This window comes from Lygodium microphyllum, chromosome 30, assembly GCF_053477565.2.
Source record: "Lygodium microphyllum isolate KBCC chromosome 30, Lygodium_microphyllum_v1.1.10, whole genome shotgun sequence".
Lineage (NCBI taxonomy): Eukaryota > Viridiplantae > Streptophyta > Polypodiopsida > Schizaeales > Lygodiaceae > Lygodium > Lygodium microphyllum.
In genome coordinates, this window is record NC_141164.1 from 23,438,364 (window position 1) to 23,510,452 (window position 72,089).

Sequence of the window (72,089 nt, forward strand, 5' to 3'; positions counted from 1 at the left end):
ACACTTAAAACATGAACTTCACGGAGAAACAGAAGTTGTAGGATTAGAAAAACTTGGCCCATATTGTTGAGAATCAAGTTTGATTGTCGATGGCACGTCCGCTGTCGTGGTCGGTTGCTGCAGGAGGTACAAGGTATCTTCACAACACATCCGTCATGGCAGGGACGCAGCACCCAGGGAGGTAGCTGGTTGAAGGAATCGTAGAAAATTCGTCGATGATGAGGGGGCACAGACTAGAGGAGGAGGCGCGGACGTCGTCAGCATAGGCAGGGAGGGGCATAGACCAGAGGAGGAGGAGGGAAGGGTAGGAGGGAGGAGAAGAGTAGGAGAGGGAGAAGAGAAGATGGAGGGAGGGAGGAAGAAGAGGAGGAGGAGAAGGAACAGAGGAAGAGGAGGGAATGGAGGACGAGGGAAGAGAAGGAGCACGCAGGGAAGGGAGAGGGAGAGAGGGAGGGAAGCGGTTAGGGGGGAAAGGGGTCGGGATAGGGGAGGGATAGGGAAGGGTGTGGGGGGGTAAGGGCGGAAGGGCCCATGGGGGGTGTCCAAGGGGGTGGGGTAGGGGTAAGGGTCATGGGGTAGGTAGGGGCCCAAGGGGGGTGGGGGTAAGGGTGGAGGGGTGCCTATAGGTGCCTGGGGGTAGTCCATGGGAAAGAATGGGCGGGGGGCCCATGAGAGGGAAAGGCATACCCCCGTCCCACGCCCGTGCGTGGGGCGAGGTAAAAGAAATTTGCGGTGATGGGATCGAAAGAGCACCGGGAGGACAGGACGAGGCACGTGGACGCGACCGGGGCGCGTTAAGACGCGTAAAATCGAAAACGGACGCATTCACGCGCGGGACGAGTCGCGTGAAAACATATAAAAATAAATAAAAATTAATATGTCCCAATCCGAACGTTTAAAAAAATGTCGTAAAAACAAAAAGTGGGCAGGACAACAGGGGGAAGACAGGGAAAATGTGCAACGGGGGTTCCGGGGGAAAGACAGGGCATTCACGTGCAAAAAACACGAAAAACGAATAAAAAATGCAATTAAAAATTAATATCGGAAGATCCGTGCATCGGAACGAGGTGTAGGAAAAAGGAAAAATGTGCAAAAAGACGTGCCCAACAATTCTATCTTGTCAAAACATGGTTCCGACTGAGATAAGATGCGCTCACATGGGAAAAACCCAAAAAACACACCCAAAAATGGAATCAGAAATTAATATTGGAAGAACCGTATGCCGGAATGACATGCAGTAAAAATGAAAAATATCCGCAAGAAGGGGGGTACAGGGTTGTCATTTCAAAACGCAGTTCCGATGGAAGTAGGAGAGGTTCACATGTGAAACACACCAAAAATATGTCTGAAAACACATTGAAAATTTAATAATAATAAATATAGAAGGCAAAAGAGGGTGGAGGAAAAAGGAAAAAGGTGAGGGAAGGCACGGTGGACACGGATGTCAAATCAAACTGGAATTCCGATGCAAACAGGGCAGATTCACATGGAAAAATGCCAAAAAGACGCACGAAAAAGTCTTGAAAAACCGCAAATTAATTTTGGACAAATTGTGCATCAAAACGACACGGAGTAAAAAGGAAAAATGTCAGGGAAAAAGTTGTTGTCAGGGCTATGACATCAGATCATGGTTCCGAAGCAAGCAAAGCACGTTAACATGGAAAACCGGCTAAGTTGCACAAAATGCTTCAAAAATTAATAACTCAAAAACCGTGCACCAAAACAGGGGTAGGTAAAAAGGAAAAATGGTCAATTCAAAGGGAGGAACAGGGCTATAAGGTTGAATGTGGACTTCGGTGAATGTAGGATGCGTTCACATGGCACGACCGCAAAATCAGAGAATGAAGGAGAACTGCAAGAGAACAGCCCCGAGGGTGAGGGAAAAATGGACGGGTGGGTGGGAAGGGACCCCATTAGGGTAAAAGCAAGGCAAGGCATAGAGGCATTAATAGGTTAAGGCATATGCAGAGAGGTATGCAATGTAGACGCGTAGGGACGCGTCCCCACACTTAAAACCTTAACGGATAGGGTGAACCGAGCAACAGGGACCTAGGACCACATAACAGACCAACCGCTAATATCCCCACACTTAAAACATGAACTTCACGGAGAAACAGAAGTTGTAGGATTAGAAAAACTTGGCCCATATTGTTGAGAATCAAGTTTGATTGTCGATGGCACGTCCACTGTCGTGGTCGGTTGCTGCAGGAGGTACCAAGGTATCTTCACAACACATCCGTCATGGCAGGGACGCAGCACCCAGGGAGGTAGCTGGTTGAAGGAATCGTAGAAAATTCGTCGATGATGAGGGATATTGCACTCAACTCATAGTCACTCAAATGGAATGAAAGAACTGTCACTCGCCCCAGGACTAATATCACTCGAGAAAGAATGATTGAAACCCATATCTCGTACCTGGTTGAGGAATCGACAAGGGGGATGGTGCAGAAGGAGTATGCGAGGGTGCACAGTTGATGGTGCATCAGTGCGTCCAACCCATCTAGCATAAGTGCAAGGGGGAAGGCAAGGGAGCCTTACAATGCAGTGTATAGAACAGGGTGACGTGTCCTGTGTTGATGGCAGAGGCCCATCCCGTGGGTGCATAGGGAAACGGAAACATACCTGAATCCAAGTGTTGTGACGTCCCTCAATCTCACCTCTCGGTAATTGATTAAAGAAACTCCAGTCACACTCAGCCCACCCTCTGTCTCACGCTCTGTTGATATATAGAGGAGGGCAACCATGTCCTGAAACCCATTGAGGTAATCCTCATGGTCACTTGTGCAAAGATTGTATGCCTTGTGCGCATTTGATGGTGCAACTGTGCATCCCGCCCTATGCCGGCATACAGTGCAAGAAGGAAGGCCAGGGAGCCTTATAGTGCAGTGCAAAAGAACAAATCGTGCGTTGTGCATTGAGAGGCCCATCCCGTGCGTGCAACACTTCATTCACACTTCTCACCTCTCATTTGACTTAAAGGGAAAAGACTGGTCTCTCGCCCCACCCTCTATCTCACTCTCTGTTGATAGTTATAGAGGGCAACCCATACTCACTTCCCCATCCGGTTAGGATGAAAGCTCACATAACTCAATTGTTTGTCGATGAAGATCGCGTCGTCGATTGTTGAAGAGGCATACCTAGGGAGGTAGCCATCAAATCGAACGTTGTGTTGGATAGGACATGTCATCTACTGGAGGACAGTTAGACGCTCTATAGAGAGACCCAGGACACAGCATACCAAGGGAGGCAGCTTCGGAATTGGATCCTGGAAATAGCAATTGATGAATCCACTTTCTTGACTACTGGGTGTTGCCACCTTTTCCATAGCCAGCTTCTCGCCCAAGGGTGTTTACCACATTTTCTTGGAACGAGGCCTGCTATGATAGGGAATTTCTTCCTTTTCTCTCATAACAGTTTTTTTTTTCTTTCTCTGTTTTTTTTTCTTTCTTCTTTTCTTTTTCTCCTACTCCTGAGGGTGTTTCCACCTTTTCCTCGAAGAATAGGTCGGCATGACAAGGACCTAAGTCCTTTTCTCCCATAACCGATATGTATATTTTTCCTTTTTTTTTCTTTTTGAATTAAGCAAGGGAATGGTAGAAATACCATTTGTTAGAACCCACCTCGCCACTACCACTGGTGGAAAATAGAGGATAAGAGATCAAGGCTGGAAGGTGGGGTTGAGGGGACAGAGGGTTGCATTCACCTCATCAGGAGTGGCTGAAGAACGGCTATCAGAAGTAGCATCATAAGAATTACAGTGCCACACCAACGAGGGAAAGGATTAGGTGATCGTGATTGTCAAGATCCCCAAGGAGGGAAGTACTTCTTCAGACGATATCCATTGATCATGAAGGGATCATCAGCGGCATCAACGGTTTGCACTTGGACAGAGCCATTAGGATTGACAGCAAGTACCTTATATGGGCCCATCCGCCGCTGTTGAAGCTTGCCAGGAAACTTGCCAAATCGTGAATCATAGCCTAGGACCAAATCACCTTCTTTGAACTCCTTGTGCTTGATGAAGCTGTCATGGTAAGCCTTACGTCGAGCTTGCGTGGCTTCCATGCACTGTAGAGCCATCCTACGAGTTTCGTCCAAACATTCAAGGTGCAGGAGACGATATTGCAATGAATCATCGTCCCCCAAACGCTCTTTGATAGCCACTTGCAAAGAGGGCAATTCCAGTTCAACAGGGAAAATAGCTTCTGTACCATACACCAGCTGAAAGGGTGTCTGTCCTATTGTTGCTTTATGGAAGGTTCTATACGCCCAGAGGGCCTCTGTAAGTCGATCATCCCAATCACGACGATGTGTGGTAATGTTCTTGACAGGATCAAGCAAAGGATGAGATTGGTGACTTTGACTTGGCCGTTGGCTCTGGGGTAGTAAGGAGTGGACTTGCGATGGCGGATCTTATACAGCTCGATCAACTCTTCCATGACTTTATTAATGAAATGAGTGCCTCTGTCACTTACCAGCTCTAGGGGACTGCCAAAACGGGTGATGATATTCTCATACATGAACAAGGCTATGCTGTTACCATCGTCCCGCTTTAGGGCTTTAGCTTTACACAACTTTCTGACATAATCCGTACATACGAGGATGTATCTATTCTGTTTCCTTCTGGTAGGAGGATCGATCGGGCCTACGAAGTCGATGCCCCACTTCTCAAACGGCTTCAAAGGAAGGATAGGTTACAGTGGCATGGCACTTGTCTTCGTGGCTTTCCCCATTCTCTGACAAGCATCACATCTTTTACAGTAATCATAGGCATCCTTATGAATGGTCAGCCACCAGTATCCTACTAGCAGAGCCTTCCTGGCTGTGGCTTCTCCTGCAAAGTGGCCTCCACATGGCTCGTCATGGCAAGCCTTTAGAACAATCCCAATCTCATCTCCTGCAACACATCTTCTGAGCACTTCATCTTTGCCTTTCTTGTACAGTGCACTGCCCAGTAGGGTGTAGGGGGCTGATTCTAACATAAGCTTCTTCCTTTCCTGACTAGAAATGCCAGGAGGGTACTGTTGGGTTGCCAATAGATTGGTAATGTCTGCATACCAGGGGGTTACATTTTCTACTAGGAATAGGGAAACATCAGGGAGGTCTAGATCATCCTGCTCCTCGTGTGCAGTCTGTGGGATACGTGACAGATGATCAGCCAGAACATGGGAATGACCAAGTTTGGTAATTACCTCAAAGTCAAACTCTGGAATAGAAGGAGTCATCTCATCATCTGTCCTTTCATGTCTGCTTTGTTCATCAGGAAGGACAGGGCCTCATGATCCACATAAAATTTAAAGTGGGTAGATAGGAGATAGTGGCGGAACTTCTCAAGGGCAAACACCATTGCCAAGCACTCCAGCTCGGTCACTGTATAGTTCCGTTCCCTATCAGTGACTTTTCGGCTTGCGTAATAGATCGGTTGATCCAGCTTCGAGGAGCCCTTCTGACATAGGACAACGCCTAAGCCTTCAATTGATGCATCAGTGTGGACATGGAACTCCTTCATCCAATCAGGAGGTTGAAGAATGGGTGCCTCAATCAGACACTGCTTCAGAGTGTTGAAGGCTTTGTCACATTCTTCCGTCCAAACAAACTCTGCATCTTTCCTCAGAAGCTTGTGCAAGGAGGTTTCCTTTGTTGCAAAATGGGCTATGAACCTTTTGCAGTAACCCACATGGCCTAGGAATCCCCTCAACTGTTTGAGGTTGGTAGGTGCTGTTAGAGCTGCGATCTTTTTTATCTTTGCAGGGTCTCTTGATATCCCTTGTGCAGAGACAATGTGGCCCAACAGAACTCCAAAAGAGACCCCAAAGATGCATTTGTCGGGGTTGAGGGAAATCCCATACTCCCGAGCATTATTCCAAGTGTCCCCAGTGTTCACGGATCAAACTATAGACATAGAAGTCATCCAAATATACCTCAATAAAGTCGTGCAGATGATTTTGGAATGCGGCCATCATGACTCGCTAGAAAGTAGCAGGGGCATTGCAGATCCCAAATGGCATCACTCAATAAGCATAGGTCCCCCATTCTGTGGTGAAGGTTGTTTTGGATTGGTCTTCTTCTGCTATCTGCACTTGGTTGTATCCACTGAATCCATCCAGAAGGGAATAAAGCTCATGTCCTGCCACTGTGTCCAACAGTTGGTCTGTGAAAGGAATAGGAAAGTGATCCTTCTTGGTCTTGAAATTCAACTTGCGAAAGTCAACACATATTCGAAGCTTGCCATTCTTCTTGGGTACCACCACGATGGGTGAAACCCATTCACTATTTGCCACTGGATAGATGAACTCGGCTTCCAGAAGCTTCAGTAGCTCTGCTTTCACCAAGGTCAAATAATTCGGGTTCATTCGCCTCTGTCGTTTCCGTACTGACTTGGCATCAGGCTCCAAGTCAATATGATGCTGATATATGGTGGGATCAATCCCCTTTAGGTCTTTGTAGGACCAAGAAAACACGTCCAAATTTTCTTTCAACAAGTTGTACAAGATTGACAACTCCTTGTCTGGTAGGCTGCTACCCACCTTCAAGTGGCATTCAGTGCCATCTGCATCCACAAAAGTTAACTGCCTTTCACCTTCTACTTCACGGATGAAGGTCCCGCGGACTGCTTCTGGATATAGATCCGGCTCCTTCAAGGGAGTGGTGTCCTCTTCTGATGTTCCACTAGAACCAACTTCTTCTCTTGGTGGAGACTTAGGTTGCCTCTGGAGATGTTGAAATGGGATTAGAGCCATTTCGAGTTTGGTTTTAAGATTAGTTACCTCTTGGCTTGAAGACTCATCTTCTGATGACACGTCCAAGAATGTCACATTACAGGGACCCTCTAATGCCCGTTGGAATCGTGAGACTGGTGCTTGTTGGCACGGTGCATCATCATCATCTTTCTTTGGCAAGGATGGGTTAGGACGGGAAGAGCCATTGCTAAAAGACAGCTTGGTCTTCTTCGACCATTTCTTATAAATATTTTGCATATGGGAAGATCCATTTACCAGAACAAATGGTACCCTCACCATTCTGTCCCACAGTATGAGCTCGTCTGCTTCTGATGCCTCTGGAACTTCTTCTTCATATATATATTCTTTGGGTGGGATAGACTCTTCTGTCTCGCTTTTATAACCTTCTTCTTCAATATCATCTCCATCCTCTTCTGTCTCTATCTCTGTCTTTGTCTCTGTCTCTGTCTCTGTCTCTGTCTCTGTCTCTGTCTCTGTCTCTGTCTCTGGATCTGGCTCTGTCTCTGTCTCTGTCTCTGTCTCTGTCTCTGTCTCTGTCTCTATAGGAGCTCTGTAAGAGAAGAACAAGTTCTCTGTTTCATCTTCTGCCTCTGTCTCTGTCTCTGGCTCTGGCTCTGGCTCTGTCTCTGTCTCTCTCTCTGTCTCTGTCTCTGTAGGAGCTCTCTGGCGAAATCCAAGGGTAAACTAAATCCCCAATTGGCGATCATAGGACCTAAGAGAAGAATAGGTTCTCTATTTTATCTTCTGCCTCTGTCTCTGGCTCTGGCTCTGTCTCTGTCTCTGTCTCTGTCTCTGGCTCTGTAGGAGCTCTGTAAGAGAAGAACATGTTCTCTGTTTCATCTTCTACCTCTGTCTCTATCTCTGGCTCTGTAGGAGCTCTGTAAGAGAAGAACAGGTTCTCTGTTTCATCTTCTGCCTCTGTCTCTGCCTCTGCTATGGCCATGTAACAGGGAGAGCAGTACATCCATGCTTCTATCTCACTGTCAGAAGTGATTTCAGAAATCATTCCTGGTTCAGGCAGGAAGTATTCACCCATTGATAATGGCTTTGCATCTTTTGGGAGTTGGCTTACAGTATCCACTGTTAAGGAACATGCCACTATTTTCTTGGGAAGGATTTGTTTGACAGCATCTTCGTCTGCTGACGTTCCATCTGTAGCCTCATTAGGGGAGTCAGAAGATAATTCCAAGGAGGTGGATCCATGTCCTTTTTGAGCACCATAGACCTTCAGCACCACTTTGTTGGGTCCTCTACCCAAGGTCAAGGTTCCTTTGAACCAATCCGTCCTTGCTCTGGCTTCAAAAAGCCATGGTCTGCCCAGTAATAGAGGGTAGGATGTACCATAAGAGTTTGGCTTCACCACCAGATAGGTTAGCCAATAATCTTTTCCAGCCACTGTAGTCTTCACATACAGGAGAATGCCCAAAGGCTTGATTCTGCTCTGATCCGCCAGTCTGATGAGCCATTGGGTTGGTTGCACACCTTGTAGGCCTAGATCCTTCAGTGTCACATCCGTCATAATGTTCACTGATGAACCACCATCAATCAGTGCATTTGCAATGAAGCAGCCTTCTATCCACACGCCAGTCTCTAGGGTACCAGGATCTAGGAAGGCGTTAGCCACATCCACTTCTTTTACATACTCTGGAGCTTTGTTGGACTTTGTTGCTGTTGAGGGACAATCCTTAAGCCATATCTTCTTGTCATTATACTTTTGAACCTTTTTCGGCAACTAGGAGATAATATCAATAATTTTCGGAATGTGAGGTTTGGTTTAAAGGTATCTAAATCTCTGACTAGAACGTATTCCTTAATAGGATCCACTGGCTTCTCTAACCGGTTAGGGAATGGGGCAACACCCATTTTCATTTTCCCTCTTTCTTCCAAAAGGGCATCTTGGGGACTTCTTCTGCCACTTGTGGCACTTCCTCCTCTTCTATCTCCTGGACCTCTGGTCCTGTCTCTGGAATTGTCTCTGTGACTCTCTGTGGCACTGTGGTGCTCTGTACAACACTGTCAGGCTCTATTCTGTTCTGTTCTTCTGGTGGAAGATTGAACTTTACTGTTCTGGCAGGAGGATTATTTTCTTTCTGGATAGGTGGTTCCTTCTTCTTTGCATGCGTGATGGCAGCAACTTCCAATTCCACTAAATTGGAGGTAGGCTCTTGGGCCTTGGCCGGATTATCAGTAGCACTGTTTTTCACTGGGGCTGGGCTTGGACAATCTTTTGTAGTGTGGCCTTCTCCTTTGCATCGACTGCATAAGGGCTTATAATCCACTGACCTTCTAGGATTTGGACAATTTGGTGAAATGTGTCCCTTTTCTCCGCATCTGTAACACTCCACTTCTGATCTCCAGACTGTCTTCCTCTATAACTTTGAGAGGGAAATCTTCTAGGTCCGAAATTAGGACCAAACTCTCTAGGCTTGGGTCCAATATCCTGCGTTGTCATTTTAGATTCCAACAAGTTGAATCTTGTGTCTTCTTCCTTCCGTCTCCTATCATGCATCTCCTTCAAAGAGCAAATATCCTCTGTATGGTTCTTCCATAAACAGTAGAAACAGAAAGCTCCAGGGATGGTTGGTTTTCGTGTACATTCAGTGGCTAAATGTCCTGCTTGATGACACTTACCACACCAAGTATTTGACCGCATCACATCTCTTCCTGCTCCTGCAACATTGGATATGCTGGCGGTATTCACTTTCAGCGTCTGTAGCTGCTCTATAATCACATCCATCAACTCCTTTTTGATATTTGCAACTGAGTTAGATAAGTAATCCTTCAAGCTTTCTCCTCTTGAGGTACTGGCAGTAGGGTTTTGAGGAGTCTCTGTAATCACTGCATAAACATGTTGGGCTGGTGTAGAGGGATCTCTGTTCTGATTCTGATTCAGAGCTCCTATTTGAACTGTTTGCTGTTGGCTCCAATTGGTAGGGTTCAACTGTTGCTACTGATTTGGCATTGGGAAAATTGGTTGGGACCATTTTGTTGTGGTTGAACCATCATTTGAGGCATTGATTATGGCCACTGTGGATTTGGTGCACTGTACTGTGATACTGGGGGCATTACTTGGTAGGGGTAGGGAACTGTCCTTGGGACTGCATTTGTTGGGTACATCGTTCCTGGCATCAGTGGAGGTAGGACTCCTCTTCTTGGATTCATCGCCAATATAGCTTCCACTTCATCGTACAGTCTTGCACCTTCTGTTGCAGCTTGCAGTGTGGCTGGTCTTTGCAGCTCCACAAACTTACGGACTTCTGGTTGTAATCCTCTGAGAAACACCCCCTTCTAAATGCCATCATCTAGATTATGGTTAGTCCATCTCTTCAGGATGGATTCCATTCGTGAGACATAAGCTTCTACTCTTTCTCCAGAGGACTGACTTAGGTTCATAAATTCCTCTCGCATCCGCTCTTCAAAACCTTCACGTCTGAATTTAGTGAGGAAGGCCAACTTCAGGTCGTCCATGTGCCAAAAGTTCCTGCTGCTTGTATCTCATACCACTGAAACGCCGTGCCCTTGAAAGTGGCAGGGAATATTTCTAACCAATGCTCAGGGTTTCTAGCATTGTTAGCCACACATGCTACCATAAACTCTGCTACATGAAGATCGGGGTCTTCATTGTACTCTCCCTTAAAAACTGGCAACGGGACTACATTCACTGGCTTGTCCATCAATATTTCCAGGACGGATCTAGCTTGGAAGTGGACCTCCAGCAGGAGGAGAACGGGCTTGATGTGCCATTGGGACTTCTACTTCTTCCTTTTCAACGTCTCTGAATTCTGCTTTCATGCCACTGCACAAAGGAAGGTATTCGGTTCTAAAGGTGTCAAAATGCATACGTCTGAGCATTTTAATGGTGCCATCATCATAGTAATGCCATGTTCTGATGGTTTCAACATTCTATGTTGTAAAGAACACTCTGTCTACCAACTTCCATTGGGTTTCTAATTGGACAAACAGAAGATTATCAGAACACCAAGCATCCCATGTATCTTGATGTTGAGCATCCACGAACAAATTCCAACTCTTTTCCTACTTATCTTTGTGAACCTCCACAGACCAAGACTCCTAAAGCTTCTTCACAATCTCCCACTTGATGATGTCTGGAAACTTCTCAATGAATTCCAAATCTTCCATAGATGGTGATTCTCTCTGTTTTTTCTCTTCAGTTTGTTCCCAAACAGTTTGCCACCAAGATGCAAGTTTCTGCTACTTCAACAAGAAGAGGAAATTGTCCACCACATAGAGCATGCATCATGATGGTGATGTGTTTCCACCATTGTGGGATGAACTTCTTGTGGAAAGTGGCTTTAATTATGAGAAATTCCAACTCTTGAGTGGAAGAAGGAACTTTACAAATATCCATTGAATTCTTGTCTTCTTGGCAATGCCATTTTCTTCATTTTCAGCCTCTTCTGGTGCTTGTTGATGGCAAGTTTCCCCGGCTGCGCACCAAAAACATGGAGCCCCAAGAGGAACACCAAGGAAAAGAGAATTCTCTTGCAAGAAAATCTATCTTGTAACATAAACAAGCTTGTTTATTATGTTTTATATGATCACAATGAAGAAAAGAATACGAGGCACAACAAATCTTCATGCAGCATCATGTAGATCTCCCACGGATTTAATAAAATCAACCATATTCTTCAATATCTTCACAAAATCCATCAATATCACAAATAAAGCAAAGGAATACACCATCTTTGAATGGAAATACATCACATAGTATTCATCTTCAATATCTTCATAGTCTTCTCTCCCAATCTCTCATATACAATCACTCTGTTTTAGTAGAATTGGCTATCTCTGACTCTCTCTCTCTCTCCATCAATAATACATCATATCCTCACTAAAATCTCTCATAATCACTCTCAATAATCCTTCTTAGGTCATGGATACCCCTCCCAAGAGGTATGTCTGATATGAAGAGTCACCAGAACCACTACAGTGTCCTTTCATAGCTCACCACTGTCACTTCACTTCAGTCTTTACTTGAGTCTTCAGCAGCTACTTCTTTCACTTCTTTTAGCTCTTTTGCACTTGTATTCACCTCTTTCCAAGGCTAGAAAACTTTCCCAAGCTACACTCTCCTCCAACAGAACACATATAGAAGCATACAGAACAGTCACAGTACAGTACCAAAACAGCTACAGTACAGTTACAGTACAGAGACAGAAGCTCTACAGAAGACCTACAGAAAGTTACAGAAGGTCATCAAAACCTCATGACTCATACTCAAAAAATTCCAAACTCTCAAAAACTATTAAATAAGCTTTCAAAATATCTCAATCTTCATCAATCATCAATCCATCCCTCCTTACAGGAGACAATCAGAACAAAACAAAACAAAACAAAAGCTATACAGAAGGTATACAGAACCTATCAGAACCTCACATCTCCACTAAAAATCATCATGAGCTTCCAAAACATAATCAATATCATCCAAAACACTCTCAAACCACTTGCAAACCAATCAATCATCTCATTAAATCAACCATTCAGCTCTCAAAAACAACAAAAATCACCCAAAAAATAGGTCATTTCAACACTCAACACAGTCCATTTTCCCCCCAATTCGACACCTCCATGATTCTTCCCTCCCCCCACGTGGTTCCTAAAACCCCCACAGAAGCTTCAAGAAGCTTCTTGAAGCTTCTAAGGGGGACCACCTCAAGCCCCCCTTCCTGTGCTTTTTCCCTTTCACCCCCCCTGGTTTTCTTAAAACCCATTCACCCCCTCATATCCCTTCCACTCCATAAATTCTTTCCCCCCTCCCCCGGGTTTTTAAAACCCTCAAGTTCCCCTTCCTATACCCTTCCTTACGCTTTCATTCCCTGTCGGTTCTAACCTTTAGAAACCCTTTGCCCCCCTAGCATCCCTCGAAAGCCACCTTAGCCCATTTCCCTTGACCTCAAAAACCCTTAATCCCCATGCCTAAATCCATAAGTCCCATCTTGTGTTTGAAACCTCGTGTTTTGCCCCTCATATTTCTTTTTTTTAATACACCCCTAAGCCTTTCTAAACCCGTGTTCCCTTTTACTTACACGCCTTTTCCCCCATACTATAAACCCTTGTGTTATCTTTCAAAATTTTCCCTAGGTTTGAAAAACCCCTAAGTCCTTTCACTCCAAAGTCCAAAAGATCTCCCAAGGGCTTTCATAGATGTTGTGAAGCCACACTCACACATAACCTTTCACCATGATTATATCCTATAGACCCTTTTTCTCTAAAGCTTTATAAACCCTTTCCCTCTCCGAAGAAGCTAAGATTTTAGGTCTTATTATCCCTCCTCGTGGTCAACCTTTTGAACGACTCCTTGCCTCGAAAGAGAGACGGTGGAAATTCGAAAGAAAGAGTAAAAGCTGCCTTCACATTCGAGCTGTGATGCCGCCTAAGAAAGTCCAAGGAGTAGCTGCGGGAGGGTCATCTCCCAGTATCCATGTGGATATCTTACCCCAAAACCAGGTTTTCCCTTCTTGGTTTTATATCGGTTTTAAGTCAATCATGCAAAGATAAATTGTTAGGGATAGGATGTATTTTTCCAAGTTATTTACAATGAAGGAGTTTAGTTTAATTGAACAAATGATAATGTATAGAACATAGTTTCCTTCGAATAGCATCATGCATTATAACGAATTACGAACAATATTATCTACTTACTATAGTGGTATATTTCAGTTAAATCGTGAAGGTATAAAAACTGCATCTTGCACCATTAACCCTATTCTTTTTGCAACGAATCATCATGAAATTCATGAAAGGTTGTTTTTACGTTGCTCAAATTACTAGGAAGTTATCAATGCTAATTGCATATCTTTGCAAGGAAAAAGGAAGATTAAATTGAATTTACCTACCTCAAAGCAATAAAGTTTAGGATTGAAAAATCAATTGTCACAAGGATAACAAATCGTGCGGAGGTGATCAATATTACCTTCCAAAAGATAACCAAATCAATCTAAACTTAGAAATACCATGCTGCAAAATATGCCTTCAAAATGATTTAAAGACCAAAGAAACGTTTATACCTTAAACACTTGACTACCTTCCCTGATTGTAGGGTCAATAAATTTGTAAAGGTAAAAGAACTATGGTTTGTCCCAGAGGTTCTTAAAAAGAGACCCTAGAGCTTAAAGAAACATAAACGGATTATTTCATCGCAGGACTTGCGCAGCAAGTACGAAGTCATATAGTCTTGTGATTGATTCACAAGGAGAAAGGGCAAATACCTTCAACAAGGATGGCAGATTCTTACGCAAGTTATCTTGCAAAAGGATGTATTCTTGGATATCCTTCTAAATAAGGAAAGTTATAAACCAGAAACTAAAGTATCCAATGAACTTTAGGGTTGACCAAGTTGGATTAATAAGGTACGCCCTAAAACCGGAATATAAAGGATCTTGCCAAGTTGCAAGACACCTTGGAACGAGTATTGATACATTTGAAAGGAAAGAATAATTCCTTAGCAGTTTGCCAAAAAACACGGTCGATTAATGGAAATGTTTGTGCTGGCCAGAGATTTTAGAGCACTGTTTGATTTATGAATTACAAATTAAATGAATACCTATACTTTAGGTTGAAGGCCTAAAGGGAGAGGCAGTTTCAGTTACCCCTAACTGCCTGCCTAACCCTAACCAAGGGGGTTGTTGACCACGCCGAGAATGTGGATTGAACCCGCCGCGAGAGGTCTCTCCGTTGAGCTCTACTTGGAGCAGGAGGACGCTTGGGTGCCAGGGGGGGCTCTGGCTGTAAATCCCTCGCCTTCCGGGTCCTGCACAAGAGGCTAATGTGACTCGGGATTGGATCTCGAGGCCCGCATACTAGTCTACGGGCAGAAGCTTGGATTAGTGATCCCTATGGATTACTGGATGGCCTTCGGGCGGATTATGGACAAGCCTACGGGCGGAACTCCTTGTATTTCAAAGATAAAAATGATGTTATGTTAATAAAGAACTTTTTTGATATTGTTTTTCTATGTCACATGATAAGATTACGTGAATGAACTAGTGCTTAATGGTTTAATTAAAGAAGCTGGTTGTTACATGTCCAAATTAATGTGTTAGATAATTATATAACTAAAACAAACTGAGAAAAGTGCGGAGGATGGGCCATGGGTCCATCCTACGGTTGGGTGGTCCTGGTTAGTCGGGAACTTCTCTCAAAAATCTTGAAGAACAGTGGGATGATCGTCAAAACAAATAACGAAAGCGATGACCTAAAGTTATGTCTTACTCGATTTATGCTATTTTAGGGGAACAAAATGGGACTATGCCTTATGGCAAAGAGGTTGAGCTTTGCATCCCTCTCATTTCCCATTCTCCTTGAACCAAGTGCAGCGTGAATTCGCTTCGGACCTGGCGTTTCTGCGTAAAGTAGTTTGCTCGGGTCCGACGCTAGTTGCTGTTAGGTAATGACCAATCAGGAAAACCCTAATTCCGGTTGATCCTAAGTGGGAACGGCTAGGATACTTCCGCTATGTGGCAGACGTGGGAAGACCTAGATCGCAAATCCTGTAACATTCCATGGGAGTGCCGGGCGGAGCTTTCTAGATATCCTTTCTGATGGACTGCTAAGACGTGTCTTGGATGATACTAAGAGGACACGTTACACAAATAGTGCTCCTAACTGTACAAACACAATCAATCCAGTGATTGTTTGTTTGGCCAACTGCTAAGGTATAATCCTTCTCTCTGAATGCATCCAACATTCGATCCAGGATCAATTGCGACTTAGCAAGATCCCCAAGGGTTTTGTAAGCTGTGTTGCTAGTTTACCCTCTTTCCTTGGTTAGGGTTTATACCTTGTTAACCCAAATTAACAAATACCTTAGATTTCCTTATATTAAGGTCAAAAATTTCCCTGGGCAACCTGGTCGCCCTAACTTGATTGGTCAATTGCTTGCTAGATGATACACAACTTCCCAAACTTGGCAAATCAATCTCAAGGAACGGTGATGTAGTAGGATGACTACTCATCCTCTTGCAAATTAGACTTGTACTTCGAATCTGCCAACCCTTGTTAAGGAGTGACAATTAGTATTTTGTGGTTTAGACACAAAACCATGCAACATTGCAACTTGTTGCATAGGAGTCACATCTGACTTGCGGGATTAGTTCTCTCATCAACTGGTATTCCTTGGTCAAGAATACTTTGGTCAAGAAGTAGGGTTTGGGAATCCTCTTGATCCAACCCAACCCTAACCCAAGTTTGGACCTAGGGTTTCTAATTTCCTTGCAGAAATCTAGCATTTGGTCATCTGATCATTAGGGTGAGGACCCTAAATCGTTCTTGAGTGGGCTTTTAGCTAACCCTAACATTCTGAGAATGTGGGTAGGACCTTTGGGATTGAAGGTCTTGGCTTGGCATCCCAAGTGCAATACTAGGCAAAATTTTTATCGTAACTAAACCCTACTTAGGACTTTGAGGTTTTCCTTGTACTAACTATTTATGCTTTTATGAATCCCATGTGGGTTATGCCATCACAAGTGATTTACCTAAATCGATCTAATTGTCTTGCAACAAGAGGTGATCTTTTCTTAGAGATGCTAATATTTTTCCTAAAAGGTGTAAATAGTTGCAAGGCATAACATTCCATGCAAATATGCGATTCATTGACTTTTTCCTTCTATGCAACTATAAAATGTACAATGACCATTTCTTTTTCTAGCCTAAACTATAATGATTGACAATTTAGGGCTAACTCATATAAAAACCTACGTTGAATTTCATCAAGAACTATGCTCATAACCCTTCGCTTAATGCATTGAATTCAAGCTTTAATATGAAATGCATCCTTTTCTAGATACAAACTTCAATAAAGAACTCCATGCATGAACGAATACCATGAGTCTGACATTTAATTTATCCCTCCTTTAGCACTTAACCCGACTTAAAATGCAAGCATCCTCGCATGCAACTGGCAAGTTCATAGTTTCATTTCCATGCATTGCGATTCTTTGGGCAACATTCAATGGACGTCTAAGATTATCTTCTATATGAATCACGTCCATGAATTTAAATCATAAGTGCAACATGTGACAAGCTCTATCCTTCTTAGCAGGATATCCTCTTCTAATTTATGCATTATCATTCAAGAAGATTGCAACTACCCTTGTTGATGGGAGTGCGAGCAATTTCAATTAATCAACATGCACTAAACTTTGTAAAGTGAATGGATAAATGCGTTTAAATTTTCCTAAAAACCATCATGCTTAACTCATCCCTTTCATGTGAGAATACAATTTGGAACCTGGATGTGAGGACTCGCAGCGTTGTCCAGCGTAAACTTGGGTTGGAAGCTCCCGCGTGTGCACCTCGCGTCTTTTGTTTGGGGGCCATTTGACACAATAATTTTGTTCCAGCAATTCTCCTTTTAGTTACTTCTGCATATCGAATCCTCTCTATCCGGGATCTTATCTCTCGTGCAGGACACGACCTTTTGTAGACTTGGTCGTAAAAGACCGGGAAAAGTGCGTGAGAACAAGCCTTAAGGAGACCTTTAATGGAAGCTTCCAAGCTTCTGTGGCACAAGATTACGTGGAGAGAGAAGAAGATAATTGGGAGGATGAGGATGCCGATGACAAGGATGGTGATGATAATGATGATTGGGGAGTGAGGACAATGGCAGCAGCAGATGACGGCATGCGGGCAGCACGGCGGCAATGGTGAGTAGCATGGCAGCCTCTCTCTCTCTCTTGCCTCCCTCCCAAGCTCCATGGGGGAGGTCTTATAGGTAGAGGGGGGGAAGATAGCCACACACATGGCTAGTGGCATGCTCCTCCCTCTTCTCCACACATCTCCTGGTCTTCCCACACTCCCTCTCCCCGCCATGCATCGACTGAGGGGAGGGGGTTAATAATAAAAAAAATTGCACAAAATTCAACCATGATCCATTTTCCTTTTCCCGTGAAGGGTGTTCCTACATGGAACTACGGGTTTCAAGCCTCAGTTCTTATGCTCCATGCAGCTCGAGTTTATTGATGTACACACGGGGTAAGCACTTAACCCAGGGTTCTTCTAGTCGCGGGGATATTATTTTAAACTGATCTTGCGCAGGGCATGTAGGATTAAAAATCATTAATATTTCGTGCGGAAATATTACATTCTCTCCCCCTTAGAGGAATCGAGATGTCCTCATCTCGAGAAAAACTGGGGGTATTGTTGGTTGAGAGTACTTTCATCCATCCAAGTGGCATCCTCTTTGGGATAATCTTTCCACTGGACGAGGTATTCTCTCAAGGTTCTAGATCTCAAATGCCTCTCCCTAACATCTAAGATCTTGTCTGGCCGTAGCTTAAGGACTCCTTGGCTAGGCATTACAACTTGTTGATCATCAAGCACGTGACTAGGGTTAGGTATATACTTTTTCAATAGATTGATATGGAATACATTATGAACTTTTAGGTTCTCAAGGAGTTGAAGTCTGTAAGCATTAGGCCCACAATACCTTGACTTAGCTTTTTTCATTCACCCAAGGATAGGGAACTCTTCTTTGGAAGCACGTGAATGAAGACCATATCTCCTTCAGCAAAGGATCTATCTTGATGTTTCAAGTCTGCGTAATCCTTCTGTCTATCCTTGGTGGCTTGGATGTCCTGTCTTATTGACTTGATTTGGTCATCCATATCTTCTAGCATCTGTCTTGAAGCTTCAACCCTCGAGGTTGGATCTGAGAAGTTTAAATAACTTCGACTGTCGTCCCCATACAATGCTTGAAAAGGGGTCATCTGAATGCTTTGTTGGTAGAAAGCATTGTAAGCAAACTCAACCAGTGGCAAATATTGAATCCACTTTTTGGGTTTGCGTAAAAAATGTGCCCTTAGCATATCCTCAATGACTTGGTTGACTCGCTCAGTTTGACCATGGGTTTGGGGATGGTAAGCTGTACTGAAACAGAGTTGAGTCCCAATGGCCTTGAAGATAGCCCTCCAGAAATGTGATGTGAAGAGAGAGTCACGATTACTAATTATTCTTCTGGGTAACCATGTAGTTTGAAATCTCCTTGATAAATAACCTTGCAATGTCTGAGGCTTTATAGTTTGTCTTAACAGGGATAAGATGTGCAACCTTGGTAAGCATATCAACCACAACCATAATGGAGTTGTATCCTCCCTAAACTTGGGCCAACAACAAAATCCATACTAATGAATTCCCATTTCATTTGGAGAATGTTGAGTGGTTGCAATATCCCTAGCATTTTGACATGTTCGGCCTTAATGCGTTGACAAGACAAACACTCAGTGATATATTTGAGAATGTCACCTTTGAGCCTCTCCCAATAATAGCTCTTTTTGGCTGCATTGAGGGTCTTGGCATAGCCAGAATGTCCTGAGAAAGGGGAGTTATGGGCTTCCCAAAGTATCTTCTGCTTGAGTGATTGGCTTGCCAATATACATAATCTCGTATAGTAGAAAAGTCCATTATTGATAGAGAATTCTTGATACTTTTTTTGTAGCTTTGGGTCCTGATCCTTGATAGGAATCTCCCTTAGCAATTTCTGATAGGTTGGGTCATGGCATGTTTCTTCTTTAGCTAGCTCAAGAATTGGGTTGTTTGGCATGGATACCTTTGTGGCTAGAGATCTAGGTGTGGATCTTGTAAAATCAGAGCATTTAGAAATGCATTGCGACTGAGTGCATCGGCAACTACATTCTCCTTTCAAGGCTGGTATTTGATTTCAAAATTATATTCCTCTAGCACTTCAATCCATCGACGTTGCCGTTCCTTGAAGAGTATGCTATAGAATGACCTTCTTGCATAAGCACACATCCTAAGGCAAGTGTGCTAGCATTAGTTATTACTTCAAACTCCTTGCTAAGGTCCGAAAGTTTCAAGATAGGTGTTGATACCAAGCTTTGCTTTAGTTTATCAAAGCTAGACTGTTCAGCAGTTGACCATACAATTGATGTTTGCTTCTTCAGTAGATCGGTTAGCGATGCTGCAATCAAAGCATAGTTTTTGATAAAGACCTTGTACCAAAAAAACTACGTATTTCTTTGACAGTTGTTGGTGTTGGCCACTCCAAAATGTCTCTAACCTTGGCCGGATCTATTGAAATTCCTTCCGCTGATACAATGAATCCTAGATATTCAATCTGTCGCTTGAAAAATACACACTTCTTCTTCTTGGCATAAAGCTTGTGTGCCCTCATTGTTTCAAGAACAATGTGAAGCTGGAGTTCATGATCTTCTTCCTATTTGGAGTAGACTAGGGTATTGTCAAATAAGATGAGTACAAAGTCATCAAGATATGGTCTAAAGATATCCTGCATTAGCATGTTGAAAGTAGTAGGTGCATTTGTCAGTTCGAATGACATGACCAGGAACTCAAAGTGTTCATACCTTGTGCTGAATGCTGTCTTTGGGATATCCTCTTCCTTGATCCTTATCTCATAATATCTAGAACTGAGATCAATCTTGGAGAAGATGTTCGCACCTTAAAGATGGTCAAGAAGTTCATCTGGAATGGGATATTTTTTTTAAATGGTTGATTGATTCAGCCCTCTGTAATCAATACATAACCAAAGTGTTCCATACAACACTTGAGCTCCCCATGGTGAACTACTAGGATGGATGTAGCCTTGGTCTAACAGTTGCTTGAGTTGCTCCTTTATCTCAATCGCTTCCGGGATGGACATTCTATATGGCCTCTTTGCAATTGGTGCAGCTCCTGGCACTAGCTTGGTTTCGTGATCGACTTCCCTTTGAGGAGGAAGCTTTGTTAGCTCTTCAAGAAATACATCTTCGTACTCCTTTAGCCATGAAGGTTCTTTCCTAGACTCCTAATTCTGATCTAGCTTATTTAGCTTAATCAAATAGACAGGTAGTCCCTTTCTAACTCCTTTTATTATCCGATATGGTTTGGCCAGTTGAATTTTTGGCCTACTAGCCTCTCCTTGAGTTGTGATCAATTCCCCTCTAGAATTTCCAAAGGGAACTTGGCCCCTTCCACAGTGAATGAGGGCGTCATTAGGCTTAAGCCAATCCATTCCGAGCAAACACTCGTGGACACCTAGGTTCATTACCTTGAATCTGACCGAAGTCGACTTTCCTCCTAGAAGGAATTCCACCTTAGTAGTTTTCCTAGTACAGGTGACCTCATGACCATTTGCTAATTCCACAAGTAAGGTAGGTGCATCATTTGTGGCTATTCCTAATCTTTTTGCATAAACTAGTGAAATGAAGGAATGCGTACTGCCACAATCAATCAAGGTTTTGAAGCTTTTACCTTGATAATCCGATGGAGTCTGAATCACCAAAAATTGGCAATTCGGGCCTTTCTTATGAAGGGCGGCATGAATTGTTGCCCTCTCAAAGTCAGCTTCCATGGTTGGATCTTCTTCATCACACAACTCCTTGTTGCCAACACTAGAGGTTCTCCCTCTGGCCATGATGGTGGCTCCTTGGCCATGGATGGTTCCTTGGAATGGTCCTTGACATTGTCCTCCCATAAGCTTGGGACACTGCCATTTAAAATGACCGGGCTTGTTGCAATGGAAGCAACGGAGATTGCGGCCATTACCTTGTGTAGGAACGAAATTATTGGTAGTGTTGGTCCTAGCTTTCTTCCTTTGTGCCTAATTTTGGCCTAGCGCTCTCTTAGCTTGAGACCTATACACTCCTTTGTTCTGATTCTTGTAAGACCAAGTCTTGTTATTTCTTGGCTTGGTCTGCACCTCCTGTATTATGGGTGCAGCTTGAATGAGAGCATCCTATAGATTTGTTGGCCGCATTGATTCCAGGCAGGTGTTTAGGGGTGGATTTAATCAGGCACAAAACTTTGACATCTATTGTGTCATATCCATTTGTAGCACATAAGAGAGACGAACTTTGAATAGTATGCATCAAGAGATAGTCCAAGCTGTTTCAGCTCATAGAATTTGTTCATCTTTTGCATGCGGTATAGGCACATGGTAGATATCTTCCTCCCACAGCTCTTTTTAGCTTCTCCCAAGTAACTAGCCCTTCTGAGATCCTTGGTCTCTACACCATTGCTTCCACCAAAGTCTTGCTTCGCTGGTAAGCTTTAGCTTGGCGAGCATTGCTTGGTTGGCGGGTGCAGTACCTGCTGCGTCGAAATAATCCTCCATGGATTCATTCCAAATCTTGGCATAAGTTTGGACGGTCCTTCCCTTGCCGTCAAATTTTGGTGGCTTGATTTGCTTGAGAAGAAAATTCTTCTCCTGAATCATGGCCGTACTTGGTGTAGGGGTCGGACTAGGAATCTGCACTTGAGGTTGTGCCTGGGCATTGAGATTCTTAACGTTAAAAACTTGCTAGGCGTTTCTCACATTACATTTCATGCCCAATTCAGCTTTTAGCCAAGTGACCTAATCACTTAATTTCTTTACCAATACTCACAGCCAAGACAGTCATTGATAAAAAAAAGTCTATTTCATTCATATGGGCATAGCCCTTTTGAGTACAATTATTTTTGGGAAGATAAAATAAACTAATACATTAATTCAGGGAGAATAAGATTGTGTTACATTCAGCTACGGGAACTGAGTAATAATATGGATTTGGGTCATGGATTTTCAGGAATCGATAGGTCATAGGAAGATTAGGGTATCCTTTCCTTTGATACCTGTTCGTCTCGTAACGTCCCAACACCTTGATTTTGTCAGCAGGGATTACTCGAGTCACTTCTTCGTACACATACTTGTTCTGCTTGACCTTTTGACTGCCAACATGTAGGGTTGTGTTTGCGTGAGCCTCAACAAAGATGAACAACTTCACGATCTTTAAGTCCTCCATCCACTTGATTGTCTTCAAGTTGGTTCGGAGGTACGCAAGTCGGTGGGCAACTATGTAATAAATTCGTGAATCACCCATCCATCTCCATTCCACGTACAAGGGTGAAGGATTGTAGATGCTGTCTAGGATATTCATCATATCGAGTCTCTGTCAATAAGTCGAAGCACGCATCACAATCATAAACATAACCTCGAACATCAAGAATTTAATCCATGCTTCGTGACTTTGCAGGCTAGCATCGATAAGTAAGGAAAAGTTCTTAAAAGCAACATTTGCTCTACTTCTCCTCATTAGTTTTCTTGTAAATATTTAAATCTCATTGGTTTGCTCTGATACCAACTATAGCGTGTCCACCTGTTCACTCGTAGGATACGTCTTAGTAGCCCATCAGAAAGAGAGTCTAGAAAGCGCCGCTCGGCACTCCCACGAAATGTCACGGGGTTTGCGATCTAGATCTTCCGGAGTCTGCCACAAAGAGGAAGCATTCCAACTGTTTCCACTTAGGATCGACCTGAATCAGGGTTTCCCTAATGGTCAAGTTACTCGGAAGTAACTAGCGTCGAACTACTTTACGCAGAAACATTAGGGTTGAAGCGGATTCATGCTGTACTTGGTTTAAGGAGAATGGGAAATGACAGGGACGCGAAGCTCGACCTCTCTGTCCATAAGGCATAGTCCCATTCCGTTCCCCTAAAATAACATAAATCAGGGCTCTAGCTTTCTAGATTCTAGGTCATCATTACCTTGCTATCAAATTCCTTTGAGAAAAGTTCCTAGCCAACCGGGACCACCCTTCCATAGGACGGACCCATGGTCACATCCACTGCACTTTCCTCGGGGTTGCTTTAGTTGTCTAATTACCTACCACATTTAGTTTGACAAGCAAAAACAACTTCCTTAATTAGCCAATTAATCATCGATTCCTTCACGTAAATTAGGCATTGACATAGAAAAACAATGTCAAACAAGTTCATTTTCAACAATTGATCTTATCTATCACTATTTGGAATACATCAAATAATCCAACCCGAAGGCTTATCCATAATCCGCCCGAAGGCAATTCTATAATCCACCCGAAGGCAATTCCAACAATCCTCAGGGATCTCTACTCCAATTTTCCACCCGTAGACTAGTATGCAGGCCTCGAGATCCAATCTCGAGTCACGTCGGCCTCTTGTGCACGACCCGGAGGCAAGGTATTTACGGCCAGAGCCCCCTAGTACCCAAGCGTCTTCTTACTCCAAGTAGCACCCACGGAGAGACCTCTCGCGGCGGGTTTGGTCCACGTACCCGGCACTGCTAACAACCCCCTTGGATAGGGCCAGGTAGACAATCAGGGGTAACTGATGATGCCTCTCCCTTTAGGCCTTCAACCTGAAGCATCCATTATTTTTCCATCTTTAGTTCCTTGAGCAAAGAAGTACAAACAGTGCTCCTAATTGTACAAACACAATCAATCCAGTGGTCGTTTGTTTGGCTAACTGCTAAGGTATAATCCTTCTCTTCGAATGCATTCAACATTCGGTCCGGGATCAATTGCGACTTGGCCAAGGGTTTCGTAAGCTATGTTGCTACTTTACCTTCTTTCCTTGGGTTAGGATTTATACCCCGTTAACCCAAATTAACAAATACCTTAGGTTTTCTTATATTAAAGTCAAAGATTTCCTAGGTAACCTGGTCGTCGTAGCTTGATTGGTCAATTGCTTGCTAGACGATACACAACTTCCCTAACTTGGCAAATCAACTTCAAGGAAGGGTGATTCATCCTCTTGCAAATTAGACTTGTACTTAGAACCTGCCAACCCTTGTTTTCAGGAGTGACAATTACGATTTTGTGGTTTAGACACAAAACCATGCGAAATTTGTAATATTCTCGCTCAAAAATATTACTAAACTTGACTCCCTGCACGCCGCGTAAAACCTATGTAAGGTTATCTCCCGCATTGTATTTACCGACAGTTTAATCCGTACCCCGCACGTGCAAAAACAAGACCTCCGCATTGTGAAATAGAGCCCGGGGATTCAAGGCTGCATAACTATGGGGAAACACCCTCTTGGGAAGGGGAAAATTTGATAATAATGAAAATAATGCAATTTTATTTTACTAATTCTCCCAGCCGATGCATGGCTGGAGGGAAGGGAATGGGAGAAGGAGGTGATATGGTGAGGTGGTGTATGGGGTGGAGCTTCAAGAGGAACACCAAGGAAAAGGGAGTTCTCTTGCAATAAAATCTATCTTGTAACATCAACAAGCTTTTATTTCATTCTTTTGATCATCAAAACAAAGAAAACAACAATTCTTCACGTAGCATCATAGTAGATTTCTCCCACAGATTTGATAGAATCAACCATAATCTTCAACATCTTAATAGAATCCATCAATATAACAAAGAAAACAAAGGAATACACCATATTTTAATGAAAATCAATCACATATTATTAATCTTCAATGTCTTCATAGTTCTCTCTCTCAATCTCTCATATACAGTTACACTATTTTGATAGAATTGACTATCACTAACTCTCTCTCTCTCTCTCCATCAATAGTGCATCATCTCATCACTACAATGCTCTCATAATAACTCTCAATAATCCTTCTTAGGTCGTGGATGCACCTCCCAAGAGGTATGTCTGATATGGAGAGTCACCAGAGCCACTATACTGTCTTTTCATAGCTCACTACTATCATTGTCACTTAGTCTTCTCTTCAGTCTTCAGCAGCTGCTTCTTCCACTTGTTTTAGCTCTTTTGAACTTAGATTCATCCTTTCCAAAGCTTAGAAAACTTTTTCAAAGTCAAACATAATTTCTACAGAACACTTACAAAAGGTCTACAGAACAGTTACAGTACAGTACCAAAATAGCTACAGTACAGTTATAGTATAGCTACAATACAGAGATAGAGCAGAGACAGAGGCTCTACAGAAGGTCTACAGAGGGTCATCAAAACCTCATAACTCATACTTAAACCTTTCCAAACTATCAAAAACTATTCAATAGGCTTCCAAAAGATCTCAATCTTCATCAATCATCAATCCATGCTTCATACAGAAGACAATCGGAACAAAACAGAAGCTATACAGAACCAATCAGAACCTATCAAAACATCACAGAACCTCATATCTCCACTGAGAATCATCATGAACTTCCAAAACATAATCAATATCATCCAAAACACTCTTAAATACTTCCTTTAGCAACCATACATCACTCTAAATCCATCAAAGATCAATCATTTAGACCTCAAAAACAACAAAAGTGTCAAAAATTCAGTCTTTTTCCACTCTCAACATATCCCCACACTTAGAAAGGAAGCACCCTCGCGACCTAAGGAAAAGAAGAATATAAGTTCACTAAAGAGCTCAATTTGGAGCTTCAGTAGGATCTTTAATAATCTCTCCAAAACACAACCCCAACTTATCACATGTATCTGATAGAAAATACTACTAAAGGAAAACTTCCATCATTCATTAACTCATCTGATTATTTATTTAAAAGCCATAACAAATTTGTAAAGGATATAAGAGGTTCTCTTCAACTTTCCACCATAGGCTTTCCATCCACCATCAATCTTTTGAAAAGAGCTCTCGAACAAGTTATTCTCAATCAGCACGAACTCATCACATACAATTATTACAACACATACACAAACACTAACACAACCATCTAAATGACACCTCCAAAAAGAGATATATATCATTAAGAATCATCCAAAATACATTGCAAAGGAATCAATGAAGATGATCCCTTTTGAAGGCTTGGTGGTTTCAAAAGCGATCCATGGAGAAGGATTCATCTACAAATGTCTTTGGAGGATTTTGAAAGAACTACAAGCAGCACACCCTTTCTAGCAAGACAAGGTATCTGCTAGGGAGACATAGGGCGTGAAAATACAGGACATCCAACTGGTGGGAGTCAATGTTCACATTGACATTCATACAAAGTTTTGGAATGGCCTTTTGATCATTATGGGAATGCCTATGCATGTATGCTAGATACAAAGCAAAATGAGCTGTCAATCTCACCAAAGGGTCCAGAGATTGTGAATATTGGTGAGAAAAATGAAGGTAGTTTTGGTATGCTTGACTGGCAGTTGTCCAATCCCCTGGAATTATTGGCCAGTTTATCTGAGGTCCTGTAAGAGAATCAATTGAGCTCCATCCTCTTCTTCTTGGAATCTGTTGATCAAACCCTTCATATTCACTAAACAACTGAGGGGGTTGAGAAATACAAGTGGCAAGAGATGGAAGTGGAATAAGTAAAAGTGGATGAAGAGATGGGTAGGCAAAATCATAAAAGGAGGAATAGGTTAAAGAAGGGGTGGCTGAAAATTTTAGGGAATCAATTAGGAAAGGTGTTGATTGATAAATAGGAAAGGTAGAAGGTATATGGATAAATGGAGAAGGGCATCATGGTGGAGAAGGGGAAAATACTCTATCTTCAATAAAAGAGCAATAGGTAAATATGGGGATTTGAGGAAAAGATTGGAAAAGAAGGGGTAAGATTGCTATTGAATTGGTTTGATAGAGGGAAAGATAGGTTTCATAACGGAGAGCCATTTGTTGATAATACAGTAGGCTAGGAACAGAGGGACCTAAGATAGATCTTCTCTGATAGGCATTAAAAAAGGTTGAATCAAATGGATTATTTTTGGAAAGGTGAACTAAGAGATCCACCCTTAGTTGGTTAGTGCTCTATACATAGGTATAATCTGTGTTCTGTCGTTGATTTAGGACCACAGAATCAATCATTGAGTGCTAGGAATTATCAGGGCAAGTAGCCACTTTTGAGGAGTAACTCTAGAACATGTCATCTATTCGCAACTCCAAATAGTTGACATACAAAATAGCTTGTAAAACCACATCTCCCACATACCAGGCTATATCTACTACATCTGGAATCAACAGATCTCCCCGTAGATACATATATGATGGCAACATGGTATCCATCGTGACAGAATCTTCAAACACCATACGAACCACTTCTATCAATAACTCAGGAGACCAAGCCTCACTCCAACCATCATCTAGAAGAGGAAGATCCATCGTTGAAAGCTTCATATAAAAGGCCAACTTTTGCAATTGATAGTGGACAAAGAAAGAATGGTCCGGAGGAACATACTCCTGAAAGTGCTCAAATGTAGACCATAGTAGATCCATCCTGGACTGCAATCATTCCACTTTATCTTGCAATAAGGACACAAGGTAGCCTATCTTTGGAGAACTGCCAAGTCCTGCTTTGAGAGAGAAGGAATAATAGGAACATTAGGGCTTCGAGGAACAGACCGTGACTGTGCCAATTAGTCTTGCAACTACTTGATTTGGGAAGCTTGTGATTCCACTGTGTCATTAGCAGTCTGTAAGGTTGAGAGTTTTGCATCTAAAAGAGTTTGAAACTCTTGCACTTCGTTAGATATCCTCTCCTTCTCCTCTGAGATTCTAGTGACCTCTGATTGAGCTTCTGTTAACTAAATCTTCAAAGAAGATATCTCTTCTCTTTGGGTCTCAATCATTTGGGTTTGATGCTCCATCTTCTTAAACAGATTTGCTAGTGTTTCTTTAGCAGAGGCTAACTTTGATGTTGCCTTATGCAACTGGTCTTTGGACTGCATCAGTTCTTCATAAAAGGAAGCATAAAGCTGTTGAACACAGGCTGTCCAAACTGAAAGTTCAATTGAACTCTAAATGTCTTTACATAGGAATGGAATGGCATCTCCCGACATGAAAATGTTCAATGAAGGGACTGATATGTCCAAGGAACCCTCTCTATGTGCCTAAACAGATTGTTACATGTGAGATAAGCAAGAAGGTCACTGCAAGAGGTAGTAGGAATTGTAACTGAAGGAAGAATTGAAGGAGCCTTATCTTCCACCCACTTCAAGCGTTTGCACTGGATGACCAGTGGAGGAGGAGAATCCAGATCCTCTATATCAATAGGTTTTGACGCTTTGGAAGGTGGAGAGGGAGGTACTGGATCATGTGGAGGAGGTGGAGGCACACCCTTCTTTAAACCTAAGTAGGTCAAGAAAGCAGACAGGTAAGATCCATAGGTGACATTTGTGACATTTCCCGTGGTTACTTTGACGAAATGTTGATCCATCTTGGTGAGTAGGTAAGTGCTCCAATCAATAGCTACTCCTTTTAACACCATCCTGGAAGCTATAAAGAGCTCTTTGGACAAGTAATGGGATGGTGTTTTTGTAGGCATAAACCCATCTTGGAGGAACTGGTAGACTAATTTCCACACAAGATTAGTGATCATGGAAAAGGAAACTCCTAAAGTGTTGATCACTTTCTTAACATCCAGAATTTCCTTGGTCTGTTTCTGTAACAGCTTCAAAATCTCATCGTTAGAGAATAGCTAGTGAGTTGTAACAAAGGGCTATCCTTTATAGGGAAGAGACAAAGCTTTCATTAACCCTTGGGGTGTGAGTGTCATGGAAGTACCATGGAGCAGTCCCAACTTCTTGCTATATGAGGCAAGGAACTCATCACACATAGACGGATCTTTAGAAATCAAGGGGAAGGAGGCAGCCACGAAAGTTGCAAGTCTTGCCTTCGTGAGAGGTTCAAAAGTGAGTAGGGAAGAGTAATTACTACTAACCAGCGGGACATGCTGGATAGGGGGAGGAGCGTGAGGCGCCATTTAAATGGTAAACACACACACACACAACACAGACAATCACAAAGAATGCCTGCAAAACAACCAAAGGGCTATCAAAAAGAAATCAATCAAAAAGAAGGACACTCATACAGACATAGACGTAACTAACCCAATTACCACCCCAGACAATACACATCCTAGAAAAATATCGGTATGACCTCTACACATATGCGACCGAAAGCTTCATGCAATGCAACATTCAAACACCCAAATCCTCGTATCAGGCAAGAAAGAAAGAACTACACATCGTACCTATAATCGTAACACATAGACAAATCAGACTACCATAAAAATGTACATCAAGACTTGGCCATAACCTGGACCATCAGTGTCAACTAAAATACGAGAGGATAGCCATGAAATGTGCTTATAGCCATATTAGGCTACGAACAAAAGGGGAAAGAGAGGAAACTGTATTAGTCATTTTGCATTTGCACCCCATGCTGATTTCACCATTTAAAGTGCACTGCAAGGGAGAAAGCCTGATCTAGCACTATGCAAAGGAAAACACTAAGCACAAGTGTGAATCAAATTAATAGTTTCTTTCAACAATAAGGAACTCACATAGAATCATAATAATACAAAGAACCTACCAGTAGGAGCAGACCCTGAGGGATAGCTTGGTGCCACAAAGCCCTGTTAATAGGGCCCTGAAGGCCTCGAAGAGTTTGAAGACAATAGGACTGAGGGCAAGTCACTACACAAGCTAATTAGATTGATCGACAACCTAATGGAGCGAGAGGCTGCAAAAATATTGGGAACGAATGCGGACTGAGAGGATGACCAGCTGGACTTGACCAAATTCCCACTCGAATTGCAGCGTATGGTCGATCAATATGAACGTCTAACAAAGACTGTGATCCATGGCAGACTGATCAAGGAAGTAGTTACGAGTTTTGAGGAAGAGAGGAGGGTAGCTAGGAAAGTGTTGTAGAGTATCATGGCATATAATCGTGAGGAAAGGATGAGGAAATTGTGGCAAGACTTCGAGGTGCATGAGACACGATGTATTCTAGCCTTAGTTGCTAAGGCCAAGATAGGACCGAACACAGAGAGGGAGAGGGAGCTAGAGTCAAACCTGATGTTGAGCGAGCTTATCAGCAAGCGGCTCATAGACAACACAACTGCTGAATAGAGTGCAAGTGCGCTAGCCATCTCTTTACTCATAGGCTTAGGAGTCACACAGGGGGTGAGAACCCCTGCAATGGGCCAAGCAGCTAGACAAGTACTAGCTCAGCAACAACCCCTATAGCTTCGTGGAGCAATTCAAGTAGGTTTGCAAAGCCAACAGTCTCACGGATCTCACGGAATGCTCGCAGGCTTTCCAACTCTACTTGGGTGATAAGGGAAGGATTTGGTACACCAGTCTAGACGTAACAGAGTGAATAGATTTCAATCACCTAAAGGATCTCTTCATCAAGAGATTTTGAGAGACAGGGTACTCAGACAACCTCATGGTTTGACTGATGAATGTTAGTTAGAAGGACAAAGAGGACATTAGAGACTACGTCACTCATGTACACAGCGTGTTTAAGAGAATCCCTACCAACAAATGACCAACTGAGAGAGCGATCTCTATCATCTTTATAAACAAAATCTGCAGTGATGAACTTTACAAGGCACTCGCAAGCAACTCAAGCTTGAAAGAGATGTGCTGGCTAGGGTTTTTGATGAGGCAATAAGGATAGATGACCAACTTAGGGAGAGAAGCGCTAGAAGCTTGAATCGAGATGGCTCTAGCCAAAGAACCACAGAGAGAGCCACAACCTATAGCGAGAGATCATCCCTTGACATGCAGGATAAGGGCAAGATCATGGCACAAGACCAAGAGCTAGCCGAAGTCAAGATGGAGCTAGCATGATTGTAGGAGCTGGTAAAGAGACCCACTAGACCGCATGTCTAGTGTGTGCATTGTGGAGGCAACCAAATTCCTACTGAGTACCAGGATCCAAGATCCAAGCCTTGTGCAAATTGCGCAAGGTTTGGCCATGACACAATGCATTGTTGATTGCCAAGAAGGCTTCCTTATGCATAGCAATACAACTCACCATACTATGGGAATAGACCGCCTAACTTCTTTAGAAGAGGAGCCCCACTGGCCCTTCCAGCACCACCTAATGATGCAAAGCCAGCCATTCCTAGGTTGGAGATCAATCCCACTGGTATATCTAGAATGCATGGAACCTTCACGACACATCCACCAGTGACGCTCCCATCCACTATGTGGATGTGCCCAATGATGAGGAGTCATATGTGAACCCTTACATCTCATATGATGAAGAGGGTAATCTAGTCCTCATGGACTATTGACTAGTGCTAATGATGGCATTAGGAAGGGGAAGAGGTAGAGGTTTTTCAGGGCCAACCCAAGATCGAGTCGCGTGCTAGACTTGTGAACACCTTGGTAACATATCAACACAATTCCCAAAAAAAGAGCAAGCTAATAGGGAGAGAGCTGACCTAAGGTGTGCCGATGTGGCATCACCCATCTCTTCAAGGAATTCCCTAGAAAAAATCCATCCTCAAGCTCAATAAATGTACCATCAACACCTTTGGGGCTATTTGGCAATGAGACATTTGACAGTGAGGATACACCCATCCCACTGCATGTCATGACATGTGCATAAATGTGACACGTTGGCATATCACTACATGTGCCTAGCAACCTAGACACTGCCTCGATAGGGAAGAAGAGTCATAGGTGGAGAAAGAATAAAATTGACACTAAGATCACTCTCAATATTGATGGAGAAATGACTCTAGTGAGTGGCAGGAAGGTAACTAATGTCGAGGCTAAGACCGTTGCTTCGAAAACAATAGAGAAAGGGAGTGCCAAGGTAGGGGAGTACCCCCACCCAAAGCGCCAATTAAAAGCAATTGAAAAGGTCAAGGAGTGGGTAAAGGAAGCCCAAGAGAACCTAAAGGATGCTAAGGCCAATCTCACCCTCTAGACCAAGGTCAATAGATGCACCTATGCCATGGGTAGCACCACTGGGCCAGCAAAACACCCCAAGCCAATGGTCTAGAGGTGTGGGAATGGAGGAGAGGCAAATAACGAGTAACCTCCTCACGACATTAATAACCACCCTAGTAACCTTAGGAGCCTAGGAAACCTTCTTAGGCAACATCCAACTCTTTGGCTAGAATTGAAGCACTGGGTGGAGGAGCCAATGTAGCAGATTGTGGCTGACCTACATGACCACCATGTAGTCACACAAATACCAAACTTGACGCTGCACTTAGTACTACCTAAATCTTTGCATGTAAATGCTTTTTTGGAGGGCACCAAGATGCATGCGGTGCTACCTATCCTGGCCCTAGGAGACATGACGTGGAAAGGAATTGTAGACACATGCGTAGGGGTTAATGTCTTGAGCCACACAGTCTTGTAGGCCTAGGGAAACCCTCCGGTCAAGATTGCCAAGTTCAATGTCACACTAGCAAGTGGAATGAAGGTAAGGCCGTTTGGAGCTTTAAAGAATTGGCAAGTGAAGATTGCATGTGTCCAGTTCTTGATGCACTTCATTGTGATGAAGGGAGTGGACTACGACATCCTGCTAGGCCAACCTTGGATGAGGAATGTATGAGTCATCGAGGATTGGGGCAACGGTCTAATCTTCTTAGGGAATTGGAAGGTAGAAATAAGGGTGGAGATAGATACCAGGAGGAAGATAACAACTATTGCTCTAGATGCCATCTCAACCACATTGAGGGGTGACATGCAACCAACCACATCGTATGGGTCTTTGACCAAGTATATCCCCTACCATGAGAATGAGCAAGATTGGATGTAGGTCCTTGCAACCATCAATCTCCCATTCTAAGATAATAAACTGTCACTACATGGTGACAAGGAGTGCGTGTGGTCAGCTCAAACCTGTCACTTTCCATGTCCCAAATAATAAACTAGAACTCTAGGAAACCCTAGAGTATTTGACAGGCAGACTGGAGGATAATCCTTCTATCAATCTTGTGCCCCTCAGAGACCTCCTAGGGGACCACAAGTGGAAACAGACCAAAATTCACGACCTAAACTTGCTATACAATTGGTCTCTAGTCACTGACGAGAAAGAGGCTAGAAAGAAGGACCGAGGAGACGACGAGCAACCAGGGAGTGATAGTTCTGATAATGAATATGAGGATTGTTCCTCCATCAATGAGGAGAGCAAGGAGGAAATGGGTACTGTGGAGTACGATACTGATGGAAGGGTGATAGGGCAGATAAGAGCAGACTCGAGGCCCCAAGAAAGGAATCCATATGAGATCAAGAGAGGAGCTGTGAGATTGGATTGCGATCACTCTTGGTTGGAATGCATAGGGGCAGTGGATTATGAGTAGGCTGGAATTGGCCAACCACCAGTGATGCTTGTGTTTATGATAGATGCACCTACCAAACTATGCCCACTCGAGGAGTCTCCTTTCGGGCTGTGAGTTCAACTCAAAGTCTAAAGCCAGCATGGAGAGTAGCCTTGAAATACCCATGCCATCCAAAACCAAATGCACCAAGGGGGACTTGTCGGTCCACCTAAGGCACAATTGGCTAAAGGAGGAAAGAAATAAACAAACAAAAGGGCCAGATGTAGAATGATAAAAGAAACCACAGGACCTACCCAAACACTTCACTAAGTTCAAGAAGGGTGACAGAGTGGTGGTCATGCTAGGGGCAAAGATGTAGGGCCAGACTAGTGAGCCCATTGAGGGACCCACCAAAGTCAAGGAAGTCAACTTGGCAAGGGAGGGAGAGAAGCCTCGACCGGTATTCATATCAGATGACCTGATCAAGGATGAGGAGGCTAACCTTGTTGCTCTCCTACGAGAGTACGTAGATGTGTTTGCCTGGTCTCTAGATGAACTTAAGGGGGTCGACCCTAGTTTTGTGACCCACAACATCCCTATGGTCCCTGAAGTTGTTCCTGTAAAACAATGCCCTTACCCCATGAATCCAAAGTATGCCCATGTAGTAAAAGAAAAGATTGATAAACTCATGAGAGTAGGATTCATCTACAAAATAGAGCACACAAACTAGGTATCACCAATAGTGATCATTATGAAGAAAAACGAAAAGATTCGAGTGTGCATCAACTACAAGAAAGTCAACGCCACTATGAAAAGAGATAACTACCGATTGCCATACACCAAACACATGATTGAGAGGATGGCAGGTAAAGAAGCCTATAGTTTCCTGGATGGTTTCTCGGGTTACAATCAAGTGCAAGTACACCCCGACGACAAGCACAAGACTGCCTTTGCTACGAAGTGGGGGTATTCTCTTACATCGTTATGCCCTTAGGGCTAATGAATGCACCCGCAACCTTCCAATGTCTGATATGCATGATCTTCAAATACATGCTCAGACATGAACTAGAGGTGTTTGTGGACAATCTATGCGTACACTCTAGTTTGATGGAACACTTAGAGAAACTATGGGCAGTCTTTGAGTGGTGTCGACTTTATAATCTCTTGTTGAACCCTCTGAAGTGCCAATTTTGGATGAAACATGGATGCATCCTAGGGTAGGTGGTGTCCAAGAATGGCATCGCCCCACTGATTTCTCAAAGATCAAGGCTATTGTTGACTTGCCACCACCCAATAATTATAAGGGTGTTCAGTGCTTCTTAGGTCACACAGGGTACTATCGGCGCTTTGTACTGAATTATGCATTAATCACAAGACTATTGTACAAGCTTCTAATTGTGTTTGAGTGGACCGAAGAATGCCAACGTTCTTACAAAGAATTGAAAAAGGTTCTTACCACTGCACCCATCTTACGAGCCCCAGATTGGACCAGAACGTTCCATGTGCATATAGATGCATCTAAGTTTGCCATTGGAGTTGTGTTGTGCCAACCTAGAAAACACAACCTGGATTACCCAGTGAGATTTGATAGTAGGCATCTCACTAACATGGAGATGAAGTATTCCACTACGGAAAGGGAGGGGATGGCTATGGTGTTTACCATTAAGAAATTTAGACATTATCTCTTGGCCACACCTTTCACCTTTCTTGTTGACCATCAAGCATTGCTCTATCTAGTGAACAAACCTTGCACTATAGGATGCATTGCACGTTGGTTATTTCTTCTTCTGGAGTTTGACTTCTCTGTGGTTGTACGCAAAGGGAAACAACATCACATGGCAGATCACATGTCTCGCATACCCACGGGTGAAGCCGCTGGACAAGGAATAATGGACGACCTTCCAAATGCGCATCTCTTTGGCTTGTCCAATGATGACAAGGAATTATTCAAGGCTGATTTAACATCATACTGGGCTGACGATGTCATCCACGTGCTCGAACATGATCTACCTAAGAGACCTATTGAGAAGGCCAAGCTTAGGAGGCTTATTGTGAATATCCAACCCTATAAGTTGATTGCCGGCCAACTCTACAAATTGGGGAAAGACAGGTTGCTATGTAGGTGTGTGTACAAACATGAGATGAATGACACGTTGAGGGAGACACACACCACAATCCCTAGGGGGCATTTCAGTGGAGACACGATAGCCCGCAAGGTGCTGTAGTCTCAACTGTGGTGGCCCTCGCTATTCTGTAACACAGCTAGATTTTTCAAGCACTGTGATGAGTGCCAAGGACCAAGGTCCCCATGCAAAAGGACAAAATGGCCCTATAATAGCACAACAACCTTTCGAGAAATGGGGCATTGAATTCATTGGACCCATTAGTCCTGCGGCCTCGTATTCACATGCTCGATATATCATCATAGCGATGACTGACTATTTGGAAAAATGGGTAGAAGCACAAGCCACAAGGAAGAATGACGCAAGGACCACAACGAAGTTCTTATGGGAGTAGGTCATCTCAAGATTTGTGTGCCCTATTGAGATAGTGAGTGACCAGGGTACCCACTTCATCAATGAGGTGATTGCCCACCTGTTGTCAACCTTCTTGATCATCCATAGGAAATCCTCACCATACTATCCCCAAGCCAATGGCCAAGCAGAATCAACGAATAAGATTCTGGTCAATGTGCTCACAAAGGTGGTATCCATTTCCAGGAGCAACTGGGATAACAAGATCATGGCAACTTTATGGGCCTATCGGATAGCCTATAAAACGTCTGTGGGAAAAACGCCTTTTAGGCTGACATACGGAACCAAGGCTATCCTACCTTTAGAATTTTTTATCCCTAGCTTGAGGATAGTAGTGCAGGAGCATTGGGAAGGGAAAGAAGCTTGGACTAACCATCTTATCGAGTTGGAACACCTCATGAAACTAGACTCATCGCCACCCACGCTCTAATTTGTGAAAAGATGCGAAGAAAGATGTGGTTTGACAAGCATGTCAAATAGAGTGATTTTGACCAGGGTGACCTTGTGTTGTTGTACTCAACCTTTTAGAGTGCGTGCCATCATAGGACGGGCAACATCGAACTTGAAACAATAGAAGGCGAGGGCATAGGCTTTTTCAATGGCACTCGCATGAAGAAGTACTACCCTCTAACACATCCTTTACATGAGCCCCCTATGATAGAGGCCCCTGTTCATGTTTGGTTGCAACCATCACCGAGATAGAGGATGATGAGGAAGCTATTGCTCTAGCTAATTTACAAATCACGGCCACAACCCAAAAGATGGATTCTTTTGATGCTTTGATTGATGAGGGAGCTAACGTCAATATCCTAACCCATGCTCATTGGACCCTCATTGGTCAACCCCAATTGAAACCATTTAACACTAACATTAGCCCATTCCGGGGCGCATCCTATATACTCCTTGGGAAGTGCAAAGTCGTTGTCTCTATTGAGTCTAAAAGTTTGCCAATCATCTTCTATGTGCTTCCCAACACGAAGGAGGCGTGCAAGGCGTCACTACTAGAGCACACTTTCAAAAAACAAACCCATTGTTACATCAATTACGACCTGCAATGTATCCACCTCACCATAGGAAATGAGCGCGTCGTGACAACTTTTAGTAAGGGTAGTGTGGGTCCCTCCAAGACCGGCACTCCACCAATAGAGAAGACCATGCCTAAGGCTAAGGAGGGGGTAGTGATGTGTCACACCCCACTCAGCTCACAAAACACCACCCCACCAAACCCACTCCTAAGGTTAAGTAACCTACATTTCAATGGGCACCTAAACGTCAAGGAAAGCCTTCCCACAATAAGGAAATGTGACCTCGCAGACCTAGGAACGCTCATGAAAAGCCTAGAAAGCATCCTACACGGCACTACCGTAAACACACCCTTAAACCCAATGGGTCCCCATAACCCTATTGCATGCTCAAGGATACTATGAGGGCAATAGCTGGATCTGGGTGTCCAAGACATCCATCCTTAAGAACAAATCCCTTACACAGATTGTAGCCACACCTGCTTCAAGCAGCCTCAACAACGTGTTCACTAATCAACCAGCCATACCTAAGACCCAAGCTGTCAAATCTATGAAAACCACAAAGTTCAAAACCCCAAAGCCTAACCCCATCCATTGGCCAAAGCCGCAACCCACTGGCTTTAAACCAGCCATTATTGATGCCAGAGAAAAGTCTCTAGAGACTCTACCAATCAGTCCCATGCAACTGAACACACTATGTCTCTTAAGATCTCACATCAACTTACGCAGCAGCTAGATATCCCGCAATCATCTAATGCAACCAACTCTTGCATGCCTAAAGTAGCTCACGATGAAGGTTGCATGTCTTCCGAGCTATAAGACACACAATCATCCTTCTAGGCGGACGCTCCTCCCAAGGCGCAATCTAGCAAAACATCATCACTAATGCATCCACCTAGTTCTGTTCCACCGCAACCACCAGCAAGTCCTAGGCCTTCATACGAGTCACATTCATTCCTTGCTATGGCCAAGGACCTTGCTGCCAATTCAGGTGATGATCTGTTCACTTGCATTAAAATGCTGGACAACACATTTAGGACCTTCACCAGAAGTTATGAGTAGCTAGACCTTGGCCTTCTTGATGAGCCCCTTTCTTCTGAAGTCCATACCTTGCCATGCACCTAGGAAGAGTATGAGATCATGACCATCAAATTCCCTTAGGTTGCAACTGAGCTTATCGCTAGTGGTGAAGTCTCGAAAAAGTAATTAATCATCAGCAGGATGTTGACCTCTTACCTATTGGCTCTGCACCAATCCAAGAGCTGGAAGAGCTCTTGAGTCTAGCAAGCTTTACCTCTTCATTCTTACAGCGATGGTATGCCTTATGCCTCCAATGGGAGCAAAAAGGTTACCAAATTATGCTGAATGCCGAGTAGAGACATGCAATCAAGTCTGTTGAATATGACCCCACATACGTAGCTCCTACTTCTTTTAGGGTTATGGCCATCCTGCCTAGCAAACTGCTTGATGATCATTTATTGGCCCATCCTTACATTGACTAAGTCCTTACAGATGAGGAGCTACACATGGCTAGCCACCTTGAATCTAGCAATTTGCTCCATGATGTCCTAACGTACATCACGCAAGCATCCATTAGATTGAATGAACTTGATCTCCATGCCCAATTGGAATACAACCTGAATCTCTACCAGTGTGCTATTGTCAATTAAGCACACCACGCCGTGCTTTAATGCCCTTGCCTCATCCTATTCAATCCTAGGAAGGATCTTCATCTTCCCATGAGAGGGAGGGGGTAAGGTGATTAGGGAAACATAACACAAAGGAAAAACATAATGAAGAGTGAACTACGCATAAAAACTTGAGAGAAAAGCGCACGTGGAAAATTCATGTCTTCTCTTCCAATGTGTCATTCCTCAAATTTCACGTTCTCGTGCAACTTTTCTAGTTGTTTGAATATTTCATAATGTCATAATTCAATCTTGCCTACCCCATCAACACTAATTATGAGTACTGTCGCATGGTAGGTACCCATAATGGCAGGATAGGAGAGAGGCGGTAAGCTTTCATTCACAGAAGAAGAAGGAGATAAGTACAGGATAGGTGTGGAGACACGAGGATTTAATCAGTTCACCTTCAAGCACACTCTAAACTTGGATGAAGCCATCCTGGAGGAGCTAGCAATAAAGTAGCTGGTGGACAACTGTGCTCTCCGAAAGTATGTGGAGAAAGTGAGACAAGAAGTGGATAACAACACTTGTGCAGCTTTTTTGAGGAGTTTTGATGCTCGTAGGGACTGTGGCATAGTGATAGTAAGAAGAGGAGATGTTGTCCACTAGGTGGAGGTAGCGCTTAATGTGCAAGTGGTGGAGAAAGCCCTTAGCTTGGTCCCTAAGGCAGTAAAGCATCATATGAGAGACGTATATGCCATGCTAGGGATGAATAATAGTGAGGTGTGCCTAGTGGATAGAGTAAGCTTGGCAGACATCCCAAACACGGAATTGAAGATGCAAGCAAAGATGGTCCATTCCCTCTTCTCAGAACAGAGGTACAATGCTTTGATGAATAGGATCAATGTCCGGATGCTAGAAAGCATAGCGGCAGGGTCTCCTTGAAGAAGTGGATTGGAACGGGTTCCTCATAAAGACCATCGAGATAGCAGTAGAGGCCCTTTCTACAGGTGCAACAATAGCTGGAGGAGAGTCCCCAGTCTCTACAGTGAGATCAACCTACAAGAAGTCCTCTGGCAAGTCTTCTACCATCAAATATGGTGGTATACTAATGACCATTATTCATGAGGCCCCAAGGAAGTAGGGGGAATTGAAGAGATAGCCACACTGTCAAGATTGTGGGAGAGAAGGAAGGAGTCTCACTTGCAGCTTTCTTGCTTGCACAATGGGGGAATACACACAAGGGTGGAGGCTGAAAACAGTTTTCCTCTTCTTAGTTGTGTAAGCCAAAAGAACTCAAGTACAAAGAAATAGAAGAACCCTATGTATGGGTCTCAAAACCAAACTCAACTAACTAAGGTGGCATACTAAGTGAGCCACGAACTAGAGTAGATAAGGATAGCTATCATGTAGCTATTATTCATGGGCGGTGAACCAACCGCGTCTGCAAAAAACTGACAAGTCGGTGACATAAATACACAACGGTCACCCTGGCGTATCACGAGTGGAGCTCGATATCTCAACACTCCCTCTCGAGCTCAATCCCAATTCCTGCACACCAAGCAGGTCTCTGAACTTGCGCAGCTTCTCTGCGCCCAATGCCTTCGTGAATATGTCAGCTACCTGATCCTCTGTGCTGACATAAACTAGATCAATAAGACCTAGTAAAACCCTCTCTCGTACATAGTGATAATGCACCTCAATGTGCTTTGTTCTAGCATGATAGACTGGGTTATTTGCCAAGTGTATACTACTCATGTTGTCACAATAAATGACAACTGGCCCATCTGTAGGCTGATGCATATCATAAAGTAGCTTATGCAACCAAGCTACCTCACCTGCAGCCATTGTTGCACCCCTGTACTCAGCCTCTGTGCTCGACAAGGCAACTGTAGGCTATTTCTTGCTTCTCCAAGTGACTGCATCACTCCCAAAAGAGAATACATATCCACTGGTAGATCGTCTATCAGAAATGCTACCAGCCCAATCAGCATCAGTGTATCCATGCAACTGTATCTGAACCCCAGTCTCATAAAATAGTCCATACTGCAATGTGGACTTCACATACCTGACTATGCGTCTAGCCGCATCCAAATGTGGTTTCCTTGGAGCCTGCATAAACTGACTTACCAATCCAACACCATAGCTCAAATCTAGCCTGGTAATGGTCATATAAATCAAACTTCCTACTATGCGTCTGCACATAGTAGGGTCTTCTAGAAGCTCACCTGCATCTGTGCTCAGCTTCACATTCTGCTCCAAAGGAACTGAAATAAGCTTACAACCTGTCATCCCATATTTAGACAGCATGTCCAATCCATACTGCTTCTGCAAGAGCTGTATCCCACTTGGTGATCTAATCACCTCAATGCCCAAGAAATAACGCAGCTCCCCCAAATCCTTCATCTCAAACTTCTGCTTCAATAGCATTTTCACATGAAGGATATCTTCATCACTGTCACCTGTCATAATCAAATCATCAACATAAATGACAAGTAGCATAATACCTTTCTCTGTTTTTCTCACATAAAGTGAGAAATCTGCCTTGGAAATCTAAAAGCCAATAGTGACAAGATACTGTCCTATCTTGTTAGACCATGCTCTAGGTGCTTGCTTCAAGCCATACAAGGCTTTCTTCAACCTGCAAACAAACTCAGGATGAACAGCATGCACATAACTTGGTGGCTGCTCCATATAGACCTCTTCTTGCAAATCACCATGCAAGAAGGCATTCTTTACATCCATCTGATGTAAAGACCGTCCCTTTGATGCAGCCATAGCAATGACTACTCTTACAGTTGCCATCCTTGCAACCGGACTGAATGTTTCTTCATAGTCAATGCCATATGTTTGTGCATACCCCTTGACTACTAATTTTGCCTTGTATCTGTTCACAGAACCATCTGCATTGTGCTTCACCTTATAAACCCACTTACATCCAATTGCATTCTTACCTTTAGGCAAAGGTACCAATTCCCATGTAGCATTTGCTTCCAAGGCATCCATTTCTTCATCCATGGCTTTCTCCCATTTTTCTTTTCCCATGGCTTGCTCAAAAGAAGTGGGTTCTGGTTCCTGTATCACTTTGACCATATATGCATAGTGAATGGCTGTAAATCCATCATATTTCAGCCTATCCACAAGATACCTGGCTTTCGTAGACCTGCGCAAAGTAGATTCACTCCCAGGTGCTCTCAAATCATCCCTGGTCTTTCTTACTCCAGGTGTAACAATAGAAGGAATACCCAACTCATCATCAATGCTCTGTTCTGAGCCATTGGATTCACCATCCACATAAGAGTGACCTGCATTCACATCAAACATGGGCTGATCAACCTTCTCTTTTCCTTTTCGTGATACCTGCATATCACTATCTGCATTACTTTGAGAAGATTCTCCTAATCTCAATCTGCCTGTCCATGGCGAAGAATGTGAACCACTGCTAGAGGACGCTCCAGGTCCACTAATATTTTGTGACTGCTACTGTGAATTCTATGCAACATTACGATTTTGTGCATCTACATCATCAATCACATTTACTGGTTTATACCAGCTACTCATCTCATCAAAAACAACATCTCTGCTCACTCTAAACTTACGAGTAGAAGGGTTATAGCATCTATACCCTTTTTGCGGCAGAGAGTAACCAATAAAGATGCATTTCTTAGCTTTTGGATCCAACTTGGATCTCAACTCATCTGGCACATGTACATAGGCAATGCAACCAAAAATTTTCAAATGAGAAATATCTGGTTTCCTACCAGTATACCTCTCCTCTGGAGCCATTCCATGTATTGCTGCAGTGGGAATCCTGTTCATTATGTAGACTGCTGTAGCAACTGCTTTAGCCCAATAAAAATATGGCAAGTCTTTTTCATTGAGCATGGCACGAGATACCTCTCCAATATGCCTCTTTTTCCTTTCTGCAATTCCATTTTGTTGTGGGGTATGACTGCATGAATATTGCTGCTTTATGCCATGTTCCTGCAGGAACTTTGCAAACTCATTTGAGAGGTACTCTCCCCCTCCATCTGACCTTAGGCATTTTATTTGCAGGCCTGTTTCTTTTTCAACCATAGCTTTAAGGGTTTTGAAATGCCCAAAAACTTCACTTTTCTTTTTCATAAAATATACCCAAACTTTATTGCTATAGTCATCAATAAAAGTGACAAAATAATGACAGCCTCCAAGAGATGCAGCTTTAGTAGTCGACACATCACAGTGGATTAATTCCAATGGCTTTTCACTCTCTTGAACATGTCTAGGAAATGGTTTCCTTGCCTATTTTCCAAACTGACAAGCTTCACATACCTTATCATTTCTGCAACCTTGAATTTAGGCAAACCTGCAACAATATTCTGGGCCTGCATTGATTTAAGTCGTTGTACATTAACATGACCAATGCGTTTATGCCAGATATCAATATCTGCAACTACACCGGTCCCATGTGCAAACATTGCTGCACTCAATTCAGACATGTTTGCATCCAATGTAAACATTCTGCCCTTCTTCTTTCCTTTTGCTATCAAGCGACCTTTATTTTTCATATCCTCAACAAAGCATCCATGAGGATTAAATCTGACCTGTAAGCCCTGCTCAACCATTTGACCAACAGAAACCAGATTCTTGGTGATATTCGGGACATGAAATACATCGAACAGGTATTTCTTTTTCCCATCCTGCATAGACAAACTAATTTTTCCAATCTTCACAATAGGATGTGCAGTATCATCACCAGTCTCCACAAATCTTGGTTTTTCCATTTTTCTTACATCCTCCATCCATTCTGCATGACCTGTCATGTGGTTTGATGCACCTGAGTCAACATACCATACATCATTACTTTCTTCTACACTTGTCACAGAATTGTTCATGTGCTGCACCATAAACAAGTGCTCATTTATGTCATCACCCTGTCTAACTAGAAGATGCATAATTTCCTTGTTGCAGTTTTCCATTCATGATGTCATTCTGCTTTTTATAGCAGTCTTTAGCCATATGATCCATTTTACCACAGTAGTAGCATTCAACATTACTGTTTGCATTTTTGCCTCTTTGCCATCCACCACGACCTCTTTGGCTCCCCCTGCCTCTAGAGTAACCACGTCCTCCTCTATAGGACTGGTTTTCTTGAGTTTGCTGCATATTCTGATTTTTACCACGGCCTCCATATCGGCCTCCTCTACCTCTGCCTCTACCTCTTCCAGCATTTGAGTAGAAGACAGCTTCTTTTGAAGTTCCTCCTGAAGAAGATGCACCATCATTTCTCTGCTCCTCAGAAATTAGAAAAGCAATCAACTCCTCAAAATCACGAAATCTTTCACGAACGGAAATGGATGTTCGGAACTATGCATAATCCTTTCCTAGACCATTCAAGGTCACAGAAACTAAATCATCATCTTCCACTGGCGACCCAATGGAAGCAAGTGCATCTGCAATCTTCTTCACCTTCATGTGGTAGTCATTGATGCTCATATTTTCTCTTTGCACATTATGCAACTCTTGCTTGAGCTGCATTTTCCTAGCTTGTGTATTTGTGCTATACATTTTTGACAAAGTATCCCATGCCTCCTTTGGCGTACTTGCATCTTGAATATGCACAATCATAGAGTTTGAAATGCTGAGAGACAGCCAACACATAACTTTCTTGACTCTCTCATGCAATGCTTTAAATGCTTGCATTTGTTGTTGATTGGGAACATCAGGAAGAACTGGTTCTTCTTCATTTCCTGCAACAAATTCCCAATATCCTTTTCCCATAAGGAAATTCGTCATTCTAAACTTCCATGCTTGGAAGTTGTTCTTGTCAAGCTTTTCAGTGACAATCTGTGAAAGAGAATCAGATGCCATTACAGAACACTGCAAAAAATTCTGTCACTGCAAAAAACACAGCTTCACCCTCACAAGGGAAAATCTGCAAAACTAGGAAAAGTGCTATTTGACCACAGAGTCACTTCCTAGTGACGATTTTGCATCAACAGGCAACAGGGATGATTCTCTAACTCCCAATGTCTCTGCGCACAAGCATACGATGCAATTTCTATAGTAACTTTTCACCGACCTGTAGAACAGTGACTGCACAGCTTAAAACTGGGCCTTTTCCTGAGTGCATGCAGAAAATTTCCGTCTCCAAAACAGGCCCCGAAATGGCCTTAAATCAAAAAAACAAGGTTGCCTAGGGCTAAAGCCTTTTCCCATAGCATATATTGCCTCTTGCTTCACCGCGAAGGGCGTCTCAACCTGAGACAATGCACTCCTGCACTTTCCGGCTGTGCTACCTGCAGAGATCTGCTCCCAAAACAGAAAATGAAAGCAACACTGCTCCTCTTACCAGAACACCGCGAGCTTGGCTTGCTTTCTTGAGCTCCTTACCACGAACAAGGCTCTGATACCATGTCAAGATTGTGGGAGAGAAGGAAGGAGTCTCACTTGAAGCTTTCTTGCTTGCACAATGGGGGAATACACACAAGGGTGGAGGCTGAAAACAGTTTTCCTCTTCTTAGTTGTGTAAGCCAAAAGAACTCAAGTACAAAGAAATAGAAGAACCCTATGTATGGGTCTCAAAACCAAACTCAACTAACTAAGGTGGCATACTAACTGAGCCACGAACTAGAGTAGATAAGGATAGCTATCATGTAGCTATTATTAATGGGCGGTGTACCAACCGCATCTGCAACTGACAAGTCGGTGACATAAATACACAACGGTCACCCTGGCATATCACGAGTGGAGCTCGATATCTCAACACACACCCCCTGCCACTACCCCATGACGAAGACAGATCAAATGAATGCACCATGAGTGATAGAGAAGCACCATCCACACAAGCCGAAGCTAGGGCACAAGGAAAGGCAAAGATGGCCAAAATCCAAAGACGGGGTAGGGGGAAAATAAGTAAAGAAGAGAAAGTTGAGTTGAAAAGAGCACAAGAGGAGTCCAAGAGAATGGAGGAGGAATGAAGGGGAAAAGAAGACAAAGAATTTGAAAGAATCAAGAAGAGCCGAGGAGGAGAGGAAGAGGAGAGCAGAGGATGAAGCTAAAGACACGAGGAGGAAGGAAGCTGCGGACTCGGTAGAGGCAACTCACAGGTTCGTAGAAGAGACCCATGTAAAGAGAGAGATGAGCCCACTGCGCCTGCCTCACGAGGCTGGAGCTAGTGGCAGTGTAGAAAGAGCCTCAGTGATTGTAGAAAAGGGCAAGGCCCCACTGCACCCCCTCCCCTCTTCCCTTGTGCCACTCTTAGCTAGAACCGCACCCACCACAACACAAGAGTCGGTGCCACCTACGGACCCGACTCAACTATTGGCAATGATACAGCTCCTGGCTAACAAAGTGGTAGATATTTCCCTCGAAGGAGGAACAAAGATGCCAACCGCAGTAGATGCAAAATCACATTGAGACCCTAAGCAGTAGAAGCTAGAAGCATCAACAACTACGACACCTCTTACAGTGCCACCAATAGCAGACTATGACAAATACGTGGCTGAAATCCTCACTCAATTGAGCCTCGCCAAAGAGAAAAAGAAAGCGGCCTTGGCAGAGGTGGCCATTGAAAAGGAAGCCTCAGTAGCTTTGAGGCTCAATGTGTCCAAGCAGGCTGTAGCTCATCAAAAAGAGCTTAAGACTCTAAAGGAGCAGTTGGATGCCAAGACCAAGGAAGCTCAAGAGAGTGAGGATCATCTGAGGCGAAGGTTGGAGGAGGAAGAACAAGATACACTAACCCTTCTAACAATCAAAAAATGTTAATTCAGCAGTACAATGAGCTGATGGAAAGGACCGCTCACTTGGAGGCGCACTGGCAATAAGAAGAAGGCCAGGAACTAGGAGAGCAATGACAAGAGCAAGAGGACGACTTGGTGTTTTGACTGTGGTTTGAAATAGAGGAGCAAGGAAGACTATAAAGAGAAATCCAAGCCCTAGAGCAACAAGGTAGGATGCCACAGGAAGAAGCACATAGGAGCTGAAAGATGACTTGGAAAACACAAAAAGCAATGTGGAAACCCTCGTGGCTATGGCGATAATAGAAAGAAGACTGTACTTTGCAGAGTTAGAAAGCAGCGAGCAGATCCGGGAAGAGCTGTCAGAGAGGTTTGCAGAGGCTGAAATTTACCATTGTGGAGCAAGGAAGGAAAATAGCCGAAGAGCAGCTGAACCGCCGCAAAAAGGAGAAGACATAGATGCTAGACTTAGTAAATGAGTAGCAACAGGTGGTAATGATGCTATCTCGAGAAATGGAGGAGGGGAGGAAAAATATGGAAGAAAGGGCACAACAATGGGAGCAGCACAACTTCGAATGAGTGCGTAGACTAACGTAACGATTGGCAGTAAGTGAATGCGAAAGAATGTTTGCAAAATCAAGAGTGGAGGCTACCAAAGTTTGCTCAGATGCTCAGAGACAAGCCTTCTTGAGCATGGTGCTGAATGTCACCCAAGTTGAAGGCAAGGACTCAATGGAATGGATGAAGAGGAAGTTAGAATTGATATCTTGTGCCTATGGCCTTCAAGAACGCACCCTTCCAACTGGCACAGGTGTTACTGCAGCACAACAACACAATTACGTGTGGCAAGCTGACCTTTCCATTGATGAGCTCAGGGAACTAGGGTTTGAAAAAGAAGTGCAACATCCACCACCTGAAGATCAACCAACGGCAAAGAAAGCCACGGAAGAGGGGCCGAAATTTGAGCAGGAATATGAGGAGGAATAACACAGAGAGCCCAGTCGTCCCCTACCTAGATTGCCACCCAAAGAGCGAGAAGGGGCACAAATTCCTCAACACGTAATAGTAGCCCAAAGAAGAAGGCAAGAGCTTGCAAAGCAAGCCCAGACGAGAGTGACAGTATGGCCACAGTAACTCCCTGATGATCCTATGCTGATGCGTGAGGATCCCCATCCCGTCCCAACTGGTCTCAGGAGTTGGCTATATGGCAGCAGCCCCAGTTCCAAACACAACCCTTTGAGCTATCATTTTCCTATCCACGAGCTTTGGATCCTGTCCTACCCTTGGAGATGGTGGCAAGGGTCAATAGAATGGCCAATGACCTCACCAACAGATGGATAGAGGAGAGAAACATTGCAGTTACCAAATGGAGGTAGGAACTAGTAGATTATTGGCAAGACAAAGTGAATCGGGTTCCCAAGACCGTCCAAGGGTACGAGGGGCAGCCAAAGTGGAGGAGGTGTATTTTGGATGCCAACTCTGATGCATGGGCTACTTTCTCTAGCTCGTTTCCTGAAGAGCGGAACGACCCCATCTACATGCCCTATCCCGGTAGACATGGAGTCGACCATGATAGGAACCTGCATGGGGCCCTTGACTTCCCCATAATCTACAATGTCAATGCACGGACTCCCGAGGGATGCTTGGATTTTAGATTGGAGGATATCCTTCCATCCCTCAACCTCTTCCTCGAGGATTTCTCCTCGTGTCCAGACTCTGCATTCATAATAACCTGTAATTACCTTAGGCTCATTAAGTTTCTGTTTAAGCAAAAGCCTGGCTGAGGAAGCCCACCTTTCCCCATTCTTTTTTTATATCAATTTAGGTATCAATAGTTGCGCCATGGCTAGACTCATGATGAGGGAGACCTTACTCCCCTCTTTCTGCATGCAAATCCTAGAGAACATGAGCCATACTTGCTTCACGAGGTGTAACCATCCCTTTTTGTCCTCAACACCTCTAAAGGTATGAGCTAGCATCAAAGAATATCTACAAAGCCGTGCATTTTTAACTAAGTGCCTAAGGCCCCCTCATGGACCCTCCGAGGATGATAGGAGTACAGCATAAGAACTCTTTTTGTATTCCAATCCTAGTCATGATCAATACATAATCCAAAAAAAAAGTACCAAGAATGACAAGAAACAAGGCAAGAGAGGACAACTAGGCGCAAGAAAGAGAAAAGCAGGGGGTTGAGCTCCCCATGAAACATCTTGAGAGCCACATTCACTACACGTAGGGTTCCCCCCTAGTCCCTTCCCCACCTCTCGCTTAGGGCACATCAAGGGAAGGACTACCAAACCTGTCACCCTAAGCTTTGCACTGCACCCATGACGATGCACGAACTGGGTCCTCTAGTATGGGACAACATTGATGCCTTGCCCAAGGTTCGTGCCCAAGGTTCGACCCAACTCCCAGTTCCCTCGCCACATGCACTGCACACACCACAGAGAGGCACACACATCCCTTAGGAAGTGCACACCTTTGCTTGGCATTTTAAGTTCGGGCCGTAGCAAAGAGAAAGCATATCAACCAATGGCTCTGCCCCAACACGGTTCCCAATTTCAAAGGTAGATCGGTGTCCTGACAAAGCATGACCTTTATCAAGACACCTTTCCAGAGGGACCCAATTCAATGCCATTTCCAATTTCAAGGATGAATCCCTCCAACACCATTCTCAACATGGGCATCTACCCAGACTGAAGAGGCAATGGCCACCAACACTACCATCTTCCTAGCCACTACCCAGCAGTGCCATGGGACTGGCCCTCGGCTAGGAGGGGGTAATGTTACCAGCAATAGTAAAATGTGAGAAAATAGAAAAATCTGAGAAGCAGGAAAAGGCGTAGGGTAGATATGGAGAAGGCACCTTGAAGAATAATAAGCTCGAAAAAATTCAAATGCGGGGGAAAAATTGCCAAAAATCCAAGGCGTGGCACCGATGCCTAGAGGAGTTGAAAGCAAGAAAGCGCACCATCAAATGCATAGGTGCTCTCAAATCCTTGTAAAAGAGTGGCAAGATCCCTCCTCTACAAATTGTGAACTTAGAAGGGTGATAGGACTGGCTCGAAAGTGAAAGAATGGAGAAAAAGGGCCTTCGGCCATGTAAACATTGAGGTTGACCACCGTGGGAAGTGGGGCATGTATATAAAGTTGAAAAGTGAATGAGAAGCTCATTCTTGTGTGTGGCAAAAAGCTTCTTCTTCTTATTCTCTTCTTCTTTCCTTCTTTCTTGTGCTTGAGATAGGGAATGAGTGAACGTGAGGGAGTGAGGGAGTGTGTGTGTGAGAGTGAGGGATCGAGGAGAAGAAGCTCCCCATCTCCTCTCTTCATCTTCTTCTCTTCTCTATTCTTCTCTTGTCTCGCACATCTATGGAGGATGGAGATTGTTGGAGAGGGATTGAGGTTGCTTGATCTTGCCTCAAGGATCCTGGAGCCACCGGCATGCATGGGAGATGAGGGTACTCGATCGGGCATCAAGGTAAGCTCACTACACGCCATAGGTAGGGAGGGTGCATTGGCTATGTGAGAGGTATCCATGGCCGCTCGGCTTGAAATGCTTGACCAATAAGCGGTCTGTAGGTCTCGAAGGTTGTCCTCGAAGCTCCCTTCACTAGATTTTAAGGCATATTTAGGCTTCATCATTTTCCCCGAACACAATTGCAAAGCCATCCTCGACAAGCACAATGAAGGAGAATCGCAAAATCATTGAATATGTCTTTAGCATCGATAACAAAGCTGAGCCATAGGAGACCACATAGGGACCACCACACTAACAATGCCATTCCCTGCTTTCTCATGAGCTTGCATACTCCAAAATCACAAACAAACACCATCTCCTTCATGCCATTGAGGATGCTTCAAGAGTGTGTTGAGAATGATCCACATAGAAACACTATTATCAATAGGGCCCTTTTAAAGGCATATATCATCATCATAAATATAAATATAAATATCATTGAACAAAATGATCATTCGAGATGAACGAGTGATGGAAGATTCTAGACAATGGAAATCAAATTGAAATCCTCCCTCCCGTGCTCGTGGAGGAATTATGATGAGAAGGAAATTGATTGATGTGCTTGTTGCCCAAATCACACTGAGGGTAGCTAATGCAACTGCGAGGATGATTAGAGGTTTGTTGCAATGATGGTGAGGTGTAGATCCCAGCGAGCAATGAAAGCTTTTCTTTTTCTCTTTATTTTTCCTTTCATTGATGGCCTATTGTTGAAAACAATCCAATAGTACCATGCCACTCATTTGATAACAAACACCAACAACTTCACCATGAGCGACAGGTTTCCTGGCCAATGCACCAAAAAATGGAGAAATTGAAGGAAATCATCTCCCAAGAATAGAACTAGAGAAAAATATATGCCATGATTTAACCTCTCACTTATGAAGCAAAGAAAATTTGTCTCATCTTCCTCTTCCTCCTCACCCTCATCCAAAGAAGCAACACAATCAAAAAAAGAAGAGAGAGAGAGAGAGAGAGAGAGAGAGAGAAAGAATCAAAATCAAATCAAAATCCTACCACACATGCTGATGGAAGAATGATGATGAGAAGGAAAATGATTGTTGTGCTTGTTGCTAAAATCGCACTAAGGATAGCTAATGCAACTGCAATAATGATTAGAGATTTGCTGCGATGATGTTGAGGTGTAGATCCCAGTGAGGAATGGAAGCTTTTCTTTATCTCTTTCTTTTCTATTTAATGAATGGCCTGCTCTTGAAAACGATCGAGTAGAACCCTCCCACTAGTTTGATGATCAATGCCAACAACTTTACCATGAGCAAGAGGTTTCCCGGCTAGTGCACCAAAAAATGGAGCCATTGAAGGAATAAATATCCCTAGAATAGAACTACAGAAACATATATGCTGAGATTTAACCTCTAACTCATGAAGCTAAGAAAATCTGTCTCATGTCCATCTTCTTCCTCACCCTCAACCTCCATAGAAGCCACACAATGAAAAGAGCATCATATAGGGAGAGAGAGAGAGAGAGAGTTTCTTCACATCGAATGCTCTCAAAGTGCATGCATGAGAGAGAGAGAGAGAGAGGTATATTGAAGAACCACACTCCAATCATCCCCCACATGCATCTCTTTGTGAAAATTTATTAATGAAACATATTTTCCTTACATCGACCTTAGTTATTTTTTCTTAAGGGACCTCAACACTTAAGGGCTTGCTTTATGAATTCACCATCTATAAAATTGTAATAAGACTACATTGATATATGATATTGTGAATGTAGATGCGATAAGGTGCTAGATTTTGAGCATCTTTAGGCTTCATACTTCTCCCTGAACACAATTGTGAATCCATCCTCGACAAGCAGAAAAAGAAGAACAAACAGAAAACCATTTAGCATTGATGACCACGAAACCAAGCCATCGCAAACCACCAAGCGACCACCACACCAAGGATGCCATCCCCTGCTTTGTCATGAGCTTGCATACTCCAAAATCTCAGACCAACACCATCTCCTTCATGCCATTGAGGATGCTTCAAGAGTGTGTTGAGAATGATCCGCATAGAAATAGTCTTATCAATAGGACCCTTTAAAGATATATATCATCATCAGAAATATAAATATATATATCATTAAATGAAATGATCATTTTAGAGGGATGAACAATGGAAGATTCTAGACTTTCAAAATCGTGGCACACATGCTCATGGAAGAATGATCATGAGAAGGACATGAGGGCCAAAAACACTTCAAAAATGACACTTGTAAGAAAGTGATTAAGTTGCTAATTAGTTGAGGTTTAGGAAGAATAAAACCTCTAAATTTGGTTGTCCATATGTGATTAATGAGAGAATATTTGGTTCATTGAAGAGGTCGGCCATCAATTGCCTGTCAAGATTGTGGGAGAGAAGGAAGGAGTCTCACTTGTAGCTTTCTTGCTTGCACAATGGGGGAATACACACAGAGATGGAGGCTGAAAACAGTTTTCCTCTTCTTAGTTGTGTAAGCCAAAAAGAACTCTCGTACATAGAAATAGAAGAACCCTATATATGGGTCTCAAACCAAACTCAACTAACTAAGGTGGCATACTAACTGAGCCACGGACTAGAGTAGATAAGGATAGCTGTCATCTAGCTATTATTCATGGGCGGTGTACCAACCACATCTGCACAACTAACAAGTCGGTGACATAAATACACAACGGTCACCTTGGCGTATCACGAGTGGAGCTCGATATCTCAACACTCCCCCTCGAGCTCAATCCCAACTCCTGCACACCAAGCAGGTCTCTAAACTTGCGCAGCTTCTCTGCGCCCAATGCCTTCGTAAATATGTCAGCTACCTGATCCTCTGTGCTGACATAAACTAGATCAATAAGACCTAGTAAAACCCTCTCCCGCACGTAGTGATAATGCACCTCAATGTGCTTTGTTCTAGCATGATAGACTGGGTTATTTGCCAAGTGTATACTACTCATGTTGTCACAATAAATGACAACTTGCCCATCTGTAGGTTGATGCATATCATAAAGTAGCTTATGCAACCAAGCTACCTCACATGCAGCCATTGCTGCACCCCTGTACTCAGCCTCTGTGCTCGACAAGGCAACTGTAGGCTTTTTCTTGCTGCTCCAAGTGACTGCAGCACTCCCAAAAGAGAACACATATCCACTGGTAGATCGTCTATCAGAAATGCTACCAGCCCAATCAGCATCAGTGTATCTATGCAACTGTATCTGAACCCCAGTCTCATAAAATAGTCCATATTGCAATGTGGACTTCACATACCTGAGTATGCATCTAACTGCATCCAAATGCGGTTTCCTTGGAGCCTGCATAAACTGACTTACCAATCCAACAGCATAGCTCAAATCTGGCCTGGTAATAGTCATATAAATCAAGCTTCCTACTATGTGTCTGTACATAGTAGGGTCTTCCAGAAGCTAACCTGCATCTACGCTCAACTTCACATTCTGCTCCAAAGGAATTGAAATAGGCTTGCAGCCTGTCATCCCATATTTGGACAGCATGTCCAATCCATACTACCTCTGCAAGAGCTACATCCCACTTGGTGATCTAATCACCTCAATGCCCAAGAAATAACGCAGCTCTCCCAAATCCTTCATCTCAAACTTCTGCTTCAATAGCATTTTCACATGAAGGATATCTTCATCACTGTCACCTGTCATAATCAAATCATCAACATAAATGACAAGTAGCATAATACCTTTCTCTGTTTTTCTCACATAAAGTGAGAAATCTGCCTTGGAAATCTAAAAGCCAATAGTGACAAGATACTGTCCTATCTTGTCAGACCATGCTCTAGGTGCTTGCTTCAAGCCATACAAGGCTTTCTTCAACCTGCAAACAAACTCAGGATGAACAGCATGCACATAACCTGGTGGCTGCTCCATATAGACCTCTTCTTGCAAATCACCATGCAAGAAGGCATTCTTTACATCCATCTAATGTAAAGACCATCCCTTTGATGCAGCCATAGCAATGACTGCTCTTACGGTTGCCATCCTTGCAACCGAACTGAATGTTTCTTCATAGTCAATGCCATATGTTTGTGCATACCCCTTGACTACTAATCTTGCCGTGTATCTGTTCACAGAACCATCTGCATTGTGCTGCACCTTATAAACCCACTTACAGCCAATTGCATTTGTGCTATACATTTTTGACAAAGCATCTCATGCCTCCTTTGGCATACTTGCATCTTGAATATGCACAATCATAGAGTCTGAAATGCTGATAGACAGCCAGTACATAACTTTCCTGGCTCTCTCATGCCATGCTTTAAATGCCTACATTTGCTGTTGATTGGGAACATCAGGAAGATTTGGTTCTTCTTCATTTCTTGCAACAAATTTCCAATATCCTTTTCCCATAAGGAAATTCGTCATTCTAAACTTCCATTCTTGGAAGTTGTTCTTGTCAAGCTTTTTAGTGACAATCTGTGAGAGAGAATCAGACGCCATTACAGAACACTGCAAAAAATTATGTCACTGCAAAGAACACAGCTTTAGCCTCACAAAGGCAAATCTGCAAAACTGACGAAGGTGGTATTTGATCACACAGACACTTCCTAGTGACGATCTTGCATCAACAGGCAACAAGGATGATTCTCTAACTCGCAGTGTCTCTGCGCACAAGCATACGATGCAATTTCTACAGTAACTTTTCACCAACCTGTAGAATAGTGGCTGCATAGCATAAAACTGGGCCTTTTCCTCAGTGTGTGCAGAAAACTTCCGCCTCCAAAATAGGCCCCGAAATGGCCTCAAATAAAAAAAATAGAGTTGCCAAGGGCTAAAGCCCGGTCCCGCAACATATATTGTCCTCTTGCTTCACCGCGAAGGGCGTCTCAACCTAAGACAATGCACTCTTGCAATTTTCGGCTGTGCTACCTGCAGAGATCTGCTCCCAAAATAGAAAATGAAAGCAACACTGCTCCTCTTACCAGAACACCCGCGAGCTTGGCTTGCTTTCTTGAGCTCCTTACCATGAACAAGGCTCTAATACCATGTGAAGATTGTGGGAGAGAAGGAAGGAGTCTCACTTGTAGCTTTCTTGCTTGCACAATGGGGGAATACACACAGAGATGGAGGCTGAAAACAGTTTTCCTCTTCTTAGTTGTGTAAGCCAAAAAGAACTCTCGTACATAGAAATAGAAGATCCCTATATATGGATCTCAAACCAAACTCAACTAACTAAGGTGGCATACTAACTGAGCCACGAACTAGAGTAGATAAGGATAGCTGTCGTCTAGCTATTATTCATGGGCGGTGTGCCAACCGCATCTGCACAATTGACAAGTCGGTGACATAAATACACAACGGTCACCCTGGCGTATCACGAGTGGAGCTCGATATCTCAACGTTGCCCTCATCTTTTAATCCGGGTCAGGGGTCACCTTTTTGGCTGTTTTTCTCTTGGAACTCAAGTGGTTTTGTATTTTTGAAATTTTTGTACGAAATTCGCATTTGTTTTCTCCCACGTTTTCTTTCTACACACTATTCTCTTTTGCCATTCTTTTTGTTGCACTTGCTTCCTATCACTATGAGATTCTTGCTCGGTTCATTTGCTAGAATGTCTAGCAATACCTCTTCAAATAACACAGGCACAAGCACATGTAAACACAAGCTAATTGTTCAGCTAGATCCGATTTACACATCTTGGAGAAGTATACATCATCGAGTATTAATAGATGAGATCGAAGCCAACAGGTTGCGAACACAAGGAATGAAGCATATAGATTTGTGGGTGGACGGAAATATTTATCCCAGGGATCCTTCTACATGTAAATCACCTCCTTTTTTCAATGTCCATGACTATATAAGATATGTTGGAGAAGGTTACAATGGGATGCTTGGCTACTGTATGAGGTTATACTTTGCATCTTACATATATATAGCTCAAATGCACGAAATGAAAAAAGCACTAGAAACTACACAAACAAATATTTTAGAGTTGACAAGTTAGATTGATGTTTTGAAAAATGTTAACAAGTCATTGCATGATAAGCTAACATGCTTGAGAGAAACTCCAATAGGATTTAGAGAGAGGAAAAGACCATTAAAAAATATAACCAACGTGTGTGAGAGAGCAAAGAAAAGGAGACTAAATCTTACAAAGAAATATGTCTCTAACATATTAGGCATCAATATCCGAGAGAATGAGGAAAGAATCGAACTTTTGAAGGAAACCATGAATAAGAAAGATATTTTGAAGATTCTTAAGTCACCCGAAAATTCGGATTTGAGAGGTCCAACTCTCAAAGAGTTAGTGAATGACTTAAAAGGCACGGTGAAAGCAAATGAAATTGTAGAGACATGTGATACTGTGGGTATAAGTCGAAAAGGTTATCGTGCTACTGTGGGTATAAGTCGAAAAGGTTATCGTGCTATCTCTGGATTATGGTTTAAAAATCTTAAACACAATACGGTAACTATATTTGGATTGCCTCGAGCCCTTGCAGTTTCAACTGCAAGAATTGCCATGAATTGCAAGATTCCACATGTTTTCTGAGATTACATTCACATCGAAAGGTCTATGTCCTATGAAAAACAAAAAAAAAGGAAATTTTTGATTACAATGTGTTTAACAATATATGGGTTGATCTAAAAAAGATGCAAATTGCAATGGTTCACATGTATAAAATCACAGTAGAAGAAAGTTATGGTGTTCTAAAGTTTGCCTTGAAGTTCGATGAAGCACAGATTCAAAAGGGACAGAAGATTGAAAGAATTAGCATTTGCCTCATGAACATGGCATTGGACCATAGCAATGGTGAGGGCCAAGCTCCACTGCATAAGATCCAATCCGAGATGGAGATTTGGTGGATTGGTGCAGCACATGTACCAATTGAAAATCATCAAACATTGAAATGGTTGTTCAACCATACAGGTATTCCAAATATCATTAAGTCTCAAAGTGAAGGCGAAATGTTGGTAGTTGATGGGGTTGGTAATTTTAATGTGGAATGGCATATGAGTGTTAATTTAAAAACTATCAAATGTATGCTTGGAATATGTAATGGTGCAAATGCAAAATATCCTTGCATTTATTGCATGGAAAGTATTGGATCCAAAGATTGGAGTAGTTTGCAACCAGTAAGAAGAGCCCCAAATAGAGACTCTATAGATTTGAGTAAATTTAAAAACATAGAAGACATGTGGAATCCCATTCTTTCAATCTCTCTTAAGAATGTTCATATTTGTACTTTGCATGCAAAGATTAGAATAATTGATAAGCTTCTCAGGCCACATCTTGACTACTATTCCATTAAGCCATTATCTTTATCAGATGAGTGTATTGATAAATGCGAGGCATTACTATCAAAAATGGGATTTCATGGGGGCCAAGTTCACTTGAGAAAGGATCCAATACTTTCAGGAAAAACAAGAGATATCTTGGCCGATGTCTCTATGGGAGGCTCAAAAGCTAGACGATTCTTAGGAAACCATTCAGGAAAGTAGGTGAATGCGGCTTGGGAGTGTTGGAGAGAGCTATGTGAGATGACAACAAATGTTGCAAGCATGCCAAGGCTTGTGTTTCTTAGAATGGAGGTCTGGATACACCTTGATGTTTTTCTGAAACTCCTCAGGCAACATAAGACAACATATACATATGCAAAAGAGTTCAAAAGATCAATCACAAATCTTGTTCAGGCGATAAAAGAGGCATGGGGAGAAAAAGATATCACTTTTTATTTGGTAAAGTAACAATTATTTAATATGGGTTTATTTTGATAGGTTTTTCAATTGGTATAAAATTAGTGTTACTTTGTATTGCAATATATTCTTCATATTCATGGGCCTTACTTTGTGGAGGAGCATGGCCCCTTAGCAACTTATAGTAACCAAGGCATGGAAAAATCCCACTATTAAGCACGCACAAGTTATTTTCGAACCACAAGACATGGGGGAGGAGTTACAAAAAGCAATGCTTTAGAGGAGCTATTCAATTGGTTTTTTCGATGACAACTTCAAAGAATGCAGATAAAATACAGCAATGACACATGAGCAATCACACTTTTATATATAAGAAAGAATATATACAAGGCTAGCTTTCCAAAACTCTCACATTCTCTTCCTCCTCATGAATCTTTCCTCTATAATGTAGAATTTTTTTTGTCTTGTAGCCAGCTATAGATTTTACATCAGTTCGGTTTGCAACCAAGGCATAGGATGTGAACACCAAAAAGTATCCTGCTCTAGAAGTAGAGTAAGCTGGACCGTAGCCAAAAATCCTAATTGTTGCAGTCTTTTCCAAAAAAATTACTTTGTGGGCATTATATTGTAATCCTGAGAAACCTAGAAGCCTTGTAAGAGCTTTAATACAAAGTATGGGCCATGTTGCATCCTCTGAGAAACTACTATGAAGTACTAAAAAGGAATCAGGGTCAATCCTAGCCAAGTAGTGGCCAAGTGCAATGTCTTTCAATGTACTAGCACTAGCTCTTGATCCTTTGCCACATCCCAAGAAGTTATTTGAATCAGCAATCTCCAACTACAAATAAAACCCATACTGAATGAGTGTGAAATGCAAACCTACCAATGTGTAAAAGCAAATTCAAAATTATCTTACCACTTGGTTTTCATCGTACTACAATTTAATTGGATTCCATAAATTTATTGATGATGATGTCTCATTAGTGTTAATCAATTCTGTAACATATTCAGACTCCTCTCTTCCAAAATTGAAAATCCCAAGTTGGTTTTGAATGCGATCGAAGTCCTCATCAGTAATACTCAACTCTTTCTCAGCTTCTTTGGCCTTTTCAAAACAAAGAGAGAGGGCCTCACCAGCATCAATAAACTTATCGACTAGAGTTTCTTTATCAAGTTTGAGTATCTCTTCCTTTGATTCATTATCTGTGTCAATTATCCCATTTGCAGCATCAGAAGCCTCTGCAATAATTACTAGACAATAATCTTCCCTAAGATTGAAAAGTTTTTTAATATCTAATAGTAAAATGTACTCCTTCTCCTTGAAAGGTATAGATGGTAGAGAAGGAACAGTATGGTGAGAACTCTCATCAATTGCAGGGTTTGTATCTCCTTGGCTCTCCTCAATGATAGTCTCAGCTTTGAAGTGAGCAGCATCCAACTTCTCAGCAATAGAAGCCTCAAAATCTACATCTACAACCTCCTCTGTTTCCTTTTCATCTACCAGATCATCTAACATGCAAAAGCTAGTAGACTTTGCTTCTTCCAACTATTTCTCATCAACTAAGGGTGAAAACAATAAAAGCAGCAGATTTTGTCATCATCTTGCAATTCTTGGAATGAGTGGAGCACAATATGTCTCTTGCATAAAATCTCTCTAGAGAGTGGGCACCACACGTCTTAGTAAACACTGACTTTTCATTTCCTGTTGACCCAATGGGAACATGGACATATTCATTTGTACCAACTTCAATAGAAGGACCTGCTAGATTTTCAAACTCCAAAAAGTCCTTTAAAATATATTTTTTACAATATTTCAAAACACTGTCAAGGTCCCAATCAGGATTAAAGACATTCTTCACAACTCCATAGAAAGAGAGATCCATGCCATTCTGAAGGATAAAATCAAGAAGCTTCTCTGATGGAGTGACATCAGTAAGCTCTGATACTCCAAGACCTCTCATTGCCGACTTTCGCTTCCTTGGAGATGTGCTTGGCATTCTGACATTGGTGGCAGAGCATGGAGAAGAAATAGAATGCACATGCTCATCACATGTTGAAGCCCTTGAGCCTTTTGAAAGCCTTCTTCTTTTCCCAATTCTTGGCAAAACCTTGGAGCCTAGAAAGTCTGTGGGTTCAGACATGTTTCCAACTTGTGCTTGATACAGCGCGATACTACTCAAATGCTAGACACGGATGTTCATACTCGCACCGTATCGGTAATGCAAACCAGCAACTTTAAGCAAAGGGCCGCAACCGTAACGATGCGAGAAGGCAGAGCCAAAATCAATGATGATCACACACCCTCGCGCACTATCAGGTTAGGAGGTATGCCGAAGGAAGACTTTGAAGAACAAGAAATCCCAAAACGATGCGAACATGCAAAAGCGCAAAAGAGGAACACTCGCTCTCGCACCATATCAAGAGAAGAAACATAGGTCCACATAGAAAGCAAAAAAAGCCGTACGCATGAGGGACACCCCCTTATGTAGGCGCGCAATAATGCCACCTGGCACTAGCCGTTGGGCTTCAGCACATGGCAGTAGCTGTTGGGCTTCGACATGTGGCAGTAGTAGCCGTTGGGCTTCGACACATAGCACTAGCCGTTGGCCAACATGTGGCAAGCACGTGGACCGATCGTTAGTCAACACGTGGCATATGGACGATAGGCGGACACGTGGCACAATAAGTGCGAGACACATGTCTGACACGTGTCATGGTTGACGAGGGTATATAAGGGGTTATTTTTCTTACATGTACACTTTACATTTCTCGAGCTCTCGCGCCTTGCTTGCCGATACGGTGCGATCCCAATGTTGCCTCTACTGCGTTTCTATTCTCTCACGTCGTATCGGTTCCCATCCTCGATTCAAAGCAAGTGTGTCTCTTTGTTGATTTCCTCACTTCAGTGGTCTTCAGTCTGTGTGCCGATACAGAGCGAGGACGTCTTTCGGTAGTCTTCGCAATCTCCATCTAGTGCCATATCGACCTTCTTGTCCTTGTCTCCGATACGGAGCAAGGGCATCCTTCCGTAGTCTTCGCAATCTCCATCTTGCGCCATATCGGCATTTTTATTCTCGTCTCCAATACGGCACGAACATGACGATTTTTTTATTTTGTTTGTTTCTTCTCGCGTCCTATTGGGCCTCTTGTATTGTTGTCAGATTTTCGAGAAAGTTCCTATATCACTTTTTGTCTTTCTGGCTCTTTTATTTTCTCCTCTGTATGGCAAGGACAAAGCAAACTGCAAGAAGAGTGTATGTGGATAGGAAGGACAGTGGGGGTAGAAGAAAGTTACAATTTGATGAATCTGAGGAGTAGCCCTCTTCAAATATTGCTAAAGCTGGGCCATCAGAGGCCCCAGAGCATTTTGCCACAAAAATCCCCCCTACACCAGGTGTTGGCCTAACATCTTCCATGGAGTTAAAGCATTTCAGTGCAATGAATGTTTCTTCTCCTGAAGTTGAAGAAGCAAAGGGTGAGACTTGCCCTATGAATGATTCATCCCCTCCAATTGCACCTAAGCCTACATCTGTTGAAGTCATTGAGCCTCCCAACCCACAAAAGAGAAAGGGGATGTCCCGGTTCTTCTACATGCAACGGTGTTTCAGTGAGATTAGAAAATCCCAGAGAGCTACAAAGCACGTGATTCCAAAGGCTGCTTTCATAAGAGTTGTTAAAGAGATCTCTGATAGATTGTCTCAAGTGGCAACTATCTCGGTCTAAATAAGAAGTGGCAACTCTCAGCCATTCTTGCTCTACAAGAGGCTACAGAAGATTTTGTTATTGATTTCATGAACGATGCTTACATTACTATTGCGCATGCTCATAGAATTACCCTTATGAATAAAGATTTTAGCATCATCATCAGAATCAGGTATAGATTCGATAAAGTGTTGAGGCCCTTGCCTTCCAACGATCAAAAAGTCCTTGAAATCCTTAACATTCCCCCGAAATTGTCTAAGAAAGGGAAAAAGCTAAAGGTTGAGGATGTAACTCACCTTTACTCTACAAGGGGTGCCACCCAGCAAGAGTCTATCTTGAGTGAAAAATTTCAGGAGGTGTTGGAATCTGAAGATGAAGTTTACAAGATGAAAGTTGCATCACTTGCTCCTGTCAACAACGAGAGGATGGGTAAAGTGTATGGGCAAATACTTGTGAATATTTATGTGGAACCTAAGGAGGAATACCTTACTATATCTCTCGAGGACAAGCCCATGTTGGAGAAAAGAGATGTCCAACTATCTAACTCCATTGTTTTTTGTTGCATAAGGTAAAGCTTATATTTTATTTTTTTTTGGCATAAGTTAAGGCTTATAGGTTCAAGTATATTTTATATGTAATTTGTATTGATTTTGATTGATTCAAATAGCTTTTGCTATTGATTGTAGGGCATTCGTCTCCTCTCTCACTCTCGATATCCGTAGAACCATATATATTGTTGATCCACTTCTCTCTGTGGAACTATTTGCAAGATCTAGGTCTAATATTGCACCATTATTTCGTACTTTCAATAGTGTGACAAATTACCACATCTTTTTCCCTTATGTAGAAATGTATTTTTCTTTTCTATAGAGGAAAATTTATATTGATTTTCTTTCACCCTTCTGCTAACCTCTATTTTGAATTTGCAGAGGGCATTGGAGTCTCATCTATATTAACTGTCTTACTAGAGAATTACATTTATGAACTCTCTCGGCGGTGTTCATGGCCAAGCACGAATGTACGTTGAAAGAAAATTACTTGCTTTGATTATATTTACAAAAAATATTTTGAACTTACAAAGCTTCCTTTTGTAGTGCTGGTAGACTTGTTTCTACATTTTTGGATACTACATATGAGGATCTTGCAGATCCTCAAAAGCCTTATACGTTTCTTCTACAAGAAGTTCCATCGCAAAGTGATGCGCATTCTTGTGGATGGAAAGTTATATCAAATATTTCCAGAACAGTGGATTCAAAGTTGTTACAAATAGAAGGAGTGAATGTAAGTTAATTTCATTTGATTTTTCTGTAACCCTTATCATGATTTCTTTTCACTAACTTATAACATTTATTCTTACAGTGCTGAGACTATCCTCATTCATATGTTTGGTGGATAAGGGAGAGATGCATTGAGCTGATTTTGGACAAGGCAATCACAACATATGATCCTGACTCCCCTCTTCCTCCCGAAACTTCAATGGCCAAGGGCACAAGCAAGGGAAAGGGTAAAGGCAATGGTAAGGGCAATGGAAATGGCAAGGGCAAGGGCAAGGGAAAGGGCAAGGGCAATGGCAATGGGACCACTGCTGCATAATCTTAAAAAAAAGGAATGCCAATGCTTTCTCCTCTGAAATTTGATCCATCCCCTCTTAAACCCCAAGAAAAGAGAGTACCTGTAAAGGTGAAATTCGTTCAACAATCAAAGAAAGGCCCGGTGAGAAAAAACATCTTTGAAGAAATCGATAAAGAAGCCACAAAGCCAACAAAGGAGAAGGCAATAGATAAAGAATCAAAAGAGCAAACATAAGCATACACAAGCCTTATTATTTTGGCTTTGTACATTTATATGACATTTTTGTACCTCATGATGTAATGAACTTTTTCACTTATAAATCGAATGTAATGTACATTTTATTTATATACATTTGAAAGGCAACTTGCTTCATGATAGCTTATGAGTTTCCACTAAAAAATATCTTAAGGACAGTCTATTAAGATAAATTCCTGCAAAGTTTTCATTCTCAAGGCTCAAAACTCACAATTGTGGGAGACAAACAACTCGTACAAGAGAAAGAGCGCTCGGCACTTTTACCAATTGTTATGCCATTCACTTTGAACTTATATCTAGGGGATATATTGTCTAGCAATTCCAAGATATCCCTCACATCTTTCAGACTCCAATTGGAAGTAATATTCACCTTCTTTACTTCTTCATGTGGCAAAACGTGCACCGCAAGTTTATATGGTGTGCAATCTGTATTGGAATCCAAGGGAACCCAAATACCCAATCTTAGTTTATATCTCCTGTAATCAAAGCCCAAAGAAAGAGTTTGGCGAGGGATATTGTAAGCCAAAGCCAAGGATTGAGGGCATGCACTGCACCTCAAGATATCACCCTTATGGTTGCACTCTATAGATTTCCAAAGCGTCCCTATAGTGTTGTCCAAATCCTCTTCCGAAAAGTTTCTACTTAGCTAGGATACCTTCGTTCTTTGTAAATTTGTTGTTTTGAAGCAAGCCACGAAGATATGGAGGGGTACAAACCATGATAAACGTATTCTTCTTGAGATCCTTCCAGCTGTCATGGACTTTTGAATATCCTGAGATATTTTGAATTTGAAACTCTACACTGTTACATTATTTGGAATTTCCAAGTTTAGAGATGAAAGGCTTGACAATGGCAAATCTTTGATATTCCCATACCTATCCGCTTTAGAGGGAACCACATACTATGCATAATATATAAAAACCTTGCATTCACTAAAAAAAGACATAGTTTGATTGGCATAAATAATGTCTGCCAATACCTTATGAATGGCATGGAAAGTCCCACTTAGGCTTTCCACAGGTTGCCATTCAATACTTGTTGACGGAAAGATATATGTAATGATGAACCGGTTGTTAGAACTTTCCTAAATGGAAAAGAATTATATACATTATTCAACTAATAACTTACAATGTATTTGTTGGGGAACACGTTCGTTTGGAGGCAAGTACATATCCTTGGCCATGTAAACATGTTGCACCTTGACAAACCACCCTTCGGGCATAATTTTGAAGGCAATGATATGCTCCTTCCAGTGATGTTTTATATCATCTCATTTTCTTCTTTTCACCTTATGAGAGCCCTTGCAAGATGGCAGCATGGTAACCCAATCGCTTACAGTAAAGGTTTTGGGCTCCCAATTTCCATCTGCTCCCTGGCTATAGATTGTGCAAGAGTGTATTAAACGAGAAGGACACCTAGAGGAAGCCATGAAAAGAATGAAAGCGCAAAGAAAGAAGCTCAAAGAGGGGTGAATGAACTAAAAAGTAGTGCCAAGAACACAAATGAGTATGTATTGGGTGCCAAAAAGAATATTGAAAGATCTCCCTACTTTCAAAAAACTCATTATTAATTTCATCACATCTTTGTCATGTATTTTGTTAGATTTTTAAGTAAATAACGTCTTTGGGACTCCAAAACATGTCAGACTTTAGGGATTTTGGCTAAAAAAGAAGAGAGAATCACGAAATGGACTCCACTATCTCTAAAAAAGAGGAGACAAGAATACCATATTCTTGCACACATGGAAAACTCTCTTTGGCCCTTTCCTTAATCTCGTGATTAACAAAAGTGAATTTTTTGAAGCATTTTTTGAAACTCACTTGGAGGCGCACTGGCAAAAAGAAGGCCAGGAGCCGAGAGAGCAATGACAAGAGCAAGAGGACAACTTGGTGTTTCGACTATGCTTTGAAATAGAGGAGCAAGAAAGACTAGAAAGAGAAATCCAAGCCCTAGAGCAACAAGGTAGGATGCCACCGGAAGAAGCACACAGGAGCTGAAAGATGACTTGGAAAACACAAAAAGCAATGTGGAAACCCTCATGGCTATGGCGATAATAGAAAGAAGACTGTACTTTGCAGAGTTAGAAAGCAACGAGTAGATCTGGGAAGAGCTGTCAGAGAGGTTAGCAGAGGCTGAAATTTACCATTGCGGAGCAAGGAAGGAAAATAGCTGAAGAGCAGCGGAATCGCCGCAAAAAGGAGAAGACATAGATGCTAGACTTAGTAAATGAGAAGCAACAGGTGATAATGATGCTATCTGGAGAAATGGAGGAGGGGAGGAAAAAGATGGAAGAAAGGGCACAACAATGGGAGCAGCACAACTTTGAATGAGTGCGTGGACTAACATAATGACTGGCAACGAGTGAATGCAAAAGAATGTTTGCAAAATCAAGAGTGGAGGTTTCCAAAGTATGCTCAGATGCTCAAAGACAAGCCTTCTTGAGCATGGTGTTGAATGTCACCCAAGTTGAAGACAAGGACTCAATGGAACAGATGAAGAGGAAGTTGAAATTGATATCTTGTGCCTACGGCCTTCAAGAACGCACCCTTCCAACTAGCACAGGTGTTACAACGGCACAACAACACAATTACTTGCGGCAAGCTGACCTTTCCATTGATGAGCTCAAGGAACTAGGGTTTGAAAAAGAAGTGCAACATCCACCACTTGAAGATCAACCAATGGCAAAGCAAGCCACGGAAGAGGGGCCCGACTTTGAGCAGGATTATGAGGAGGAATGACACAGAGAGCCGAGTCTGCCCCTATCTAAATTGCCACCCAAAGAGCCAGAAGGGGCACAAATTCCTCAACATGTAATAGTAGCCCAAAGAAGAAGGCAAGAGCTTGCAAAGCAAGCCCAGAGGAAAGCGACAGTACGGCCACAGCAACTCCCTGATGATCCTATGCTGATGCACGAGGATCCCCATCCCGTCAACTGGTCTCAGGAGTTGGCTTTATGGCAACAGCATGAGTTCCAAACATGACCCTTTGAGCGATCATTTTTCTATCCACGAGCTTTGGATCGTGTCCTAGCCTTGGAGATGGTGGCAAGGGTCAACAGAATGGCCAATGACCTCGCCAATAGATGGATAGAGGAGAGAAACATTGCGGTTACGAGGGGCAGCCAAAGTGGAGGAGGATTATTTTGGATACCAACTCTGATTCCTGGGCTACTTTCTCTAGCTCGTTTCCTAAAGAGCGGAACGACCCCATCTACATGCCCTATCCCGACAGACATGGAGTCGACCATGATAGGAACCTACATGGGGCCCTTGACTTCCCCATAATCTACAACTTCAATGCACGGACTCCTGATGGATGCTTGGCTTTTAGATTGGAGGATATCATTCCATCCCTCAACCTGTTCCTCAAGGATTTCTCCTCGTGTCCAGACTCGGCATTCATAATAACCTGTAATTACCTTAGGCTCATTAAGTTTCTGTTTAAGCAAAAGCCTGCAGCTGACGAAGCCCACCTTTCCCCATTCTTTTTTTATATCAATTTAGGCATCGATAGTTGCGCCATGGCTAGACTCATGATGAGGGTGACCTTACTCCCCTCTTTCTGCATGCAAATCCTAGAGAATATGAGCGATACCTATTTGACGAGGTGTAACCATCCCTTTTTGTCCTCAACACCTCTAAAGGTATGAGTTAGCATCAAAGAATATCTACACAGCCGTGCATTTTTTACTAAGTGCCTAAGGCCACCTCGTGGACCCTCCGAGGATGATAGGAGTACAGCATAAGAACTCTTTTTGTATTCCAATCGTAGTCATGATCAATACATAATCCAAAAAAAAAAGTACCAGGAATGACAAGAAACAGGGCAAGAGAGGACAACCAAGCACAAGAAAGAGAAAAGTAGGGAGTTGAGCTCCCCATGAAACATCTTGAGAGCCACATTCACTGCACCTAGGGTTCCCCCCTAGTCCCTTCCCCACCTCCCGCTTAGGGCACATCAAGGGTAGGACTACCAAACCTCTCACCCTAAGCTTTGCACTGCACCCATGATGATGCACGAAGTGGGTCCTCTAGTATGGGACAACACTGATGGCTTGCCCAAGGTTCATGCCCAAGGTTCGACCCAACTCCTAGTTCCCTTGCCACGTGCACTGCACACACCACAGAGAGGCAGACACATCCCTTAGGAAGTGCACAACTTTGCCTTGCATTTTAAGTTTGGGCCGTAGCAAAGAGAAAGCATATCAACCAATGGCTCCGCCCCAACACCGTTCCCAATTTCAAAGGCAGATCAGTGTCCTGACAAAGCATGACCTTTATCAAGATACCTTTCCAGAGGGACCCAATTCAATGCCATTTTCAATTTCAAGGATGAATCCCTCCAACAACATTCTCGACATGGGCATCTACCCAGATTGAAGAGGCAACGGCCACCAACACTACCATCTTCCCAGCCACTACCCAGCAGTGCCATGGGAATAGCCCTTGGCTAGGAGGGGGGTAATGTTACCAGTAATAGTAAGAAGCGGGAAAATAGAAAAATCTGAGAAGCAAGAAAAGGCATAGGGCAGATATGGAAAAGGCACCTTGAAGAATAATAAGCCCGAAAAAATTAAAAAGCAGGGGAACAACCGCCAAAAATCCAAGGCGTGGCCACTGATTCCTGGAGGAGTTGAAAGCAAGAAAGCGCACCATTAAATGCGTAGGTGCCCTTAAATCCTTGTAAAAGAGCACCAAGCTCCCTCCTCTACAAATTGTGAACTTAGAAGGGCGATAGGACTGGCTCAAAAGTGAAAGAATGGAGAAAAAGGACCTTCGAGCATGTAAAAATTGAGGTTGACCACCCGTGGGAAGTGGGGCATGTATATAAAGTTGAAAAGTGAATGAGAAGCTCATTCTTGTATGTGACAAGAAGCTTCTTCTTCTTCTTCTCTTCTTCTTGCCTTCTTACTTGTGCTTGAGATAGGGAATGAGTGAGGGTGAGGGAGTGTGTGTGTGAGAGTGAGGGATCGAGGAGAAGAAGCTCCCCAACTCCTCTCTTCATCTTCTTCTCTTCTCTATTCTTCTCTTGTCTCGCACGGCTATGGAGGATGGAGCTTGTTGGAGAGGGATTGAGGTTTTTTGATCTTGCCTCAAGGATCATGGAGCTACCGGCATGCATGGGAGATGAGGGTACTCGATCGGGCATCAAGGTAAGCTCACTACATGCCATAGGTAGGGAGGGTGCATCGGCTATGTGAGAGGTATCCATGGCCGCTCAGCTTGAAACGCTTGACCAATAAGCGGTTTGTAGGTCTTGAGGGTTGTGCTCGAAGCTCCCTTCACTAGATTTTGAGGCATATTTAGGCTTCATCATTTTCCCCGAACACAATTGCAAAGCCATCCTTGACAAGCACAATGAAGGAGAATCACAAAATCATTGAATATGTCTTTAGCATCGATAACAAACCCGAGCCATAGGAGACCACATAGGGACCACCACACTAAGGATGCCATCCCCTGCTTTCTCATGAGCTTTCATACTCCAAAATCACAAATGAACACCATCTCCTTCATGCCATTGAGGATGCTTTAAGAGTGTGTTGAGAATGATCCACATAGAAACACTATTATCAATAGGGCCCTTTAAAGGCGTATATCATCATCATAAATATAAACATTGTCAAGAATCACGTGGTGGGGGGATTTGCTCAAAATAGTGCACCGAACACACACAAAATGCACAAGGAGAAGCTCACTCAAGAGACAAGAAGAGAGATGGAGGACAAAACGTTTTCTTACAGGTTTCTTCTTCTTCTTCCACACACTTTTCAATGTAGACAAAGTATAGATAAGATACAACATAAAGGAAAGTGGCCTACTAAGTCAAACAATGCATAATCGACTACACTAGTCGACTGGTGCTATAACTATGCCAGTTGTAAATAGGTATAACAACCCGAATATAAGAAGTAATGATTCAGTGGGCCATGTGAGAGTCATAATGACCACCAACGTGCTAGTGTAGACGTGTGGACCCATCTAACCAGGCGGTCCACCATCAATGTCCACATGTGTTGAGCTTGTCATCTCAACACTCCCCCTCAAGCTCAACTGCATCTCTGCAAGTCCAAGTAAGCTTCGAAACTTTTCAAGCTTCTCTGTACCCAATGCCTTGGTGAAGATGTCAGCTATCTGATCCTATGTGCTGACATACACCAAGTCAATCTTACATGCTAGTACCTTCTCTCTCACAAACTGGTAGTGTACCTCAATATGTTTTGTCCTCGCATGGAACACAGGGTTCCTAGCCAACTGTATACTGCTCATGTTGTCACAATAAATGACAACTACACCTTCCACCTGCACATCTAAATCAGCCAATAACTTTTGCAGCCATACTACCTCACATGCTGCAATAGCAACACCTCTATACTCAACCTGTATACTCGACAAAGCAATTGTAGATTGCTTTTTGCTGCTCGAAGCAACTGCTGCACTACCAAGAGAGAACATGTATCCGCTGGTGGATCTTCTATTAGACATACTACCAGCCCAATCTGGATCTGTGTATCCAAACACCTGTACATCTGTACCTGCCTCGTAGAAAAGTCCATAATGTAATGTGGACTTCACATATCTCAATATGCATTTGACTGCATCCAAATGTGGCTTTCTAGGTACTTGCATAAACTGACTCACAAGACCAACAGCGTAGCTCAAGTCTGGTCTTGTAATGGTCATGTAGATCAAACTCCCCACTATCCTCTTGAACATAGTAGGGTCTTCTATCTCATCCCCAACATCAGCACTCAACTTTACATTCTGCTCCAACGGGTCTGAAAGTGGTTTGCATGCTGTCATACCGTACTTGGACAACATATCCAAGCCATACTGTCTTTGGGAGAGCCATATACCATCATCACATCTTATCAGCTCAATGCCAAGGAAGTACCTTAGCTCACCTAAATCCTTCATCTCAAACTTCTTCTTCAAAAAATCCTTGACTTCTGCAATCCCACTATCACTATCACTTGTAATAATCAAGTCATCCACATAGATGACTATGATGACCAAACCTGCATCTCCCTTTCTCACATAAAGTGAGTGATCAGCATCAGAAACATAAAAACCATTATTGACAAGATACTCTCAAATCTTGTCAGACCATGCTCTAGGTGCTTGCTTGAGCCCATAGAGCACCTTCTTCAACCTGCACACATACGTGGGATGCTCTAAATCTTCATAACCTGCTGGCTGATCCATATACACTTCTTCATGCAAATCACCATGCAAGAAGGCATTCTTCACATCCATTTGTTGCAACCTCCAACCTTTGGCTGCTGCCAAAGCAATCACACATCTGACAGTTGCCATCCTAGCAACTGGACTGAAGATTTCATCATAATCTATGCCATATGTCTGGGCATAGCCTTTTGCAACCAACCTAGCTTTGTACCTACTAATAGAACCATCTGCATTGTGCTTAATCTTATAAACCCACTTACATCCAATAGCTTTCTTGCCCTTTGGCAATGATACTAGATCTCAAGTCTTATTGGCCTCTAATGCAGCCATCTCCTCATCCATTGCTGCATCCCAATGAGTATGACCAACAGCATCCTCAAAACAAGTGGGCTCAACATCCTCAATTAGTTTCACCATATAAGCATAATGGTGAGCTGTATAACCTTCAAAACCAAATCTTTTAATAGGGTATCTCACCCTACTAGACCTGCGTACCATTGGATCACTCAATGGAGTCTTTGCATTGACCCGTGCTCTCTGCACACTTGGAGTCCTCATTGAACGAATGTCAAGCTCATCATCCAAGCTCTCTGAGCCACTAGAGTCTCCATCAAGAACTGCATCAATGCCATCTAACACTTTATTCTTTCCTTTGTCTTTACTTGTAGTGCTACTAGATGCACCTGAAGATGTAGAGGTACTCCTTAGTCTCCTAGACCAAGGACTACTAGATGATGTCTCTGGTCCACTAAGAGTCTGTAATTCTTGCTTTTCAGCCTACACATGAGTGTCATGATCATCATCATCATCCAATGCATCACCACTAGATGCATACCAACTACTCATTTCATCAAAGATGACATCATTTCTCACTCTGAACTTACATGTGACAAGGTTATAACAGCGATACCCTTTCTGCTCTAAATAGTATCTAATAAAGACACACTTTTCAACCTTTGGATCTAGTTTCCTCCTCAACTAATCTGGCACATGAACATATGCAATGCAGCCAAACACTTTAAGGTGTGAGACATCAGGCTTCTTACCTGTAAAACATTCTTCGGGGGTCATACCATGAACTACAGCTGTGGGGGTTCTGTTCATAATATAAACAACAGTATGAACAGCCTCAGACCAAAAATGTTTAGGCATATTCTTTTCAGCCATCAAGGCTCGTGCAACTTCTGCAATATGCATGTTTTTCCTTTCTGCAACCCCGTTTTGCTGTGGGGTATACCTGCATGTGAACTGTCTCTTTATTCCATGAGACCTCAGAAAATCACTGAACTCATTCGAGAGGTACTCTCCCCCTCTATCTGACCTCAAGCACTTTACTTTCAAGCCTGTTTCTCTTTCAACTACAGCCTTGAAAGTTCTAAAGTGCTCAAATGGTTCACTCTTTTCCTTCATAAAATATACCCACAGCTTTCTAGAACAATCATCAATGAATGTGACAAAGTATGAACTGCCTCCAAGAGATACATTTTGTGTAGGCCCCCAAATGTTTGTATGCACAACATCAAGGATATTTCTGCTTACATCTCTATCATGTGAAAAGGGTTATCTTGCCTGCTTACCAAACTGACATGCTTCGCATACCTTATGAAATTCTGCAACTCTAAATGTAGGCAAACCTGTAACCAACCCTTTGGACTGCATTAATTTCAGCCTTTGTACATTTGCATGTCCAATGCATTTGTGCCAAATTTCAATGTTTGTAGCAACACCTTTTCCGTTAACATATATAGCAGCATTCATAGTAGGAATTCCAGCATCCAGAGTAAACATACGTCCAACTCTACTTCCCTTTGCAACTAACCTGCACTTGTCATTGAAGTCTTCTACAAAGCAGCCCTTTGCATTAAAT

At 42.8% G+C, this 72,089-nt stretch overlaps 1 pseudogene; it reads right to left on the reverse strand.

The window, feature by feature from the left end:
• Nucleotides 1–32,274: 32,274 nt before the first annotated feature.
• On the reverse strand, nucleotides 32,275–44,487 carry LOC148009621 (uncharacterized; annotated as a pseudogene).
• Between the last annotated feature and the right edge of the window lie 27,602 nt (nucleotides 44,488–72,089).